We start from the raw sequence: 72,089 nt of genomic DNA, 5'->3' as shown, positions 1-72,089 counted from the left end.
TGACAGATTTTGAGTTGCTTAAAAGACATTTGGGAAACTTATTCATGGCCTGTCAGTTACAGCCAAGGCAACCATACGCACAGTTGGTCCAGCAAAGTCCCCAGTTAAAATATGTTGTCTTAGATGTAATAAGTGGCAGTGTCCTCCTTTCACTTTGGTTTAAAAGGTGACTTTTATATTCATCTTGTGTAGGTGTAGAAAGTGTGCATTATATTTGGCATAGGGTAGAAAGTGACAAAATAAATCCTACTTGTGAATTTGGGTAGTCCGTTAGCTTCATTTTCCTTAAAGGGCATGTTGTAAAGTGACCCCTGATACAAACCCTTGCTCTCTTAGAAGTGGTAAAATGCCTGCATTTATGTGACTTCTCTAAGTACAGAAAAATGTGAACACCACTACAGCTGTATCATCACAACTCATTGCCGTATTTATAGTTTACTACAAATTTAATAGCTTGAAAACATTGTAAAAAGCAGATCTTGAAAATGTACATATTTCCTTCCATAAGTAATGCTAAGTGAGAAATTATTCATTTCTACCTGTAGAGTTCAGAAAAATAAATGTTTGATGGTGCAGTCACCTTTGAAAAATAGGCTGCTTATTAGAAACTCATTAGATTCCTTTATCACTTTTACTTAGAGAATGTTGAAATTGCTTCTGAAGTCATCAGTGTGTACTACCACACTCAGGAGGAACTTGGAGTGTCAATATGAAGTCAAAGTGCAGTTCAGCTGTAGCACTAGGTACATAACTGAATAATTTTTTCCTCGCTTTCAAGAACTTCAGTCTGTCAATTCTGAAGAATTTGAGGAGAAAATTGTATTATTTTAAGACATTTGTCAGTTATAATTCTGACAGTTTGTGGTAGATGTTAAGATGGAAAACACATTAAATTTGTACAATGAGATGTTTTGAGAGAGACAGAGGCCGCATTCACATAACTTTTATTAGTATATTGCTATGATTGTTTCATTTTATTATTATTTAATCTCTTACTGTGCTTAATTTATAAATTAAACTTTATCTCATGTATGTATGTATAGAAAAAAGCAGTATACACAGGGTTCAGTGTTATCTGTGGTTTTAGTCATCCACTGGGGGTCTTGGAATGTATTCCCACTGAATTAGAGGAGACACTGTAGGTATTTATATATGTATTTTTTCTTTTATCCTGTCAAACCTCTAACTCTGATATGTTCTGGAAGTGGGAAATCACAGATGCTGTTAAAATTTATTTTATTATCTCTTAGCATGTCTATATAGGAGGGCTTTTCATTATAGAAAAGAGATTAGCAAACTTCAGCTTGCTGGCCAAAGATAGCTTGCTACCTATTTTTGTGTGACTTCTGTGCTAAGAATGATTTTTACACATTTAAACAGCTGAAGAGAAAAATCAAAAGAAGAAAATATTTTGCAATACATAAAAATGGTATGAAATGCAAATTTCCACGTCCATAAGATTTCATTGGAATTCAGCCACGCCCATTCATTTGCATGTTATCACCATACATTTTATGGAGGCTGCTTTTCCCACACAGTGGCACAGCTGGGTGATTAAAATGTGATAGACTGTGAAGCTTCAAGTATTTACTATTTAGCCCTTTTCAGAAAATGGACTGATCCCAGCTAGAGAATGTGGTGTACTTGGCATCTTTCATGTTGTTCTTGGCTATTAGGGGTTTGGTTGAAATTTAGAGAGTATAATTTCCGTTTTTAAAGTCTTGTTACACTACATATGGAAACTGTCAAAATATTATTACTCTTTTAATTTATGATTCTTGAATCCGTGTGGCATTTTTAATATGACTTGTTAGTTTACCGTTTTCCATCTAAATAGTGATTTTAAAGAACACAGATAAGACACGATGCTTTCTCAGCAGGGATATTTAGGGCTGGAGACTGTTACAACAGACCTCCAGAATCATTCGTGACATAAAACATTTAACTTCCGTGACATTCCAAAGCTTACGCTCAAGGCATAAGTTACTAGGAACCTCAGACCATTGGTGATCTGTTGCCAGAGTGTGCTGGCTTGAGTACTCTGCGTATGTTTGCTTGGTTTCAAGGGTTTTATTTTCTTTTTAAAGTTTCAGAGGAGTCAAAATTTATGACCATGGTATTTCAGCAATTTATATTTGAGCATGAGAGCTATCTAAAGAAACAGAAAAGAAATCACAAAATGACAACAGATGAGAAGAAATTCTATTTTGTTGAGTTTTAAGTATGACGTGGGTAAAAATTACCAGCAGCCCTGTGACCACGGACTTCCACAAAATAATATGAATGTTTCTAGAATTTGAAGTTTGGCACAACTGACTGTTAACTATCATGTGAAAACTCTTTGAGATTTAGGCAAAAGATAGAAATGTAAACCTGCTCCGACCCCCTGGACTCTACTTGATGGTTTCAGAGGATATCCTTCATTTTGCATTCTTTGTTCATTTGCTCAGAAGATGTCATTAGGATGGAGGCACATTTGCCACTCTTGTTCTTGCCTGTTAAAGTCTTACCTGGCCTTCAAGACCCAACTCAGTTTTGTCCCAGCTGTGGCATTAATTGCACCTTTTTTTTTCCCTCATAGCACTTTATTATTGCTTCCAGTATTTTAAAGTCATATTTTAACTTGCTAGACAGTTATTTTCCTTTGCCTCTGCATCTCTTTATCTTGTTTCTGAGGGCAGGGACCATGTCTTGAATGTTTTGCCTTCACCACATTGCTGTTACTTCGTAGGCTTCACAAAGCCAGTTATTCAAAAAAGGCAGATTTTTAAGCTCAATCAGCTTATTTACGTTTAATGAATTTTAAGCTTAAGTCAGAAAAGTGACTTTATGTATCTCTTTCTATGCAAAATTATAGTATTTTGTTTCCCACTTATGTCCAGAAAACTCAGTTTTGCACTGTGCGTTTAGCTTTTGTGTACTTACTGTGTGATGAGAGCTTTACTCCCTTATTGATGCTATCTACTTCTACCTTTGTAACATATAATCAGAGGGAGAGTCTTGAAAAGTTTGCAGGATAAAAGAGTATCATGTGTGCTTCTGTGTGAGTTGAAGTGAGGCAGAAAGTCCAGAGTCCAGAAGGTCATTAACATAGATCAGAATAGACGAGCACGTGGAGTGCTGTCGGGGGACGTGGGCTTTCTATAAACAGCGGTCATTCTCCTTTCCATGGAGTTAGAGTTGTTGATGGGCTTGGCTTCACCACTTATGCTTTGCTAGAATACTCCTCTGCAAGACATGGGGAAACTTCCTTTCCAGAGTTCGTCCAACTATTAGATACATATAATTTTGCTTTCGGTAGTTTTAGGCCCAGCGTCCAGCATAAAAGAAGTAATGTATGGGGCTATGTAGATGGTAGTTGAGTCCCGCTTCACAAGTCCTTACGCTCTGGCTTGGTTTTGTTTGTCATCTTTATTCCAAAAAAGTGCTTCTATTTACATGACACTATATTGTTATATAAAGATACTGGCTCTAAAAAATTAAGAGAATTTTTTTGAAGACTCGTGATGGCATGTCTGACTATGCATTTAAGTAATATTTTGTTGCCTGGTTTAACACCAGCTGAATAAGTAAAATGACAACATAATGGAGAAATAATAGGTTGTGGAATTCATGATGTTTGTTCAAAATCTGTCTACTGGTATCTATTCATATCAAATTACTGACATTTCTTTATCGTAGGCATTTTACAAGCTGAAAATGAAAAAAAAACAGATAAAAAGCATTATTATCTTTCATTTATTTCACATTGAATATGGTCATTACGTGGAGTTATTTTGGAGTTTCTCCATCTCATTTCCCCAAGAATAGTCAGATGACTTAATACAGATACTCCCAAGATATTATTAGTCCCTGGTTTTGAATTTTGCTTTCAACATTGTTCTCTAGACATTTAATTTAATTAAATTTAATTTCCTGCCTTAATTTAATTTTCCTGCCTTAATTTTTCCATTTTCTAATGCTAGGACTATGAGTGTTTTATGAGAGTATATGATAGAAGTTCACCATATTTTGTTGAAAATACATTTGAATTTTTAAAATGAAAAGTATGAAGAATATGTTAAATAGGGCATCATTTTCTGTAATGACAACATAACCTATTATCCTTGTCTCTTCCAGTGGATAAATCATTGCTATTTGTATCATCACCTGGAATGACACGTTTAGAGGAAAGCATGCATTTTACCCAGTATCCAGGTTTATTCACATGATGGGGGCAGTCTGGAAGTCCTGATACCCATATTGCTATGTATTAGTTTGTGTGTGGAAATTGCTTTTCACAAACAATGGGATTTGGAGAAGGACCCATTTGCTACTCTCTCTGAAGGGATGCAGTGGGAGAGGGGGGCATCTTGCTGAAAAGTACAATTTCTTTATCATGATGCGAAGATTTAAAGTAGAAGGTAGAATGTGGATAAATAATAAGGTAAATATTTTATGGATGACTAGAGTTTTGTTCCCCCCTTCACATTCCATTTTTGTCCCTTGACCTTTCCTCACTTCAAATGTTACACGTGAGAAGTCCTTTGTTTTAGGGAAACTTATTACTATATATAGAAACATACCAAATTTTTGACTTTTATGGTCTAAAGCTGTGGTCCAGGTGACAGACAGAAAAACTAGAAGACTGCAGTCAGGCAGAGCAGCCTTTCCTCTCAGAAGAGATGAAGAGCCTCTGGTTTCAGGAGGAAGAGGAAAGATGGAAAGGAACAGAAGAGTGAGACGCTGAGAAAGGTCTGTCGGGAGGAGTTGCTGGGGACAGGGGAGGCCTTCACTCACAGCTGCCAGGGATAGTTCTTCCTCCAGGCCCTGCTCTCCACAGGCACACTCAAAACGGATGCTACCTGGGAGAGGAAGAGAAATGGAAATGAAATGTGAACAAACTGAGTTTACTCTCAAGAGTTCGAGTTCCAGCCTTAGGTTATATTTCACTCTTCCAGGTGCGATGGGACCTCCAATTAGAGAGGAAGTTCAGTTTTTTAAAAATTGAGGAAGTTAAATGTCTTGCATCTCTGATTGGGCTTCATATAATGTTAAGATTTCACGGCCAGGGTTGGTTTAAGGACAAACAGCAAGGTCAGTTCTCAGTGTTGTGCTGCTTCTCCTGCCTTCTGTTTGAGTCACACCTTGCTCCTGACTTTCATCTTCTGGCTCAGTGAGCTGTCAGATTGAACTGATGAACTGAGCATGCGGCTTACACATGCCCATCATGCTACTTCCGCTCCATATAGTGTCCTTTTCCATAAACTCTGCTTTCTTGGTGAACCAAATTTGTCTGCCTTTCTTATGTATAATTCCCTTAGGGCACTGTGGGGTCATCTCACAAAGCAATCAGATTGAACTTTCATTTTCCTGTTTTGACAAACAGGAGGAATGTTTTCTCTGTAATAATAGCTCAGTAGGGTATGTACCTGAATTTGGATTCAAGTATAAGCGTGTCAAAGTTCACGGTGTGTGTGCGGAATGTAATTTGGAGGAAGAAAATCTTCACAGTTGATTTTGATACAGAGCACTACCACCCAGGGTCTGTAGCACACATCTTGAATCCTTAGTAAGTTATTTCTTGCTGCGGTATAAATGATGAGCAGTTATATACTATGGAACAATTCCTTGAACATTTGTATTATAATAGGACGTCTTGTTAAACACTGTGCAATTTGTGGGGAAAAAAAGTTGATTTTATTGTATAAAAATAGCATGCCTCTTTTCAACAAGAGGAACCCCAGATAAAGTTAACAGACTAGTGATCAGTTAAGACATGTGTAATATCCACAACTGGTGAAGATACTCCTTTCAGTGTAACTTTAAAAAATGTTGTGTTCTTATTTGATACTTTAGTTGTATATCTTAAGACAATATATTATTATACATTTAAACTTAGATGGATGTGTGTGTATTTATAAGTATGTGTATATTATATATGTTATTCATATAAATATATACAAGATATGCCCTATATACACACTATGTTACATACTATATATACGCTATATATAAATACAAACACACTTGACAGGGAGATATATGTATCTCCAGGGCCTTTGCTTACTATTATTCTCTGACTTCTCCATTTTCATCTATGGTAAGCTTTCCATCTTCGATTCATTCATTCGTTATCTGGTTAGAGTCCTTTGTTTTCCTTAGATTCTTGACTATCCAGGATATTTTCCTTTTTCCTAGATAGGTGAGTGATATATTGACAAGTGTGAAACTCTTCTTGTGACTTACAGATGTATTTACACTCTTGTCTGGCTTCGTGGACTGTAGAATACATGCAGAAGAATAGTCTAAAACCAGTCTTTCAGCCCCATTTTGGTATGTTGGAGGTGAGGGATTTGGACATATGAAGACATATTAATAGAAGACTGATCTCAGATATTCCCAGGGCACGCACAGCTCTCATAATGCATAATTTTCCCCGGTGCTCAGGCTTTAAGGTTCTATGCCAGGGGCTCCAAACCTGGCCTGAGGTAGACTTTTACAGTACCAAGGCTTCCTTTTTACTCCAGCAGCCACTAAACCTAGGCCAGGAGGAGAGATAGGAATCATTAGTGGAGAGAAATAGGGCTGCTTTTGATGGCCATTTTCCCAGAATCCTCTGCTCTACCTCTTTACCAGCTCTGTCTTAAAATTTTAAAGAGCTCAAATTATTTTCCCTACAGTTTGTCACTTTTGTCACTGCAAACTTCTCTGTGGAGTTAATGCTGGTCCCTTGGAATTAGTCATTTCTGTGTTCAGTCAGCTCATCAGTAAGCAGAATCTAACCCAGACTCATGCGCTTCTGCTGGAGTCTGTGGCTGCTTCTAACTTGGCTGTGAACATGCAGGTACAGCTGCCTATTTTCACACAAGCAAGGTAGTAAGTCTTGAGTGAACACTCCTCAAAGTAGAAAAATAATAGTCCACTGCGTGTAACAAGAAACTGGAGAATGGCTCTAATAGGCCTCGAAAAGTAGTTTTACTTTGAATGAGCCCGATGCTGATGGAGCAGATAATAAACTCTCTTTAGGTGCAAGAGAAGGGCTGTTTTCCGTCTGTCCGGTATTTCAGGACTAGTGCAGTCGTTAGGCACACGGAAGGGCACAGCGAGCCCTGCTGCTGCAGTCCCACGGCTAGAACCAGGCTGGCGCCGCCCGTGCAAGTGTGCACGGCCGTCCACACAGGGAGAAGAGCCGCCGCGTGACTGACTGTCATCCTCAGTTTTATCAGACTAAGATGAAATTATGTGTGGATGTTTCCTCTTCCAAGGGAAATGATTTGGAAAAACTAAGTCAGGAAGATGATTTTGCAGATGTGCTCCTAAGAAAACTGAAAATGCTGACTCCCTGAAACACGGGGAGTCTGTGAGGAAGGAGACACCTTGTACCCATGGGAGGCTCAAGTACCAAGTTGTATCGCCTCTCACTTTAGCGCTGGGAAGCTCTGCTCTGTTGAGTGCATTGAGTCCAGATGTTGTGACTTACCCAGTTCATTTAGGAGAGCTCAGAGTTCCTGCGCAATGGCTCAGCGGTTACATTCTGTGTGTAAGACGCATGTCCCAGCACCGTAACTAATGGCTACAACATGTGTATCTGAAACAGTGCTTCCATTCTATTCCCAAGTAGGTATCACTCAAGTTACTGAGGACTGATGTGCATAAACTCTCAGTAATTGAAAATTAGAGGTAGTACATAGAAGTATTTGAACCACACCCATAGAAATATAATTTGAATGTTTCCAGTGATGATGAATAATTCCGTTTATTCTTCTTACTTAATTCTCCTGAAAATCCTACGAGGTAAGTACCCTTATTACCTGTCACTTGCCTAAGATTACCCAGCGGATGCCAGAACTGGGATTTAAGCCCAGGAATCTGATTCCAGAATCACTGCTTTTTGCTGCCCCATGAGCTTTGAAGCTTTCCTGTAAATACTCTGTCCCCTAGGTTTCTCAAACCTAAAATAAAGGTACATAAATTAAGTTTGGTAAAGCACAGAGCACATGGCACATATTAGGCATTCAAGACACAGCTATTGTTATTATTAAAATAATAGTAATAAGTATATATTGTACACCAGATATGAAGCGAGACATCTTATTTCATGATCTTACAACCTAGGAAACGGTAGATATTAAATTAAAAATTATCGGAGTGATGTGTGCTACCAAGAAGAAGTATAAGATACCTTGGGAAAATATGATGAGGCCTTAATGAAATCTTTTAAGTCAGGAAAAGCTTCCCTCTGGCAGTGACATTTATGTTGTTCTTTGAAAGGTAAATTTAGCTTTAGAATTACCAGACTGGAAAGGACTTGGGAGAAGGGGAATATAAAAAAGTCTGGACTTAGCCCAGGACTGGAAGATGTAGGCCCTTCCAGTCCATGTAAAGGTTTTGGGTCTATCCCATGAGCAGCTGAAGGTAGTTAAAGGATTTCAGCAGGAGAGTGTTATGATCAGATGCGGATTTAAAGATCACTCTAAATGCTGTGTAAAGAATGAATTAGAGCTAGACAAGACTGGATATGTAGAGATGAATTAGAAGGCTGTTTCTGCAGCCCCTATGAGAGATTAATAGTGCTGTGAAGAAGGCTGAGGGCGCCAAGGAAGGAGATTGTTAACAGTGGATTCAAGAGCTATCTAGGACAAGGGAAGACAGTGGATAGGTGAATTGAGCCCTTAAGTCTAGTCTAGTCTAGTCTGTCTGTCTTCCTTCCTTCCTTCCTTCCTTCCTGCCCTCCTTCCCTCCTTCCCTCCTTCCTTGCTCTTCTTGTTTGCTACTAAGACAGGACTCTAGAATAGCTACTAATCCTGGGCTACATTTACTTGCGAGTTACATCTGCTACCATAAGTTCCAGGCCAACTGCCTTGTCGTCTCCTCCTACAGCCTTGTTTTCAAACTCAGGTTTAAATCTCTCTGTACACTGCCAGCCCCTCCCCTTTCCTTGCTCTCATCTTCCTACTATTCAAGGAGATGCCACCATTCTTTTAAGCCTGTATTCTCCTACACTAAAAGTTTTGAATGAACTCTGCATCTTACCACTAGAAAATGACCTTTTCAATAAAAGACCATCTTCCTTGGTCTTCTTGGATGGAGTTAACACAGTAATCTGGTCCCATTCACTGACTAAATAAGCAGATGCCATTATTCAACTCATTTTGACCAGTAGCCACTTTTATGGACAAGATTGGAGAGTTAGGCTGAAAGCCTAGACTACTAGACTGATACTTTTACACTTCTTTAATTTATTCTGAAAAGGTCGAAATGTTTTTAGGGTAAAAGTACATGATTAAGCCACACTTCAATGGTAGATAGATAGGGGCTTTTCAAGTGGGAAACAAATGGAAAGTCTGCAGTAGCAAAGAAATAGTGTGGTGTATATAAAGTCATGGATTCAAGGTTACATAAATTTGTATTGGAATCTTGCCACAATCATTTAACAGACATTTGAGTTTCTGTTAGCTATGATACTGAAATGAGATGAATTTTGAGAGGTAGCCAATGGCCAAATTATTTTCAGCCTACTGGCCCATGGTATGAAACTGAGGCTTTATCATAAGTGCAATAGAATGATACTGGATGGAAGGTAAAGGGCATTATTTAAGCTTTTTAAAAAGATCACTGCAGCTTTTAAAGTTAAAGGTGATGGATACTAGAAGGCACTGCACCAAGAACCCCAAAATATAATCACCTCAAGTAAATAAAACAGAGATCTTGTAACTTTAAACTGTGATATTTGAATAGAATGCCAACTGAAATGACTGAGGATCAAGTTGAGGAATGTTGCCAGAGGGTAGAACAAAAAGTCAGATGCATAAGAAACAGAAGATAAAAGACAGGAAGATCAGAGGGCTGTTTTAGCAGATCCATCCTCCAAATAATAGACGTTCTAGAAAGAGAAAATGGAGGAGTAGAAATTGTTAAGGAAATACATTTCTCAGAACTAAATTTATGAGTAGCCAAACCTAAAGGATTCACCATGTAACCAGCACAATAGATAAGAAAGATACATATCAAGGAAAATTACTGTAAAATTTCAGAACTTTTCGGACAAATCTTCCAGGATGAAAAAAAGTTTTATGCAAATTATCAGGATTACAGTGGCTTCAGACCTTTTAGCAGCAGTATTGAAATCTACAAGACAATGAAGCAGTGCTTTCAAAATCCTGAGTGAAATGCTTTCCATTACAGAATGTAGTGTATTGTACTTTGCTAAATGATCAATTAAGAGTAAGAATAGATAAAGAAATTTTCAGATACGCAAAATGTTAAACATTTTTACCTCTTAGTCTTTTTCTCAGAAAGGTCTTAAAGGATGTGCTCCACAAAAATGAGGAGTAAATCAAGACAGAAGAAACATGGGGTCCATGAAACAGAGCACGGGGACTAAAGAGCAGCAAGTAGAATATTCAGGATAATGATTTAGGAGGAGGCCAGATTAATACCTGTGTATCAGGTTTAAAATTCAGCCAGTCCAGATTGAATAGATGAGAAGATAGCAGTAGAAATTTTCTGTTAGGAAGGAAGATGAAATTGAGAGACGAGGTAATGTGTTTGAATGTATTTAAGGAAAATCTCACAGCTGGGGAAATGGGGATTAAATTTATTATAAGTATCAGAATAACTAAACATGCATGGCTTGGGTGTAAGTAGCATTTATGCAGTCAAAATAATGTAAATAGTGTGTAGCTACATAGTCAAAATTATAATGAAAATATGTCAGATGCATGAAGGTATAGGAAGTGAAGGTGTGGTTTCTGGAAGGGACTGGTAAGAGAGCCACACCCTCATCTTCTACAGATGGAAGTGAATAAATGCTGCTTCCAAATGAAAAATCAAGAAGTAGTATGTTACATAAATATAACATATTTTATAGACACACACATACAAACATGAGATAAATACCAAAGTAATGGAAAGTGATTATCTCTGAGGAGTATGACTATGAACTAGGGGACTTCTTTTCTAAAGAATATGATGGAATTAATTGATTTTTTAACCACTTATATATATAGCTGATAAAAGTTACAACTAAAATTTTCAGACTATTATTCTGTCTCTTTTGTTAGGAGTGGACTGTGATGACGAGACTTGTAAGAATGGGAAACGTTCAGCAGGAGAATATTGTCGTTGTTCCCAGTGACACAAGGGCATTGCAGTAGTAGATGTTGGAAAGTTCATAATTTTGTCTGATTACCAGACTGTTAGAATGGGTGATGTCAGTAAAGATAGAGTGGTGTCAAAGAGAAGAGTAGCAGTGCATCTGTTCAGAAGAGGCTTTTTTTTTTTTTAGAAAAAGTCTTGAAAATAGGGCCTGCAGAACTTGTAGATGAACAAAGTGGGAGAAAAGGAAAAATAATGAGTGACTACCACTTTGGTTACTTGATCAACTAGGTGGATTGTAGCTTTATAATAAAATAAGAAGACTGGAAAAGGAAGTGGTTTTGGGGAAAATCAAGGATAATTTTTTTGGACATCATGTTCAGTTGGAGTTGATTACTGGGCTTCCAAGAGAGGAGGTTAGAAAGACATTAGATACCTGCTTGTTAACTCACTTTTCTTCCCTGTAAAATCCTAACCTCCTGAGTGTCAGAACTGAGTCATTTTCATCTCTTTCCCTGGCTGTTGCAGCCAGGGAGGTAACAGCATTAGATTTGAAGTTTCTGGTTCTCTGTAACTCACTAGCGATAATGGCTTCTTGTTGTTTCAGCCTGTCTCCCCACTAGTAAAACACATAATAATTCTTGTCGCCTAAGTTCCCTGAAGGAATATTGTGAGCATCAACGAGCTATCTGTAAAGCATATTGAGCTTTTGGGGGAAGAAAGCTGTTTTATAAATTATGAAGTATTAGAGTGCTGACAAGCTGTGAGGTGTTGGCTAGAAATATTCGGTGCTTGTCCAGTCAAAAGGAAAGTGCAAAGCACTAGGTAAAACGGTGGACCTGTCTTAAAGTTGTGAAGGTTGTTTCTTTTTCTTTGTTTTGGTCTGCTCCCCTCCCGTTGTCTTTATCTGTGAGTAGTACTCAGATAAAATGAAAATCCTAAAGCGTTTGGTGGGAGGTGGGAGGGAGGGATTTAATTTATGATGTGATTTGAATGAAGATAGTATAATAGAGTTACCAAAGGTGCAGAGCTAAAAAAGTGAAAAAATAAAGAAAAGCATAGAAGTTGAATGAGGACTGCCATTGGCTGCCTTTTTCTCTTCTGCTGTGCCTCCTTCTAGCCTCTCTGCTTTGCTCTAGTTCTGTTTTCTCTTTCTTTCATGTATTTCACTTATACCAGCAATACATGAGTAGATTAAGAAGTTTGTCACTAAGGTCAGCATGTGTAGATTTTTCCAGTATCTCATATCCTGTGAATATTCCCTTTAATATGAAAACCCAAGGGCATGGCACAGCTTCTGTTTAACATACTGTTTTAGACTCTGATATTGAGAAAGCAGTGGATTAACACGATACTGTCCTAAACTACCTGATTAATGTAGAAGTTTCTTTCTATGAATTTGCCAGTGAAAAACTGAAAGTGAGCATGTGACTTAGGATTTTATAAATGTCCGAGGAGATAGAAAGCACCTTAGAGCACGAAGGAATTCCTGTTCTGCTGCTTGCTAGTTTTGCCAAGTCACTTAATCTAAGTGTAATTTTCTCATTTATACAATGCCAATAAAATCAAACCTAGTCATAAGCTTATTATGAGGGTTAAATAAGGTAATTACTGTGATGTGCTAAATATAGTGCTTGCTGCTATCAGCTTATGCTGCTTTATTATCATTATTACTTGTCTTAAACATGCTTTCTGTTTATATAGTCATGGAATAATTATGACTTAATAGTAGACCATGCAGTGTGTGTGTGTGTATGTGAAATTCCTGGGAGGAAGAATATGAGCTGTTTCCAACTGTACACGTGGGAAGGGGTTGGTCAGGAGAGAAGCAAATCAGTTAGCTGACGGTGAGCACTTTTTATCCTTGCCCTCAATTGAAGGTAAATGTGAAATAAAAAATCGTGTAAAGTTACAGATACATTCATAGAGCCATGTATTTAGAGCTGAAAAGTTCTTTCAAAATGGCTTAATCAGGCCTCTCCATATATTCTGAAGCCTTAAGATGTTAACCTTCTAGGACATCAGTCCTAGAAGGTATTTCCACTGCACTGCCCACTTAGAAACACATTCAGCTTGTGCTATATCCGTGCATATTAATGTGGAGTCCAGGCTTATCATACACATTTTTCCTGGAAAAGACGTAAAATGCATGTGGGGGAAGTGGGATTTAATTATTGATCTAAATGTGGTTATTGGATTAATTTTTTTTTTTATGTTTGAAAGCATAGTTTTTGGTAGTCCTTTTGGGAAGAATCCAGTATTATCTAAAATCACTGGCAAAGTTAACTGTATTAGACATAACTGAAAGGTTTTAGAATGTTGAGAAGTAACTGAAAATAGTGATGAGGAAATGTTTAGGTTGAGATAGTTTATTTCAGTAAATCTTTTAAAAGCCTCATCTTGAAATATTGTTAGTAAATTTCCATGATTTTGTTCCTTTTTAAATTTGTTTTGTTTTGCTGAGAGCATAGCTATTTGTTTTTACTGTAAAACAAACAAAAATAATAATAATAAAAAGCAAACTCTCCTGAAAAAAAAATCCTTGGCACACTGCTAGCATTTCTGATAGCCCATTGGGTCAATGTAACTTAAGTCCTAAACATTTAAAATTAAATGCAAATCCATTGCAAAGTTAACTGAATATCTTGCAATAAAAGGAGGTAAATCCAATAAAAATGCTATTCAAACACTTCCTCAGTCATACTCAAGCCATTTAAGCAGGAAGATTTGTTAGAATAAGACTGGTAAATAGTAATCAAAGTAAAGAGAATCAGTATATAATTGATAAATAATTTTACAAAAATGAACAAATACATCTCAAATTAGTAAAATAATCTCATACTTTAAAAAACTGGAGAAAGTAGAACCTGTTAAACACAATGCAAACTAAAGGAGGAAAAGAGTAAATAAAGATAAAAATAGGAATCAATGAAATTGAAAACAGAAAGCAAACAAAATAACCAGTGAAGTCAAAAGCTACTTCTTTGAAACGGTCAATAAAATTGGTAAATTTCTAGCCAGACTAACCAAGCAAAACAAAAGATACAAATTACCCACATCAGAGAATGAAATAAAAGACATTACCCAGACATTAAAAGAATCTTAAGAGAATATTATAAACAACTCTGTGTTCATGAAATCAACAGTCAATGGTGATGAACCAGTTCCTTAAAAGATACAAACTACCAAAACTTAATAAGTAAAAGTTGCATCAAGAAAAAATTAGGGGTTAAATAGTTTCACTAGTGAATTCTATCCACATGGAAGTAAAAAATAATAATTCTGCACAAACCCTTCAGAAAATAGAAGAGAAGCAAATACTTCCCAAGTAATTTCATGGTTCTAGGATTACCCTGAGACCAAACCTAGATAATGATATTACAAGAAAGCAAAAACAGAAATCAGTATCCCCCATGAAAATAGATACAAAAATTATTAACTTGAGTTTAGTATTTAGTATATTAGTATATTGCATTTTCAACCATATATAAAAATATAGTATATTATTATCAAATGACATTTGTCCTAGGGTATAAGGTTGATTTAACATTAGAAAATTGGTCAATGTATTTCTTAATAGTAAAGATTAATTGAAAACAACCACATGATCATCTCAATAGTTGCCAAAAAAGTATTTGGTAAATTTTAACATACATATGATGAAAAAAAAAACAAAACTACCATCTGTTTTGAATAAGAGGAACCTCATTCAACTCAATGAAGGCTGTCTACAAAAAACATATGCAAACATAATATTCAGTAGTGAAAGACTGAATGCTTTCTCCCTTCAAGATTGGGAAAAAGGCAAGAATATCTGCGGTTGCCACTTGAACATGATTCTGAAAGTACTAGTTGGTGCAGTCGTGTATGGAAAGGAATTAACAGTTATGGATTGGAAAAGAAGAAATTACATTGTTTTTATTTACGGACAATATGATTGATTATGTAGAAAATTTTAAGTAGATGATAAAAAATATTATAAGAATAAGTGAATTTAATGAGATTTTAAGATAGAAAAAAAAGTTTCTATATTCTAGCAATAAATAATTAGAAAATGAAACCTAAAATACCATTTACAACAGCATAAAAATATGAAATGGATAAATTTAACAAAAGATGTGATAGCTCCTTTCCCTGAAATCTGCAAATTTGATTTAGGTAATTTATTTTAGACCCCTGTGAATGGAGGGTTACATTACGTTAATGGATTTCAAGATTTTATGTTGTTAAGATGACCATCCTCCCCAAATTAATCTAGATTTGACTCAGTTCCAATTAAAACACTTGCTTTTGTTTTTTAGTAGGAATTGACAAGGAGATACCAAAATTTATATGCTAATATGAAGGACAAAGAATATACAAAACCATTTTGAAAAAGATGAATTAAGATGGTAGACGTATACTACTAATTTTAATAGTATGAAGCTGCAGGTATTGTGACAGGATAATATTTGTATTAAGTTAAATTTACAGATAAGTGGCAAATAATATAGTACAGAAATAGACCACAGAGATTGGCAACATGTAAAACCAGTTGATTTTTTTTTTTTACTGGCAATTGTTTCTTTTTTTAACTTTCTATGTATTTTTTATTTTGTTTACTTTCGAGGGGTAATTAGGTTTATATTTACTTTTTTGATGGAGGTACTGGGAATTGAACCCATGTGCATGCTAAGCGTGTACTGTACCACTGAGCTGTACTCTCCCCCTCAACCAGTTGATTTTTGAGAAAGGTGAAAATGCCACAAAAAATTAAACCTGGGAAAAGGTGGTATCTTCATTCAGTGATGCTGGAACAATTGAATATCCATATGACAAATATGCACCTTGACCCTTTCCACACAACATACACAAAGATCACTTTAAAATGGATCATAGACCTACATGTTACGAGCAAAATTTGCAAGCTTCCCAAAGAAAACAGGAGAAAATCACAGTGACGTAGGGTAGGCAAAGTTTTCTTAAATAATAAGCGAAATACATAAACTAGGAAATTAAAAAAAATAATAATGGACTTCATCAAAATTAAAAATATTTGTTTTCCTAAAGACACCATTTAGAAAATGAAAAGGCAAGATACAAAGTGGGAGAAAATACTGGCAAAACACATACCCAGCAAAGGGCTTGTGTCTAGAGTACCAAAGTCATTTTCTTAACTCGTTGGTAAGATAAACAACCCAATGGGAAAAAGCCAAATTATTTTGAAAGGCACTTTGCTAAAGTGATACCTGGACAGTGGATAAACAGATTAAAAAACACTCAACATCATTAGTCAACAGAGAAATTCAAATAAAATTCCAGAGAAATACTGTTAAACATGCTCAAAATGACCACAGTGAACCCAGTACACATTCACTAAGATGGATAAAATTAAACTGAGTATACCAAGTACTGGCAAAAATGTAGACAAATTGTAGCCATTATATACTGCCAATGAGAATATAAAGTTTTAAAATATCTTTGGAGAACAATCCAGCAGTTTCATAAAGGGTAAACTGAATCTTACCATGCAACCTAGCTATTCTGCTCCTAGATAATTATTTATTCAATAAAAATGAAAGCAAATACCCAACAAAGATTTGGACCCGCATGATGAAAGCAACTTTATTCTCAGTAATCCCCAAACTGGAAACAACCCATATGTCTTTCTACAGATGAATGGATAAAAAATTGTAGTGTAACCACAAAGTGAAATATTACTCATCAATATAAAGGCATAAACTGTTGATAAATGCAGTTACACAGGTGAATCTCAATATCATTGTGCTAAGTGAAAGACATGACCAAAAAAAAAAAAAAATGGAGCAAACGGCAGTTGATTTCATTTGTATAAAATTTTAGATAATGAAATCTAATACATGGAGCTGGAAAACAGATCTCTGTTTTCCTGTAGATGAGTTTGAAGAGAAAGATGTTTTACAACGTGGCAGAAAGAAGATTTTGATGATGATTAAAATGTTTATTGTTTTAGATTTAATGATCAGTTCATGAGTTTATAGATAGATATGTTTAAGGCTCATCAATTTGTAAACTTGAAATCTATTTAGCTTAATGTACACTATTTATACCTCAGTAAGACTGTAAAAAATAGAATAAATCAGAGAAATAACAAATTCACAAATAGGAGAACCCAGCTTTGAAAAAATGTCAAGTCCCATTAAATTGGTCTACAGTTTTGATGTAATTCCAACCAAAATCACAAAAGTCATTTTAAAGAGTTTTTTTTGAATATATGGAAGGGTATAGGGCCAAGACTATTATGAAGGCAATTTTGAAAACAAGAGAAGTGTAAGATTATGATACGTTTAAAAAGTATGGTATTTTCCCAGGGGTCAAAGGAAAAGCTAAACAATGAAAGCCAAATCAATCGAATAAGGAGATTGAAAATGGATTGACACATTTTTCAGAACTTGACATAGGGTTGTAAAGCATTAGAAATTATTAAACTTGCAAAGTCCTCAATAAATAATCATAGGAAAATTGATTATACACTAGTAAATAATACATTTTCATAAAAAGACTACACTGGAGTCTTTCAGGGTTAGTGTTCCTGACGCCCATAGTCTTCTAGGGGTGTTGTCTGCATTTGCACCCTCTAGGAGTGTCTGCCTTCTTAAGTTTTATTCTCTGGATGCCTCACTTGCCTTGTTACTAACTGACCAGCATTAACTCTGAGCTGGAACCCCAAATGCCTACAAGAACCTTATCACCAGTAGTATGGCTCCGAATTAGTAGCTCCTCTAAGTGCAGGGCACAAAGAAGTAAAAGCTTACTTAAGAAGACAGTGCTGTAGTCCTGGATCTTAAATTATTTCTACAAATACTGTTTTCAAGTCCAATGTACAATACATAGTCTAATTTAATCAGGCACATAGGAAAGAGATATACTACCTTTAAGAACCATGAGAAATAATAGGCAACAGAAACAAACTCCTCAACCTATGGATACATCTTGGAAATATAATGTTAAGTGAAAAAGGCAAGCCCAGAAAAATATATGAAGCAAATGGAAGAGCACAGAAGCAAGCAAAATTTAAAAATATAATCTATGTATACTTACAGATGTGATTAAATAAAATTTAGAAAATAAGGAGATCTTAAACATAAAGTTGAGACAGTAGTTAGCTTTGGAGGAAAGGACAGGGTATGGGAGAGGAAAATAGGATGCAGGTGTTGATGTACTCTAATGGTGAATTCACAGGTGGTTATTAGATTTTTATATTTCACAAATTAACATATTCTGCACATAATTTTATGGGTATATTTAAAAAGAGAATAAAACGGAGATTGTTAATTACCCTTCAATTTTATTATTTTTTGATCTGTGATAAATTATTAGTGATAACATTATCATAAGCAAGTAATTGTATCCTAAATTAATAATGACTTTTACAAATCAGTAAGACAGAAAAAAAAGCAGCAGCAAATGTTGAGCAAAGATACAGAATTTCATAGAAGTAAACGGTTCGGGTATATACAAATTACAGTAAGAGATAGATACAATTTTTAAACCCGTCAGAGTTGCATACATTTTTAAAGGTTGATTACAGTACCAAGGCTTGGGGAGTGTATTTGAAGACAGAAATCATCTTACAGTCATGGCAGAAGTATAAACTGACGTAGCCATCTTAGAAACTGGGCAGTATCAAAACCAAAGGTGTAAATATATTATGACAATGAATATATTAGCAATACTAGATCTGAATATGTACCTTAAAGAAACTTAGGTTAAGGATGTTTATTTCAGCATCAGAAAACGTACTAGTAAATCAGTTGTGGAATATTCATGTAATGAAATGCTACACAATTGTCAAAACAAATGAACTAAACTGATGTATTAATAACAACAGGTCTCAAAAATAACGTTGAATGTAAACTAAGTTACAGCATATGAATGATAAAACATTTATACAAAGATGTAAAAAGAACACTAACATGATGTTATACATTTTGTGGATCCATACATATTAAATGTACACAAATCACAGAAGATTTGATTATCATGTTTTATTCATTGAAAATATGTCTGAAGCAAATACAGCAAATTTTTAACATTTGTTAAATCTGGGATATGGTTCATGCCTCTTAAAAATCTTTCAATTTTTTTCTTCTTAAAAATGTTTAAGAAGCCCTTAAAATGTATGAAATCTTCATGTACTTGCTGCTAAAGTACACCTCTTTATAACTGCTGTGAAATTCAAGTATTATGTGAATGATATTTATCATGCATGCATTCATAAATGTTCTCGGAAAAATGTATTTGAGGAAGAACATTACATCTGAAATATTCTTTGTTTTTCTTTTGAATAAGCTCATAATCGCAATTATAACCTTAATTTTGTTCAATATTGATACAATATAGTTTAATGTATTTTTGCTTTGAATCTAAAATCCCAAAGAAGCTTAAAATATTTGCTATGAAACTTTGATACTGTTTTAGGTAGATTCATTTTGTGTCCTTTTCTAAGATCCATTTTCTTGAAGCAAGTAAAGACTTCATGTTCTGGAAAAGAACTGTGAAATTGCCTGGACACTCTAGATGGGGAAAATAATTCTCTTGCAAAAAAACTCAAGTTTAACTGATGATATATTTAAAATAGCATTCTCAGATACCAATTTTATATTAGTTTTTCTAAAATTTTCCTTCTCTTCCTCTACAAATTATTTGTATCTCCCCAAGCATCATTAAGACCCACTAGTTAGATTCATGCATGTAGTACAGAATGCATGTATAAGTGTGCCTTTGTGTGTATGTGCACGTGGTGATGATGAGGACAGGTAGGCGACCGGAAACTTCCACATCCAGTTTGCTGAAACTCACATGTTACACTGTCTTGATAACAAAGAGACTACATAACAAATGTTCAAGTGACAAACACTCAAATGACAAACTTTAAATATTTATAAAAGCAAATGTCTTTGTTTTAAGGAAAATATTGCAGTGTTATTAAACATAGTTTGGCTATTGCAAATGTAGACGTCAGATTTGTACAAATCTAAGGTGGTAACTTGGAAATGGAACTGCCCATATGGCCATAAACTACCCTCCTAAATGCAGTAATAGATCTCTGATTTCATTTGGAGCAGCAGTGTGTTCAGCTGGAAGATTATATTTTCTCACCTCAGTTGCCTTGAGACACTATTAATGAGCTATGAATGAAAGCAACTGAGTGGGTTTTCAGAGTAACTCTTTAAAGGGCTCTGACTCAGCTTAGAGAACTGTTCATTGTGCCCCTTACCTTCTTGGAAAATAGGTGTGATGGCTGGAAATCTGGCAGCCATCCTATGACATTGAGAGCAAAGGACATGGGCTTAAGATGGTGGTGGAAAAGTAAAATAACAGGAGCTTGATTCCTTAATGACTGTTGAGCTCACATACCAAGATTGGAATACATATCCTTCTGTTTTACATGAGAAAATAAAACACCAAATTAAAAGATACTGTAGTCAGGACTCTGTTACTAAACAGTTGTGTACAATTACTAATTAATATATGGCCTGAAAAATTCATACTAATTAATTGAGATACAACCCTCATGAATGCATAGTCATTTGTGGGAAAGTTTAGGGGGAGAAGATAAGAAATTGTATTTGATCTGGAAGTTAAAGTGTTCTAAAAGGAAATCAGGTGGTCATACAAAATCCAAAATTACTCTGGTAGTTGTTGTGATGTGAATTAGGAAAGAAGTGTCGACCAAGCCGATAAAGGCAATAGAAGTTATGAAAGTTAAAAGTTTTCAAAGAATGAGGACATTGGTGCTTCAAAAAAAATCCAATTTAAACCTGTTTTAAGGAATATAAGGGGGAAGAGCAAAAAGTTGAGCTTAAGCTAGAGAAGAGAAGTGTCAGTGATAAGCATAAAAGTGGTTTTTGAAACAGTTCAGATAACATAAGCAAAGCAATTTTCAACTGCTGAAATTTGCAAGCAGAATTTTTGAAGGATGCCAAGTTTTACTTATGTTTGGTGAGAAAATAATTTATTTTAGAAATAGAATGTCCGCATATCCTTATGAAAGCATTCTGTGCCACATCAGTAAAGAACAGGGAAGATTATGTGATGATCATACAAATAAGAGAGTTAAGGCACCATAATGACTTCTCACAACTGATCAGTGTAGGGACTCGGAATAGAATTCACTTCCAATGACCATGTGACATAGAACTTACTAAAGGTATTTTCTAAAATACATATTTAAGATACATTTTTTTCTGAAAAATATAGATTTATGTTTAAATGTAAACTGTTTATTTTACTTGATCTAATTCTCTAGCAATGTGAAGTAGCTTTCTGTTTAATGGAGACTTTATCTCATTTGGGATATTTAAATCAAATATTCATTTCAGTTCTAAAAGAATTTTTAAGACTGTTGACTCAATATAATTGAGAAAAAGTTGTAGCTTTAGGATACACAAGTTTTCTGATGCCACTATGGACAGAAAATCCAAAATATTTGTTCAAAGTTTTTCTATCCATTTGTCAAAGGGATAAAACCAAAGTAATACACACATGCACAAACTTCTGAAAGTTACTTAAAGACATTTTACATAACTTAAATACAGAATAAAAGGCAAGTAACTTTTTTTCAGAGACTAAGTCATGAGTAACTTTACCTCAATATGCACTTAAATAGAGCGGGGAAAACTATATCAAGTCCAAATGAATTTACGTAATATTAACCTTCACCACAGTCTTATATCAGAAAAATTACGAAATGCATACACAAAACCAACCAAGCAAAAGATGTCTATTGAATTCTGGTGGAAATGGAAACATATTCTGAAATACAATGAGGTATTTTGGAAGCTATTTCATATGGTCTATTGCTGTTGTCTGTCCATACTTGTGTAAATTCTACTGTTTAAAAATAGGTTTCTTTCTTTTTGTGTGATCTAGAACTCAGATTTTCTCTTTAAAAATTGAATTTATCACTGGTAATACAATTAGGGATCAAATAATTTTTTAAAATTAAGTGTTATTTCATGGTTACTGGACTATTGATATTTTGTTTTCATTTAGAATCAATCTTAATTGTTTTTCTTCTGAAACCATACATTAAGTATTTCTCTTCTGCATCTGTTGATAAATCTCACTTAAATTGGTCTGAAGTATAAAAAACAACTCTTAAAAATCCAGACAAGCAAGTAGTGAATCAAAATAACAAATTAAAGGCTATGGTTTCTTTGTTATAAGCACTTGTGGTGTATATTAAATACATTTAATTATAGAACTAAAACAAAATAACAGGAGAAATTACATTTATAGACAAGAATGTAAATATTGTAAATCTTTAAAAAGTAAAAATAACAGTGTAAGAAAGATAATGACAGAAATACAACCCAAAAAAATCAGATGCACAGTATCTATGATTGGTTTGAATTTATCTACCAAGCCATAAAATTGCACAGAGCTTAAAAAACTATAACAACCATCAAAACAAAAACAGTGCAGTCATACAAATACAACGTAACACATTAAACTAAAAAAATGAATAAATCGTTATTGGAATTAAAAAAAAATAAATGTGACAGTTCAATTCTGAAGTTTGTGAAGTGTGGTAGGCTGGAGTAATTATACTGATTTTAAAAGTGGTCATGCTAACAGGCTCATCTGTCACTGTGCTCCTGCTTTCTGTTCTCATTTCCTGATGTGTAATTTATTTTTTCCATATTGACTATTTTATTTCCCTTTATTTTCTCCACTGGGTTTGAAGCTCACATGCTACCTCTTTAAGAACTATATTACCCTGGTTATTGTAAAATAGAAAAACAGACACACACAAAATAAACAGCTTAATGAGATAATAGCAGGTAAACACTCCTGTAATCACTGCATAAATGAAGAAACAATTTTGCTTGCCACCACAGATGTTCCTCTGTGTGTCCTGTGCCGATCATAAACCCTTCCTCCAACCTAAAGTAGCTGTTTTTCTGACCATTGTAGTCGTAACTTCCTTGCATTGTTGTATGGTTCTGCCGCTCAAGTGTGTACCCCTACACAGAAGAGTTTAGTCTTGCCAATTTGAAAAACCGGTTATCTTTTTAACTCCCTTTTAATCTATAAGTTACTTTTCCATTCTTTTTTTTTTTTTTTCTTTCAGTGTACCTGGTTGAAGAACAAAGGACTTTTGATCTGTAGAGGTGGCTGGTCTAGATTTAGTTGACTGCATACTAATGATGCAGTTCAACACATTTGTCTGTCCTCTGATCCACAAGTGGACAGCTGGACCCAGAGGCATTTTCCATCTCAGGTTCTGTTCTTTTAGCAGAACCGGAGGTGATGTTCTATTCTTTCAGTAGGAGGAACTTAATATCTGGTGGTATCTTTGTGCTGTCATGGTTGTCGCTATTCAGTGCCTAGATCTACTAATTGGGGACTGCAAATCGATCATTTTCTAATTTATTGCTAGGAATACTTTAACGAAAAAAATCTTTCTCTAATCTACTAATTGGTTATCCAGTGTGAAATTTGTATAAGGCAGGATAAATATCAGTTTTCAAGATAATGAATTCTCTATAATCCTCCAAAGGTGATCAATTTAAAATTATTATTAATAAATCAAACATTCGATGTTATCATGTTGAAGCTCAAAATCTCTGTCTTTGGTCCTATGAGACATCTTTTTTTGTCTCTTGAGTCTTTCTGATATAACCGAATAGTCTTTGAGTGTGTTTTCACTGTCTGGACTGAGATGTTATACAGTGGACTTGTATACTCCTGTCCCAGCTCTGTAACCTGCCATTCTCTAGGAGGTCCTATTTCCTTTTACTGTGAAATGCTATTTCAAGAATACATTCTAGTTACTAGGGATGCCTGTTGATGTTCAGTTGCTCATTATGTCTAAGCCTCTTCATTGGATTAAGTTATGATAAATCTGCCTGTATTTTTATGTCTGCATCTGTATATCTACAACTCTATGCTTGTGATATTCTTCATGAATTGATTATTCTAATCAAGCTTAGGGCTACGAGGTTTTTATTTAAAATCTTCTATATTTCTATCATCTTTTTCCACTCTGAGAATACCTATTCTCAAGGGCACAAAGAATGATAGACTTAAATTTATACTAAAATATTACTCAATTTCTTTATCTCACTACACACAGAAAACAGTCTGAAACTAACAACTGAATAACAATACTAAAAATATTACCATGTATATTACCACAGCAATTCCTAGGCAGATTCCATTTACTGTTAAAATTTTTTCTCCAAATATTTTTAACAAATTTTTTAAGATTTAGTTTATGTACCATAAAATTTTGCTGTTTCAAATGTAAGATTCAGGGATGTTTGATATATTTACGGAGTTGTATAACTTATGTTTAATTTATATTTAACATTTTCATAAACTGACAAGTTCTTTTCCAAAGTGGCTGTACTGTTTTACAGGTCCACCAACGATACAGAAAGGTTTCACCTTTTCTACGTCCTCATCAATACTTGTTATTGTCTGTCCATGTGCCTATGGCCATTTTAATAGATGTGAAGTGCTGTTGATTCCTTGTGGATTGTGGATCTCATTGTGGTTTTGATTCGTGTTTCCCTGTTGACTGTTGATGTTGTGCATCTTTTCATGTGCTTATTTGTCATTCCAATAACATCTTTAGTGAAGTGTTTATTCAAAGCTTTGCCAATTTTAAAATTACATTTCTTATTTTCTTGTTATTGAGTTGTTAGTGTTTCTTATATATTCTGGATACGAGATACATTACATTTAGGTTTATGATTCATTTTGAGTTTATTTTTGCATATGATGTGAGGTAGGAGTCCCAATTTATGCTTTTGCATGGACATATCCAGTCATCCCAGTACCATTTCTTGAGACTTTTTATTCCTTAGAATTTTCTTGGCAACATTGTTACAATTTAATAGACCATAAATGTAAGGGTTTATTTATGACTACTTTTTATTGTGGTTAAAGAATCAACGATTCAGGAATTATATCATTTGACATTTGAAATTTCAACCCATGCTCTTTCCAGTACACCATGTCGATTTGCTTTGCATTTTACTTAATATGTACTCATTCATTTTCTGAAATAAAAATCCATCTCTGCTGTGAAATTAATACAAAGTTTTGTGCAGTATATATTTCTCAGTGTATTAAATTAATCTTGAGTTTTCTATGCTTTTTTTTTTTCCTTTTAAAGGAAAAAGAAAAAGTTTCTCCAAATTTCAGTACCCTGAACTTGTTACACTATTTTGTTGTCAGAAGTTACTGTTTTTCTCATCATACTTGAATAGATTGATTGCTGTTTTTCTCTTCACTGAAACACTACAGCTATGGAAGACTTTGATGATGAGATAAAGTCCACAGAATTGAGTTAACCATTGCTATAGTCACAAAAGTCACAGGGCAAAAAAATAATCATCTGACATTCTTTCATGAATGGAAGATACGAGGAAACTGTGGCATAATAAATTCAACAATATAATACTAAGTCACTAATGGATTGTCATTTGCAGGCTAAGGATAAAACAATGTCTCAAGATTTTGCAAATCTATCTTAAGTCATTCTCTTCCAACAGAATGATTGCATTTGTATTGTACTATACCACTTAATTCATACAGCCATTGACCATTATAACAAAACAAAGAAACAAAAAACAAATGGGGCACAAAGATATAAATACTATAACACTGAACATGGGAGATTACATAAATATTATTCTTGAAACAATTAATTTTCATTCTTCTTACCCTTTATATTCTCTTCAGAGAATTTTAGTCATATTTTAGATATCCGCTTATAAATATTAAGCAACATATTTTGTTACAGATATTGCTGCTGTAGGCTGTAATATGAGTAGGCTAAATCCAGTGTGTTATCATTTGTGGTCGTTCTTTGCAAACATAGGTGTTCCATGCCACCATTATTCTTCTTTGCCATAATTGTGAACATTTGTACTATTATTTAATTAAAAATTAACTCCCTTTTTAGTTAAATAAATGAAGTTTAATGAGTAGAAGTTTGTATGTTTATACACACATACCCATACACACAAACACACAACCATGTCATATCATAGATATCATTTAACAAAAAACTTCCATATTTTATTTTTATTGAAGTATAGTTGATTTACAGTGTTTCACGTATGTAGCAAAGTTATTCAGTTATACATACATAGATATATATTTCTTTCCAGATTCTTTTCCATTATAGGTTATTAGAAGATATTGAATATAGTTCTCTGTGCTATACAGTAGGTCCTTGTTGCTTATTTATTTAAATATAATAGTGTATATCTGTTACTCCAACATTGCCAATTTATCCCCTCCTTTCCCTTTTGGTAACCATAAGTTTGTTTTGTATGTCTGTGAGTCTATTTTTGTTTTGTAAATACGTTCACTTGTATCATGCCATATATAAATTATGTCATATGATTTTTGTCTTTCTCTATTTGATTTACTTAGTATGATAATCTCTAGGTCCATCCATGTTGCTGCAAATGGCATTTCATTCCTTTTTATGACTGAGTAATATTCCATTGTGTGTGTGTATACACACACACACACACACACACACACACACACATATATATGTATTACATCTTTATCTATTTATCTGTTGATGGACATTTAGGTTGCTTCCTAAATATCTTGGCTGTTGTAGAAACTGCTGCTATAAACACTGGGGTTCATGTATCTTTTTGAAATAGAATTTTCGTCTTTTCCTGGTATATGCGCAGGAGTGGGATTGCTGGATCACATGGTAACTCTGTTTTTAGTTTTTAAAGGAACCTCCATACTGTTCTCCATAGTGGCTACAACGAACTATATTCTGATGAACAGTGTAGGAGGGTTCTCTTTTCTCCACACCCTCTCCAGCATTTATTATTTGTGGACTTTTTGATGATGGCCATCCTGATTATAAAAATTTTAGTTTTTGTGAAACTTAGCATCATTTATCACTAGTAGCATGCATTCTATACTTGGGATAAACACTATTGTAGAAATACCCTTTTGTGCAAATATCTGCACTGGCATGGAATGTGAAATTCCATGATCAGTGTTATCAAACATTTTTGTGTAAAAAGGATCATATTTTAAGCAATAGATACTAGATGTCTGGGATCATGATGATGGGACTGAATGTAAAAGAAAGGTCTCGCAGACAGAGAATAAGGAAAATGAGGAGTGGCACTGGAAAACAGTCTAAGAGTGTGTCAGAGGATCTCATTTGTACTATTAACTGCTTTCATCAGTCAGTACTAGCTGAGAGTATAGCAGACCATTTTGTCCTTGGCTGGTAACTGAGACAGATGAATAGAGTAAAGGTATCTATTCTTTAAAGCTACCTATTATTAGAAAACCTAATTTTAATATTGAGAACATAAAAAGTAACAGATATAAAGTTACCATTGTTGGGAATAAGGTAATATTAACAGTCTTAGATGAGTATCTGCTTCAACAAAACAGGAAAATGATAGTAACATACAGTATTTCTTTCTAGGCTTGCATATGCCTACACATAATGCTATTCTGTTTCAGTTTTTCATGAATCTCTTTGAAGCCAATCCATGATGCCAAGAAGACTCAAGGTTTAAAGTATATTTATAGAGTAACTAATATCTCTTAGAAAAATTTCCATTGAAAGGTAATCTGTGCTTATCTTATAAAGCGGATTTTTACCAAGATCTTCTTTGGCCTCAGGTTTGGATCACACGTTTCTCAAGATAATTATCCTCAAAAGACAGAGTCCTCATGGGATTCTAATACACACTTCATAGAATATTTATTAATTTAGATGAAAATCCTGTGTTACTTTTAAAATTCCAAATGGCCAAGTGGTATTCTCCAGTTGAAGTTATTTTTAGTTTTAGATGTCTACAAATGCTGAAGAGTTTTCCTATTCTGTTCATTGTGTCTCATTAGGACATGGGTGACTTTAGTTTAAAATTAAGTTGGTCTTGCACAGAATATTTTTCAGATTACATGTAAGTTGTAAATAGTGCACAGATCGTGTTGGCGCTTGCATTTATAAAACATCATTAGATGATCGTTCCAGTGCTGGGGAGAATACTGCTGCAAAGATTATATACTTTCTTTATATTCAATTTAATGTAAAAATATGTTATAGTTGAAAGAGAATTCATACAGTGATATATAATTTTCAGTGCCATTAACTATTTTATAACAGGTAAAGTCATGCTGTGGTTCCTGTATGAGATGTCCAATGGAATAAACCAGGTTATGATTGATGCTTGCAAGCTTTACACCCCAAACAGCATTTATTCAGGTGGCCCAGAGAAATGTATTCCCGAATTTAAAATAGGTGAAAGAGTGCTTTGTTTTCAACAGTTTCAGCAGTGCTGGGAAATCCATGTGTACAGCTCTGGGCCACAGGCGGATAGGGATGTTCGTCATTATTATTGTAATTTGAATTCAAATTCAGAGCCAAATACATGAGACAAAGCTGTTCTTATTTTGAAGACGGGCAACCTTAAAAAAGCAAGCAAGCAAAGAAACAAACAAAAAACCTGTCTGATATGATTTGGAAAATACTCAGTGTCATATATCTCAGAAGGGACAGATGAAATAATACAATTTTTCAAAGCCTATCCAGAATATTGTAAATATGTTCTGACCTACAACTTTATACTGTTTACTAATTGCTGCGTCCAGCGCAGCTCGGGAACCGTGTCTGAGGACAGGCGACGCAAGACTTAAGAAACAAAGAGACAAAGTAAAGAGCAAAGATGGGACCAGTGGACTCAAGATCTCGTATCTAGAGTCCTGAAAGCCTGGTCGACATCATGTTTATTAGGAGTGTACAGCTCGGAAAAAAATGCGATCAAAGAGGTGGGGCTTTAGATACTCCAATCGATAAGCACTAAATTCTGCCTGCTGAGTAACTGATTAATTTCAGGCCTGTCCCTTCCAGGAACAATCGCCCTCCTCAGGGTATGCAAAATTTCTAAGTCTATCCTGTTACTGCCTCCAGGACATCCCGAGATAGCAAATACTTCCCCTGGGTTAAACCACATGCTTTCATGCCAGAACAAAGTTGTGTTAATGGATGATCTGGCTTTCCAGGACCATCCATTGTTTTACCCTAAGGAAATATCTGGCCTCCTTCATGCCCTTATGGTCAAACTCAGGATTGCCCCTCACAAAATTTCTTTAGCATAATACATGTTGCAGGTCATCTACTGTGTAAAACATTAAAACAAAGCAATCATGTGCATTTTAAGCAAGTGTGAATGTAGTATTTTAAGCTCATGGAAATTTAGGTGTGGCTTGTTTTCTAGTTGCTTGTTTTCCAGCAGCTTGTTTCCCAGCAACTAATAAATGGTGCAGCATGACTTTAGAGGGTAAAACATGGTTGGGTACTCAGGCACTGGGGAGGCAGTGGGTAAAAGTGAGGTTCATGGGGTCAGAATTCTTGGGGTGCATCCTGGTTCCACCACTTACTATGGTTTAACTCCTAGCAAGATAATAGTTTACACTTTACAATCTAACTTTTATATTTGTTGTTTAGAATTAAATTTCTAAAGTACTTAAAATAGTGTAAATAGTTAATGATGACGTTAATGTGCATTTTGAGTTTATAGTTTCAGGTTAGGTTTCTACTCATTATTGTGCTGAATATTCAATCAGTAGTCTTTGATCAACTGTTTATAGCCTACATTGGCTACTTTCATATTTTCCAACGAAAGCATACAAGCTAGTGGGTTTGCTTTCTGATGGTTAGTAACCCATACAGATTGCTGAAGTTCAAATAGTCCAGGTAGGGAGGTGTGAATGATGATTACAGGATTCTTTTGATTAAAGCTCTCCATTTTTCATTGGGAGAAAGAACTGGCAGAAGTGGAACTAGTGAGTATGCGGTAGAGATTGCAAAACTACTGAGTATCCCAGCCCTGATCACCTGGAAAAGTTGGTCTTGCGGACCTCAGCTTGGACCATTAATTAAAAACACAATTCTAGGTTAATCAGGTGGTTATCTAATTGTCTACCTCCAGGAGATGACTTAGGGTAATTTTCAGGGTTTCTCACTGGTAAAAAGACTTCACCTCCCTGGACGTGGTCCCCGAGGAAGAACTAATTACTGATTGTGAAATGCGGATATCATAGGCTATGCATCATTGTCATCAACCGACTGCCATTTAGAAGAGCACGCTCATTGATGAATAAACGTTCACACCCATATCCCAAATAAATCGTTAGCTCAGGCATCACTGCCAGCCTCTTTTTGTAATTTCTGAGCGTGTATTTTAAATTATCGAAAAACAAATCCAAAGCAGCATTTGGGAAACATCAATCAAACAGCATCACTGAGTCTGCTCAGTGCCAGGCAGTGTATCAGGTGCTTGAAAATACGAAGACAAGCGCAGAGGAAGATGGCACATGATCAGAAATATTTTAGGGCAGTTGCTGAGACAGTGTGTCTTCTAGCACCGTGACCACTGCTCCAGCACTGCCAGTTACAGCCGCAGTGATTACCTGGCCCTGCTGCTGAGGCTCTGCACCCCTGATGGCATTAACTCACTCATTCCTCACAGCAACACTGTGAAATAAGTACCATTGAGTTCCTATTTTACACATGAAAAAAAAAAAAGCAAAAGGAGACAAAGGAACTTGGAACCAAATTTGTTGTCTGTATCTAACAACTACATAACATTCTATAAGATGAAAAATTACCTTTTCCTAGAATTATTTTATATTCCCACCCTTATGTTCTTCTAGCCCAGTTTATTTTATCTTTATCCTGTTTGTTTAAAAATGTACTTTTAAGCCATTTCAAATATTATTTATGAGGTAGGAAATGTATACAGTTTCCTCCACTGGCTTCTGTGATGTAATAGCATCTTGGATTTTCTTTTAATTTCTAATGACTTTTCTTGATGTTCTGTAGACTCAGCTTCTAACTTGCATTCGCTGTAGATGTTTGCATGGCTGGAGACAGTCTCCATTTCCAGCTCTGTAGATCCATCCCCACAGCCTTAACTTCTACCCACATACAATTGATTCACAGTTTACTGTCTCTCATTCCATCCTCTCTTCTGAGAGCAAAACAGAAACGTTCCTCCATCTCCTAGAAATCCCGTGGTGGAACTTCAACCATTTAATCATTATTTCTACCCCTATCTTCCAATGAAAGACCATAAAATCATGGCCCTCCTTTAGTAAACAATGCCACCTCTCACTCAGGTTCTTGGTGAAATAATTAGAAGTCATCCTAACAGTTATCTTTCCTTTACTGCACTTGTTATATCCGTCTCTGAAGTGTTCTCAGAATCCACTCTTCTTCATGCCTCTCACTGACACTCTAGTTCAAGGTACCTAGCAGAACTTTCCTAAACTTTTTTTTTTAATTGAGGTATAGTCAATTGCAATGTGTCAACTTCTGGTGTACAGCATAGTGTCGTGGTCCTAAACTTGTGAAATAGGCTCCTAACAGGTTGGCCTACAAACAGAAGGCCTGAAACTGAACTGTCCAATACACTGAAGTCAAAGTGATCTTTTCAACACCAAAATCTGTTCAATGCCTTTCTCGTGCTCTCAATGTTGAGAAAAGAGGACTCCTACAAATGGCCCACAAGGTCCTTGACTGTATGGGTCCTAACAGCTACAGTGAACTGCTTTATTTCCTTGTTTTTTTGTTTTTTTTTTTTAATTGAGTTATAGTCATTTTACAATACTGTGTCAATTTCTAGTGTAGAGCACAATTTTTCAGTTATACATGAACATACATATATTCATTGTCGCATTCTTTTTCGTTGTGAACTACCACAAGATCTTGTATATATTTCCCTGTTCTATACAGTATAATCTTGTTTATGTATTCTACATATGCCTGTCAGTATCTACAAATTTTGAACTCCCAATCTGTCCCTTCCCATCCCCCTCCCCCTTGGCAACCACAAGTTTGTATTCTATGTCTATGAGTCTCTTTCTGTTTTGTATTTATGTTTTTTTTTTTTTTTTTTTAGATTCCACATATGAGTTATCTCATATAGTATTTTTCTTTCTCTTTCTGGCTTACTTCACTTAGAATGACATTCTCCAGGGACATCCATGTTGCTGCAAGTGGCGTTATGTTGTCATTTTTATGGCTGAATAGTATTCCATTGTATAAATATACCACACCTCTTTATCCAGTCATCTGTTGATAGACATGTAGGCTGTTTCCATGTCTTGGCTATTGTAAATAGTGCTGCTATGAACATTGGGGTGCAGGTTTCTTTGAAGTAGGGTTCCTTCTGGATAGATGCCCAAGAGCGGGATTCCTGGGTCATATGGTAAGTCTATTCCTAGTCTTTTGAGGAATCTCCATACTGTTTTCCTTGTACTTGTTATGATCCTGCCCATCACAGGACATTTTCACAGGCTGTTTCCTCTGCCTGGAATGTTTTTACCTCTCCTCTTTGCCTAATTAATGTCAATCTGTCTCATCCTTCCTGTTTCTCCTGACCAGGTCAAATTCTCTATTATAGGTTGCCATGCTATTTTGAACCATTACATCATAACACTTTGCATTGTTGCAAATTTGGTATATATTTTAAACTTAGTATTCTGCTAGATAGATGAGAAGTCATTACACAATATATAAGTATTTTTCTGCATTTATAAGCAACTTGGTGGCAAGTTGGTTGTCACAACTTTATATTAAATGTAACAAGAGAAAATTATGTATTAAATAAAGTGATCTCTGATGGTTTTTGAAATGAAATGGGGTAAAAGAAAATGAAAGGCCCTCTAGAGTGTGATAAGTACAGAGCACAATGCTTCTTACTGGAAGGACGCCTGTTTTCCTAATCAGTTTAGTAAGTCATACCCAAAGATAGCATCTGGCTGCAGGTTCAGAAATTTGGAGATGCAGAGAGTGTATACTAGATCTGTGGTGTTCCGTGTGAGAGCCACATCGCATGTGGTTATTTATACTTTCAATTCATTACCATTAAATAATTTAAACATACAGTTTCTCAGTCACATAGCGATATTTTAAGGACTTACTAGCCACAACCAACCGGACAATGCAGATACGAAACATTTTCATCATTGCAGAGAACCAGTACATGGTATTGCCCTAGACAGCTCCCACTCAGGATGGAAATGGTAAGTGGAATTAGAAAGAAAAATAACTGAAGGATTTCTGAGACAAAATTAATTGCTTTCAAAGCAACAACTCTTAGAGAAGTTGGAAGTAAATTTTAACGAATTTCCCTTAAGCAGTTTGTGACGGCTCGTAAAATACAGTCTTATCTTCCCTAAAGCCCCTTTCTCCTCAGAGAATTCTGTTTATAGATATGTGAACATTTCCTGATGTTTTCTACAAGGTAAATTGAATAACAAATTCAAAACCTTCCATTACACTGCAGAATGCGGTTATAATAAAATCAGATTTGTAATTTTCTAGGTTTAAATATTTATCTAGAAAGTGATGATCTCGTTTAAAGTTTAGGGTTTTCTGTTAGCTCTGGGTTGCACAAATAAGACCTCTCTCCCCTTCCTCCCTGTTTATTTCCACAAGGGACTCTTTCCACATCTTTTCTCGTCACTAGTTAGTGTATCTGAAGGAAAAGTCAGAGGGTGCACTTCTGAACTTTAATTCACAGAATAAAGTTGAAGCTCCACATGAAAACTCTTGAGGCCATTAATTCCTTCATTTGACGTATTTTCACAGACACTGTTGTTTGTGCTGAATCTTGGGCTAGACTCTGATGGAATGGGAAGAAAGCTTTAGTCAAAAGAAAGAGGGCACTGGACCAGACAGTATGATGGGTACAGGTAATAATTTGAGCAAAGGACAAGAAGTGACAAGAAACATACATAGAAATTCGAGTAATTCTCTCTGCCTGAATTATGACATCGTTATCACTAGGCACGTTTTATAGATGGAGAAAGAGGTGCAGAGAGGAAATATCCCCACACTTCTGTGGAGAGTTATTACCAGAAATGGAAGCAGGACACAGGTCTTTGCATGTGAACCTACTGTTCATCCCTTTGAAACTTGGTTCCCAATAGGCTGAACCCATCTAGAGACCACCTCTGAGACTTGGGAAAAACAGAAATTCTCGGGTGCCTCAGACTAATGACTCAAACTTAAGAGTGTCAAGATTGGGTTGAAAAAAGATTATATAAGATGGGGCACTGAAATCAGAGAAATTGCTCAAACTATCGGTCTGCTGTCTATTGGCTGTGCACCTTTGGACTAGTCTTTTATCTGTGGGTCTCAGTTTTTTTTAATCTGTAAAACATTCCTAAAAACAACAATATCCAACTCGTACAGAGGCCATATATGTGCCAGGTTTTTAGAGGTTTTATATATATATATAATCTAGATTTTTAAGGTTTTCCCTAGGAGTTGTAAGTGGATATGGATATCCCAGGAGATGAAACCACATATGAAAAGGTGTGGAATCATGGAGGAGTATGGAGAATTGAGGGACAGAGAAGGAGGTCGGTGTGGCTGAAACACAGGTGTGGGTATTTGGGTGTGAATCAGGTCAGTGGATGTGGGTTTGTCACCAGTTGTGGGTTCTGGCCAGCAGAAGTCCCACCGACGGAATGAATTACTTGGGACTCTGGGGAAAAGTCAAGAGAGCAAGAGGGAGTCGGGAGCCAACTCCCCGAGCCTCTCAAATCTCCCATATTTATTGAGTACAGTCACAGGAGGAATGCAGGAATTTAGGGGAGGACAGGGTGGGATCACAATGAGTACAAAGGCTTTGTTTATTGTTGGTGTTTGACTCAAGGTCAGAAGACCCTTTTTGGTGAATCCTGTTCGTGTTGAGCCTTTCAGCTTATCAGGGCGGAACGTGTGAGAATCAGCTGCTTAACAACTTGGATGCAGGCGGCTGTGCCTGTCTGAGGTTGCCCTCCTCAGGGGATCTTACCCATCATTGGCTAACCAGCCTTCTCACCTCTGAGTCTGCAGCTTTCTATAAGTTGTTTACCATTCCAGCCCAAGGCTGTTTTGGGGATAGAAGACTAACAGTAGGCACGCACAGCGTGGGGGGCCTGGGTCATTGCTAAAACCTCAAGGCAGTTACTAAGCACATCATCTTTAAGAAGATAAGTGGCTGGGATCTGTTACGATTTGTTAACCCAATCATGGGCTCCCACAAGTGGAAGCTGTGGAGAATGGAGGAGATGAAACTGAAGAAACAATGTGAGGTCACAAAACCAAGGTACACTTTGAAGATGGAAATTTCATATTATCTTTATATTGTTAGTCCCAAGCAGGGAACCTAGACACTTCAGTTCATCCTTTTGAAATAGATGGGCAGGTAGATCTGTGGATAGTTGACCGGATGGGTGGACAGATAGATGGAAGGGTGAGTGGATAGATGGATGTTGAATGCATTTAATGAAAGTAAGGGCATTGTGTATAAATTTCCTAGTTTTAATTTTATTCTTTGGCTAGATGAGGATAGAAAGTCTTTTAAAGCAAGAAAATTGTGCGACCAAACTTGCATTTTCAGATTACAGTTGGCAGTAGTATGAACTGCCTGGAGTGTGGAGGGAGTACAGGCACGGCAGTTGCCAAGGAAGCTGTCAGGATGTTCCAGACGAGAGACTCTGAGGGCTGTAAGTAGGGAGGCAGAGAAGAGATGGAATTGAAGAGCATTTCAAGTGGAAAGGCGATGAACAGTGTGAAGATGTTTACTTGGGACAGGAGATGAATGAATCTCTTCATCTGGGAAAATAATGATAATTTGTCTAAATCATTTCTAAAGCCATTCTGATGTCAAAATACATGATTTAATGTTATCCCTTCAACTTCTTTCAGGCAACTCTCCAGTAATCTGTCCTTTACCCACTAAAGTGTGTTCTGTCTGCTCCCTTAACCCTTGTTGGGTTGTAATTGCTCACTTGCTTATAACCCTTACTAAACTGCTTGCTCTTAAGAGTTTGAACAGCATACGGTGTTTGCCTTTAATCCCCAGCTTCTGAATCAGTGCCTAACATAGAGCAGGTATTCAACAAGTATTCCTGAAATCGTGAAGAAATAAATGAATGCATTAACTTCCAACTAGGAGGGACTTTGGGATCCTGTGACTCTCTCAGGGATTTACAGCTGCTACCCAAAGGTCTGAATACTTAGTGTTTGGTCACCGTTCTCACATCATTTCTAAGTTTTCTATTGTGCTGAGTTCTCAGGGATTTAGACTCTTTGAATGGCTGGAATTCTCAGGCACTGGCTTTCTTCCTCAGATTAATTTTTTTCCTCCATAGAACTGTCTATGAATAAGGAATTTTCTAGGCTAGTTCCTTCTCGGCACTATCCTTTCTTCGGGTGAATAGGGGAGAGCTTTTCCTGAGACCTGAGAACTATGAAGATCCCTCAGGTCAATTTTCATTCAGGTATTACCCGATGACATAATATGACCAAAAGCCAAACCCGGCATATCACACATGGAAAGCAAAGCAAACAAAAAATAAAACCTTGAATTCGGTGCTTTGGAGGTTGTTCTTTATGATTACTTTGCTATGAGAAGAGGTTCTTCAGTGATTATGGATAAGTCAGGAAGAAATATATAATCATATTTTCAGTGCCAATTCATCTCTCCTCCAACAATTGAATTTAAGGATAATAAACAGTGTATTGTAAACATGTGATGTTTTACATCACTTTAATGGCCAAATTCCCTTGTTTCAAATAAATAAACTACATTGCTCTGAATATTGAAGCAAAAGTATTTCAAGATAGATTCTTTAATAAATTATTTACACTAGGGATTCATAACATAAGTACCTCTAAGAAAAAATAGCTTTGCTGTTTTAATAACATTTTATTTTTTTGACTGAACAGAAATTTGTTTCTTCTCACATTTGTACTTGGGATTGATTTATTTGAGTTTTTCAGTTTACTTAAATCCTCTGCTACTGATGTAAATAGGAAATGTGTTAATATTTCACTGTAGTTTTGCTTTGCTTTAACTTCGGAAATGATGTGTCCAAAATGCAAACACAAAGTGACTGCTTCAGTATTGCTAGTGTTGTTGCCTGGATATCCCAGCTGAACAGCTCGTAAACTCTGAGGATGAGATGCACAATTAACATAGGATACATGAAATTAGACACTTAGTAGGACAAGATTAGGTTATTTCAAAGACCAAGCATTCTCTAGGCCTAGATTCAGTAGTAGAAGTGTCCCTCTGTTCTAATGAAAGACAATATTAACAACCAAAGAAAAATTAAATCCACAAGGAGGGGAATGGTCAGTTGTAATCTGAGACAGATGATGACAAAGGCCAGCTGCTGACTTGCTGTTCCAGCAACGCACAGATGGAGGGTCACTGACAAAATGTCTTGATGCATGTGCTCTAGTGGCAGGGATGTCCACTCCAAGCACTGTGGATTCATTGTCGCAACCTGAAGCCATGGGCCACTACGATAGAACTGTGAGCCTCCACTGTTCTGATTCCACATGTGCAAAGTAAAATTGGATCAGGTTTGGTTATCTATTGCTGGATCATACACTACTTCAAAACTTAGTGGCTGAAAACAGCAACTAATTAATTCTCTTGTTTTTATTGGTTGATGAGGAACAGCTGGGAAGTGCTCACTTGGAATCTGTCATGGTAGCTGGGGTTGGAGACATCGGAAGGCTCAGCTGGACTAGATGTCAAAGGTGGTTTCTTTATTCACACGTCTGTCACTTCACCTGGGAGGCTGGCCGAGCGTTTCTTTCTCCTTGTGACTTCTCTGCAGATCTTACTTGGGCTTCCTCATACCATGCTAGTCTCAAGTTTTAAGTTAGATGTCTTACATGGTTGCTCAGTTCCCAGAAAGAGAATTGACTTAAATCTGGGCAGAAGGTGCAAGACTTTTTATGACTTAGTGAAGTCATATGACATCACTTCTAGCATAGTCTGTGAGTCATAGGGAAATCCAAGGGCCAAGCCGGATTCGTGGTGAGGGAACTACCAGGAAGCCCACTGGCAGTTCATCTTTGGAGACTGCTTACAACAGCAGGTTAAAAGCTAGAGCAACTTCTCAGGGCACTTGGCCTAGGAACAGCTTCCTTTTTTGTGTGTTACAGGTATTTATTTATTTTCAGACTGTTTAATTAAAAAAAATACATAAATATGTATAGAAACAATAGAAACATTTTAGAGTCGTGTTGAATGAAATGTAAATCTTAACACTACCAGCTTCCCTTATCCCATCTCCACATCCTGTGTAAACATTTTTGGTTACATTCTTCATCATCATCATAAAACAAAATTCTATATTAATAATTATGTTGCTTTATGTATCACATTAGGTAATATACTCAAGCTCCTATCTTCAAAGATGGATAATCTGGTTATCTTTATACTTTTTCATTTATCTTCTACACAAATTTTATATTTCTATTTTATTTTGTTTTCATAATTTTGACAATATATTTAACTCTCCCTTACATGCTTAATTAAAAGAACAGGATATTCCTTGGATCACCACTACTAAAATGGAAGAAATTATTTCTAACTTTATTATACTTTATATTAATAACCTCTATTATACATTTTAAGGCTGGTAATATTTTAAATGTCCATAAATATGACTGAGTCTTCAATTCTCATTGTATATATTCTAAAATTTGTAGAGGGAGGTGTGTAAAGTTGTTTAACATATTATAATCATGTTAAGTGTTATTCTTCAGAACCAAATGGTATGATTGACCCTGTAGGAAAAAAATATAGTCTTGAATCATTTTAAACCTGTGCTACGTGAGTAAGAATATTTCATTGTCAAAATCAAATGTATGTTTTTCCTTTAACACCATATTTTGTTCAAAGTTATAATCTGTTTCTTAGTTGGACCATTTCATTTTTCTATGGTATTTTTACTGTTTTACAACACTTCTTTTCTTCTTGACTAATCTTTTTATTGTCAAGCTCTTCAAATTCCTTGTTGATGATATTTCCTGAATTAAGATAAAACTCCTTTTTTAATTAACAAATTGTTTTTGAAGCTCTTTGGCATCTTGTGGCAGGCAGCCTCTTAGATGGCCCCCAGTGGTCTCCATTTCTGGCATCACCACCTCTATACTCTTTTCTTGTTATATGTGGACTAGGCTTACTTGCTTCTGATGAATCCATTATGGCAGAAGTGATAAGATGTCATTCCTAAGATTAAGTTATAAGAATTGGGGCTTGTTTTGGGCACTCTTTCTTGGGTTGCTTGCCTTAAGAAAAGGCTCCTGCTACTCATCAGGAAGCCCCCTAGAGGCCGGCCAACAGCTGTGTAAGAAAGGAGGTCCCCTAGTTGAGCTTTCAGATAAGACTGCAGCCAGAATCAACAGGTTGATTGCAGCTTCTTGCAACCACGAGTGGCCCAGAGCCACAGGTACCCAGCTAAACTGCATCCAGATTCATGATTCACAGACCTGTGAGATAATAAATGTTTCTTGTTTTAAGCTGCAAAATTTTGGAAATAATTTTGTTATACAGAAATAGATAAATAGATTTTGGTGCCTGGAAGTGAGGTGCTACTAAAACAAAATCCAGAAATGTGGTTTTGAAACAGACATTCGGTTTTGAGGAGAATATTAGTGAAGGTCCAAAGTGAATGAAAAGAATGTATTAATACAAGTCACATGGTCTTTGATAAGACTGCTCATGAGGGCTTGTACGAAAATGGGGTAAATGTTATTGGAAGCTGGAGGAAAGGAGATATTTCTTATAGTGGCAGAAATTTAGCAATGTTATTATGTGTAGTAACTTGGAAAGTAGAGATGTGCCTAATGAACTGAATGATCTAGCAAAGGTGATTTCCAAGGAAAGTGGTCAACGTGATGCTTCTGGTAAAAAGCAAGAGAAAAGGGGCAAATTGAGGAAAGAGTGGTTAAACAGAAGTAGTCAGAAATTAATGTTTTGAAAATCCTTAGGTTCTACAGATGGCAAATGATGCTAAATTAAGAAATGGCTTCCAAGCAAAGATCAAATCTAGAGCATAGCTCGAAAAGCAGATTCCAAAGAAGCAGCCAAGGGTGTAACTTTAAAATATCATTTACAAAAATTTCACAGAGATCCAAGGTGATGTATTATATAGGCAGAATGTCCTCTGAGAGAATAAAGGTGTTCCTCACATATCTCAAGTAACACAGATTTCCTGAAGGATTTATCGCAAATAAATTTGTATGTATGGCTTTTGTTTATTATTGTGAAGCTCAAGAGAATTCCAAGGAGACCCTTACTGTTCATTAAGAAATGCTGCAGAAATATTCACCATCTGGGACTGAAGAGGACAAAACGTTAAGAATGAGGAACAGTCCTAACACTCTAGATTTATACTGGCAAGAAACAAGCTGGGAAAGCTGGTCAGCTGCCAATACATGATACCTTTCGTGAAAAAAGAAAGATGACATAGGAGACGGAAGTTAGATCCAGCGGGCTGAATGGAGCTATGGAGAATTATTCCTTGACCTTGGGATCTAATTAAGGAATGTCCAGCATTTGCCTGGCTGGATTTAAGTATGTCTGTGGAGAAGTTGCACCCTTGTACCTTCCACGTTCTCCCTTTTTGAACCGGAATGTCTACAGCAGTTATCCTATCCCTGTCACTCTGTTGCACATTGGTGTGTGAGAGAAGACAACTTATCTCTTTAGTTGCACAGGTCTGGAGGTAGATAGAAGCTATATGCAAGGAACCCCACCCAAGGAGTCTCTTCACATATGGAACTGATTTAGGTGATGATTTTTCTGAACTTTGAACTGTCTTTATAATAGGATGTCACTTCTAAGATAAAGTCATAAAATATTGTGGTTTCCATCTTGAGTATTTCTTTTGTTCTCTTGTGGATTGCTCACCCTGAGGAAAGCCAGCTGAAATTTTGAAGCATTGCTCTGTGGAGAGGCTTACGTGGCACGGGACCATGACCTGACAATAGCAGCATGAGAGAATACCAGTTGAGGCTGAAGTCAAGCCATTGGCCTGGGCTGCAGTCTCATCTGAAAACTCAGTTTACCAGTCAGAAGGAATCCACTTCCATGCGATGAAGTGTGATACAATACATGTTTGTTGTTTTAAGCCGCTAAGTTTGGGGGTAGTTTCTTATGCAGCAATAGGCGAGTACTACAAGTGTGAGAATGCCAACTAAGACTTCAGCTGTAAAAGAAACTTTCATTTCAATTAGGAAAACCAGTTCTTTTTTTTAGCATATAAATGTCTCGAGAGGATCTTGGCCATATTGCATGTGGAAATCAGACCAAACTGGAATGATATCACACAGCTCACCTCTGTTCTTGAGGTCTAGAGTTAGGAAGTTTTATCTGGATGCATTTGTATTACCCTGTTCATAGCCTAGTGGCATTATATGCAACAGAGTCCCTGAATGTTTGGATAAGAGAAAAGAGAATAAAGACCAGCAGAGTGACTTATATTGAATTGGACAAGATGAATGGGAATCAGTGTGCTCAGTTGACTAGAATGGTAGGGACTGGAAAGGACCCCAAATCACCTCCTCTGGGAGGACATGAGAGAAATAAGTAGGTGTAAGTAGGGGTGTAATAGTTTGGCATTCCTCATGATATGTGAAACAAGGGTATTTAATCCCAGTCATTATATTCCAGAAGCCTCTTTCATAGAGACACACTGTTGCAACATTGATCATTAGAGATATATTTCCCACTGGATAGAGCACAGTCATCGAGGTATTACATGCTAAATTCTTTCCCTCTTTCTTTCCTTCCTTTCCTTCCTTCCTTCCTTCCTTCCTTCCTTGCTTCCTTACTTCCCACTCCCTCTTTTCCTCCCTCCTTCCCTTCCTTCCCTCCAAATCTTTGACTATCTACTGTCTTACAGTTTCTGCTTTATATGCTGAAGTTACAGCAAAGAGCAGAAGAGGTCAAACCATTGCCCTCATGAGGCTTTATTACCTGTACGTGGTGCATGGATCTTATGCTCCAGCTCATTCTAAAAGAACCTACTTGGTCCTACTAGCACTCTTGACTTGTGAGCATGGCTAAAGGAAGAAATCTTAAGATCTTTGATCCTGAGTGCACTGGTCAGTTTGCCAAATTGATTTTCCCTGAAGCTAAAGAATAGCTACTTCTGTGGGAGAAATGCTGCTTGGCCACAAGTATAGCTACGGAGGCAGGAGATTTGGATTAGCCATTGTGCTTCAGCCAGTTTCCACTTAGCAGCCAGCGGCCACTTTCACAGCCAGGGTACTGAGAGTGGACCAAGTCAGGCTGCACTGTCTCTTCATAAGACTCTCCTAAATCTCACACAAATTCATTGACATAGAAAGCACAGGAGATTGAGGGTTTAGAAGGAGGCAGACTCTTTTTGCTTCTGTTTCTGTCTGGTGGTGTGTTCTGTATCCCACCTGGAAACTTAAAGTTGCAGATTGTATTAGTCAGCCTTAAACAAAAGAATGAAATTTTTCCATTTGCAACAGCATAGGTGGATCTGGAGGGTATGATGCTTAGTGAAGTAGACCGAGAAAGACAGATACTGTTATAACTTGTATGTGGAATTAAAAAAATGAAATGAATGAATATAGCAAAACAGAAACAGACTCTCAGATATAGAGAACAAACCAGTGGCTACCAATGGAGAAAGGAAAGGGAGGGGGGAGGGGCAAGCTAGGGGTAGGGGATTAAGGAGTACAAACTGCTATGTATAAAATCAATAAACTACAAGGATATATTACACAACACAGGGAATATAGCCAATATTTTGTAATAACTTCAAATGGAGCATGATCTGTAAAAATAATTGAGTCACTATTTTGTACTCCTGAAACTAATATTATAAATCAACTGTACTTCAAAAAAGTTGCAGATCAATCTGTAAAGTAGTGGATTCCAGTTCTATATAAAAGTTATTAGGCAATCTAAATTCTGAATCTGAAGCTAGAACAATTTAAGATATTAAAATGCCCTCAAAAAACATACTCTCGATTAAATTAAAACCTACTTTAATGAGCCTAGTGAAACATTTTTTGTGACTAAGCATTTATTTTACAAGTATGTTCACACTGCATACAGATAGACACATACACACCTTATTCAGTTAAGATTAAGTTAAAAAGAAAGACTGTGTTCGCAGCGACAGGTGAAATATTTTTGAAACATGTACAGGTGCATCCATAGTCTTTTGAATCAAATGCACATGGCAAATAATATTGACAAGGCAAATATTTTGCAAATGTTTATGTCCTCTCTGCAGTTATGTAAGTGCTAGCCAAGGTTTAGCAACTGGCAACAGTTTGTGGAAATGTTAGCCAAGCAAATACTCTGCTATTATTGGCCAAAGTAAATACATATCTTATTGCTAGTGCTTCAAACTAATGTTTTCATAAAGGTATATGTACCAGGGAATAAACATCTTTAGTTGAAACCTAAAACAGGTATGTGACTGGTTAAAGTAGATGGTGATTATTTTATTTTGTTGTTGTGTGAATTATAGACAAATTTTCATTTTGCATGAAAAGAGTACATATAAAATTGTACGTTATGTAGCAGGGGTATTTATTACTCACTTTCTCTTGCATGTCATAGGATTAAAACTGTAACAATTGCTTGGCTCATAGACTTTATAGTCAGTTGTTGTCTTTAAGGAATTACTCCCTAAACATACATTACTTTGATCATCATCCAGCATGTGAGATAATTTAAGGATAATTTTTGCAAATAAGTATTTTTTTTTAATTTTCAAAGTTGTCTTATAAGTTTTAGCAAAATAAGCCAATTTTACATAGTTTTACAGTTCTTCTAAATCCTGTCCGGATGATGGAATAATTCTATGCTTTCTTTGCTTCATTGCCACTCTTGAAATAATAACAAGATGGAGAGATTTAATAGCTAGAGTAGTTACAGAAATACAGAAGCTTCTAAAGTTTTTATGTATTCTATATGAGGATTGGGCAGTGATTCTGTTTTTCCCCTCACTAGCCAATCACATGACATAATATTTTAAGGAACAATACAAGTTCTCTCCTTTATAAATTACATAACATACTTAAATATATCGTGGCTCACTTTGTGATACTTGTTGAAGAGAGCAGAAACTAGTTTAGGATTAATCGTAGATCATGAATTTCCAACTATAATAATATAAGAAAGTAGTACATTCGGATGGTATGTCTAGCCAGTGAATATTTTAAGGCCACGATACTCTTAGAAAAGTTACATCAGTTTGAGAATAGATAAATATTCTTGTTTCATTTCTCTAGCGAAGTAGCTAATGAGTTAAGTTTAACTGAAAAAGGAGATTATCTATCTCTGGACTGGTTTGGGGAATTTCCACAGCTCTGGACACAGAGCTCTTTTTTCTATTCTAAAAGCACTTTCTCTTTTTTTCTATTCTAAAAAGAGAGGGAATCTGTGCCGTTGTCAGTGAATTACCTGCACTTGCAATTACTGAGTCAGCTGCCGGTGTTCCTTACTCTGGGGAAATGCCTCTGCCTGGCTCTAAGAGAGGAAAAAAGCCTCTTTCTCTGAAATACATTTCTCTCGAAGTCAGCATTAAATCTGTTGTTGTTAATGCCTCTTTTGATCCTAATACATTATAACCCAAAGGGCTGTAGTCTCTCTCAGTGCATTCTCGGCCTTCCGTATGTGTTTTACCACCGGTCGTCTGGGACTGGCACATCTAGCTCATCTCATGGCATTGAAACTCCCGGAAGGGTCAGGACTGAGAGGGAGCGATACTGATTAATATATCAGTAATTGCTCATCACCAGGTGACATGAAAAATAGTTGGACTGACAGTGGGTTGGCAGTTGAGCCTCCAGGTAAAGAAGCTTTCAGCTTAAAAGTATTAAAGCTGGGATGACACCCAAAAGCCCTCAACTATGTCAGACTTGGAGCGAACAAGGAGCACACAGATTACCTGCATCTGTGTACCATGCTTTCCGCTACAGCCTCCTTTATTTTGGTGAATTCAAGCCTTCTTCCCTTCTATGTGGGAAGGTTTAGGCTATATGCCTACCTATGCCTGAAGAGAATATGCACACATTTGTCTCAAATTTTTGAAGCAGCAAGAGAAATAAATCCTCTTGTTGTACTGAACCCAAACTGACAATTATAATCCCTTAGAACAGTATTTCTCCTGGGGAAGATGCATCACAATATGAGTTTTCTTCCAAATGTATAGCTGAAAAAGGGCTGCATCTGCATTTATGTTCAGCTTTTCTGAGTTCATTTATCATCATTATCATCATCATCATCATCATCATCATCATCATCATCATCGTCATCGTCATCGTCATCATCATCATCATCACTGTGTTAACTATGATCCCAGTAATGTAGACGGGCAATTTTTCAGAAGCAAAAAAGTACCAGAAAAATTTGACTGAGAAAGTGTTTCTTGTTTGATCACCAGTGCAATCAAAATGGAAAAAAGAAAGAAAAAAAATTCTTCCTCCTTTAAGGGGTATGGGTTGGTGTCTTAGGAAGACATAACAGGCCATTTTTGAGGGTCTGACTAAATTACATCTGGCAAATCATTCTTCATAGACATAGAAGACATAAGACGTGGAAGAAAAAAGATGGCATGTTAAGTGGAAAAAGTGTATTCCTCTGTGGAGGTGGCTTCTATCAGAATGGGGAAAGGACAGTTTGTAGGATTGTTCATGTGGGACAAATTAGAACTCTGGCCAAATGCTGTACCTTGATGATGCGTCACTAAGTGTGCTGAGTATCTGGGGAGACCTGGCAATTAAGTAATATGACCTTAGGCACCATGCCAAAAGTGTTCCTGGCATAACTTGAAAGAGATTGCTGGGCATTGTGGCAACAACTCAGAGAGACAGTGTCCTGGAGATGATGATGGACAGGAGTCCAAGAGAGGCGATGCGTGGTAGGACTCAAGTCATGTGGTAACACTGTGACCTGAAGCCAGGGTCCTCTGTTTTTAATTTTCTGCGATATCCTAAACCCAGAAATTCTATGTGATTCAACGAGGAGGGGAGGGAGCTCAGGTAATGCCTGACTTCTGGCTTTGTGATGATCTTACTAAATAGGTTGTTAGAGCCAAATTTGCTTTACTTTGGGGAATATGGGGAAGATTGGCATTTCTTGCTCTTTGAGTATTGTGGGGCATCTGATGCGTGCTGTGTTAACACCAATTTCATTAGTTTCCTGTTATGTGTTCGTATACACTTTATCTATAATCCTTGCAAAAACCTTGTTAAGTAAGTCTCTCTTGATTTTCTTAAATGTCTTTATTTATCTATTTATAATATTCATTGTGTCAGTAGTATAGTTATTTAACCAAGAATTTATTCATAAAGCAAATACTTATTGTTTGCTTACTATGTGTCAAGCACTGCTGTAGGTGTTGGAAATAAACTACAGACTCAAGGTCCCTGCTGTCTAAAAAGTGAAGACACTAAACCAGAGGCATTTTGAGATCAGGGGCCAGATACTATTTATCCTCTTATTCCCAGATGCTCCGAGGTAGAATAAGGTAAGCTACCTGTGGTGCACTTACTTTGTCCTTTGGTAGGCATCTCTGTATTGTATACAGAATACAGCTTTATCAGAAAGGGGCTATATTGAGAGGATTCCAGGACCACTGACTAAGGGATTGGAACTTAGGGACCTCAGTCTCTCTCTAACCTTCGGTTATATTAGCTTTATTCTTTCCTGCAACCTATAGTCTTTTTCTACTTGGTGGGGCATTTTTTATCAGCATCTCCAGATTTATTCTCTTCCAGTTTCATGGTCTGTTAGGCAAAAAGACATTTGTCCCAGCAGTAACTGTCCTGACTTTGGGACAAATGCCCAACCCTGGGAACGTACGAGCAGGCTGAGGATACTGTAGTAGGTCCAGGCAGATCTAGTGGTCAGCTTTATGTTGAGCACTCAGGGCCAGCTCCCAGGGGAAGGCAGAGTGACACCACTACTACACGTAACTCTTACAACAACTCTCAAAAAGTATGTCACACTCCACACTTTACAAAAACTTAACTTTGTCTCAAAGACATTAAATCATTTAAATATATTCTCTCAGCTTGTAGAGGTGAGATTGAACCCCTGTGCTGACAGCTTAGAAACCTGGTGCTCTTTTTGCTAGAGTGTACTATTTCTGTGATGCCTGGAACGTGATTGCTCCGGAGTAATATTCACTGAACAAATATCATAAATATCGTACGTAAGTAGCAAACTGTATGTAGCTGGGATAATCCAAAAGAACTGATGCAACTTTTACCCAGAATTTGAATTGTAATATATGGAAGCCTATGAATTTTTAGATTTAAAGTGAAGATACTTAACATGATGTATAAATATGTATATGAATACGCTGTGATATACTTGGGAAACTGAATTCTAAAGTACAAAAATAATTACTTCAGTGGTGTAAAAAAATACTATTTTAAATTCTTAAAGAAGACTTTTTTAAGTTCTGAAATTGCCAAAATCTTCTTTGTTTTGACAAAGTGAGTCAGCTAAACGTATTCTCTGGCATATTGAGAAGAATTTTTTTTTACTAAATTGACTTCTGATGGTTTATTGGGACATTTGTCATCACTGTTTGGGCTGCTTTGGACTAGGGAAATCCGCAGGTGAGTTCTGACTGACTGGCAGCTGCCACTTATCAGGGACCACATATGAGGATCAGCATCCTGAATGTTGACTGCAGAAGCTTATCTAAGGGGTCCCAGTTTAAGTGCCTTTAAGCAGGTGTGCTCCTCAGAAACGCTTTACAAAAACCGAGCTTCAGATGGCTAAGCCAGAAACAGTCTTACTTACAGAACTGATGGGCATGCTAGAGGGAAAGGGGAGAGAATGGAAACAGGATCAGAGTAGACCCTCCTCGTGGAATCGCTTCAGGCACCCTAACAAAGGTGACATTTTCCCTGCTTTCCTTCAGTGAATTACATCCGAGGCCAGCAAACTTTTTCTGTAAAAGACCTTTTCTATAAAGCCCAAAATAATTCAGGCTTTGGGAGCCACAGTTTCTCCTGCAGCTACTCCTCTCTGCTGTTATACTGAGCAGGCACCCAGAGACAGCACATGAGCAACTAGACATGGCTGTATCTCCCCAAAACTTCATTTATAGAAACTGGCTGGAGACCGTATTTGGCCTGTGGGCCATAGTTTGCTGACCCTTGACTTAACTGTGAGCTATTATTTCATCCATGTTATCTACATGCTTCCACTGAAATATTTCCTATATGCAGTGCTCTGTGTTAGATAGAAAAGAATGTGATGATGTCGTAGCTTTGAGGAGCTATAAATCAAACATGAAAAGACTTGGAAAAAATTCATAATGTTTTTATATAGAATGTAAACATTTAAATTTTTATAAGTTTAAGGGAGCAATCTCTTATAGAGTGTGTGGTCGTATGTGAAAGCAGAATCTAAAAAAACCTGAAGAATGCATGGTAAAAGGAGATCATAGAGAGTATTAAATGTATAGGGACTGGCAAAGGATGCCTGAAGGGAAAAGTAGGGACATATTTAAGGACAAGTCACTATGACTTGCATCTTGAACAGTATGAAGGAGTTGGGTTCAGATTGTGTAGGACTTAGAGTGCTAGATTAATAAATTTGAGTTCTAATTTTAAGCAGTGAGTGCTTAGAAATAAAAGGGGAGTGATGTGAGCTTTATAATGAGAAAATAAATGTACAATTTGTAAGTTGTTTGAATTGGAGGGCAGAGAGCTTGGAAGTAAAGCAACAACATAGGAAGTACTTGGAATGGCGCTAAAGACTTAGATCAAAGTGTTAGGAAGTGGAAGTAAAAATAAATGTGTGTGTGTGTGTATTATATATATAAAATATATTTTTTAATACAAAAGTAAAAACAAAAGGAAGTGGATATGAAAGACACCTAAGCATTAGAATGATTAAATATAGTCAACAAATGAGAGAAGTCAAGCAATACTTTTAGGGGCCAAGCCTGAATAGCTAGGAGAAAAGTACTCATATTTAAAGAAATAAGGAAGTCAAGAGGTGAGGCCAGATTGGAGGGGGATGTGATTAACATAGCCTTGAATATATGATGCAAAATGAAAGAAAAAAAGATTGAGTCCAATGACATGAGGCATTTTACTCACGTAGAAAGTTTCTTATCATTGAGAGTTACATAATGGGAAAAGATAACTGAAATCACTTGACTCTTATAGTAAAGTGTTAGATCATGACTTTAATAGCAGACTAGCAATTAGAGTGCCAGTCTTCTTGGGCCAGACATCAGCCCCATAGAGTAATGGTTCTCTTGTTTATTTTATAAGAGAAAGTACATAGGAGAAGAGATGTGATAGGGAATATTGGAAGTAGAGTTAAGCCATGATCTTCACATAATATATTATTAAATGTCAGTGATCATTGTTTTAAAGATGCATGGTTATCTCCTGGTTTGAATTATAGTACATTTTATTACTGATAGCGATCATATGATTTAAAATTGTAAAAGCCGCATCACTCTAAATCGTGTTTAATAAACTGGGGCATATGTTTTGCTAAAGAACAAAAAGAAACTGAGCTAAATCATGAGTCTCTTAATTACTGGCTGACATGGGAATAAAAGGCTAGCTTGGATTTTCAGACTCTCTGTTTTTAATTAGAAGTTGTTGATAATGTTGTTTAGTAATCAAATTTAATTCCAAATTGAGAATTAGGGACACTTGTATTTTTTCAAGTGACCAAAGGACATTGGTTAATGAAGAACAGCATACAAAAATGACATTTTAAATGCTTAACTAGTTAATAATTTATAGCATTTCAATAGAATGTGTTTTTCTTTTGCTGAAAGGTTTGGATACTATCCCAGATGTTATAAAAATTAATTCTAAGACCACATCTGTGCTATAAGCCCCAACAGTATCTGTATCATTTTGGAGAATGAGGCCTTGCTACAGATTGATTTAATAAATAGGGCTGATTTTTTTCCTGAAATCTCACAACAAGCAGGATTTAAGCTATGTGAGGAAAGCTCTGTATCCATTCCCTAGTTTTGGTGCTTTGTTCTGGACTATTCCAGGCCTACTGAAGATGAATTATAAAAGGGAGGTGGACAGAATTTGACTTTGACAGTCAGTGGTGAACAATGCATTTGTGAAAGCAGAGAGCAGAATTTTCTTCTGAATTCAGTAATAAGTTCTTAAGAGAACAAAATCTTGAGAACAGTCAGCAGATCTGTTGCTATCAGGGAAAGGGGGCAAGCGTAATATGGTGAAACTACCTTCTCAGCTGAGATGACTGAAAGACACCAACTCAGTTGTCACTTCATGTGTATAAAGATAGAAAGTCTGATTCATGGATATGCTTAAGGAGAGTTACTTGGAGGATTTTGACAAGATACATTTTGAAATGTGTGAGTATTCAGAGGTTGGATTCTGAGATAAGAAACCAAAGGTCATGGAAAGTAATGAAAAGGGAGTACTAAGGTGTCGTCAAAGAAGGATGGGTCTTAAAATTCAAGTTCTTTTGTGTTGCACATCATTGTAATGAATTTGGATATATATGGTTGGGGGAAGAGACTGCAGGGGAGTTTAAATACACTTTGTGACAAGAGTGGGACTTAAGTTCCCAAGGGGAGTATAATGGGTGGAAGCAAGAGGCTAAATCGTGTGTAGGTTAAAAGTTTATAGAAGAAAATCTATGGCCAAGTATAGACATCAATCTAGGAGAAAACAGAATCATTTAATAAAGATTTGAATTAAAATACTCCTGCGATTCTACAGTTTAAAAGACTATTATAATCACAACATGCTTGATGGATTGGATTTATTGTCAAAATGAAGTGAGTAAATGTTTTCTGCAAGTTGGTGTAGGGCCTGGCAGGAGTCACCGAGCATTCATGAGTGGATGGGTAATTAACCTGAGTTACAATAATTTTTACTCCGTTGTTCTCTTTACTTGAAATAAATTCATGGTCAAACTAAAACTCCATATTAGATTAAAAACGTAAATGTAGAATGCTAAATACAGAGACATACAGTCCTACTTCTCCCAACTGAGTGAAGTCACACCACCCAACACACAAAACACAACCAGCTAACAGCGTAAGAGCTGCATTTGATACTTCGTCTTACTGCCTTACTATGGGGCGGGAGCGGGGTTCATCCTTTTGGGATTTTCCTGAACCTAATTCCTAATGAGAATGAAGCTTTCATGTTTGGGCAAATAGAAGGAGAAGATGGTTTAAAAAGTGATCAGCCCTGCTCCTCAAGGAGTGTCTTCCAGGGAAGCTCCTAACTTCCTCCTTTTTTCATCCAAGAATTTGAATTTAATTATTACTCAGCTCAGTCAGATCCTTAAGCTAGCCTCTTGAGCAATACACCCAGGGACATTTCAGTAGTTCTTAGTGAAATATTTCTTCTTTGGGGCCAAAGATTCAGCCACTTTGGGAATAAAGTAATTTAGTAATCAAATTGTGAGCTCCAACTGTTTCAGCTGTGGTCTGAAGTCGTGATTTTGGAGTAGGTAGACTTGGAAAAGCAAAAAGTTTCTCAAGTCAATACTGAACGGTATTTGCTTCTTTCAACCTACCTGTTTGATGTGGTGTTCTGATTTAAGGAGATATTCATAAGTAAAGGGATGATTTGCCAAAATAGATACTGATCCAGAGTGAATGAATGTAGGTCTTTATTGGCAGATTAGAAATAGAGACAAGACAAGAGGAGAAAATACAAATGAAGGGAGGAAATTAGGCAGTGATTCATCAGGCTCTGGAAATGGGATAGAAAAGATAGGGATCCAGGTGGCAAGAGAGACTCTGGAAACAATTCCAGGTCTGGGCTGAAGGGCTGTCAAAATTATGAAAATTCTATTCCTTGTAAACACTCACTGAATAGTTTCGTGGGGTAGTTGATATAAAAGGCAGTACGGTGCCGTTCCTCAGAGAATCCAAACGGTCCCGGTCCATTCTCCAGGGGTACCTTGGGTGCCCTGCACTGACAGACTGACCATTTGTGCTAAGACTCAGCCAGTCAAATTACCAAGTTTACTCCTGTGCACGACTCAGTGAAAACAGGGGTGTATTGGTGAAAGTTTTTCAAATAACAAAAGAATAGTGATGACAACACGGGCAGGTATGTGCCCCGGTGGCAGCCTGCCATCCTCACTTTGGCTTTCACTGTAGATTCGGGCTTGGTGTTGGCTGCCTTATGATTAAAGACTAGCTGTGGACTTTCGAGATAGGGACATTAGGAGATTCAAGCAACATACTCAGAATAAAATACTGACTGACCTTGGGAGGAGGTAGAAGACTTGCCCATTGCACATCCTAACCAGAAAAGCAGTCACTGTTTTATCGTGCAAACAGTGTTACTAGATCTATCCTAGTTTATCAAATACAGCAAGTATGGAGTCTCAGCTCAGACTATACTCAGCCCCCTGAATTTTTTCTATAGAGTAATTTGAGTGAGCATCAAACTAAGTGCAGCTTCATTAATAACTGCCGCAGCCACTGTGGTCTCTAGGGTGGTTCCACTAAGTGTATTTACATGTAGAAGTGATTATTATTCTTTGGTCTCTGTGGAGATATGGAAATGTGCATGACTAATGCCAACTGTTAAGACCTGCGCTGGATTGAGGTAGCGTGATACCGAACTGTTTCAGGATTCAGAAAGAAACCTGAAATTACATTTTAGTGTTGACAAGTAAATGCTACTGTTATTCCACATTAGGTAATGTCTTTAGTGCTTGTGGATGTAATTAATCTGCTAAAATATGCCGTCTTGCAGTTTGGACCATGGAAAACATCACTTTAACTCTTCTCCAGCCCCGGACTCATTTTGTTTAAGAGGAGGCAATGTGAAGAATGGCACAGTTGATTAGGAAAGTGAGTAACTGGCACTTGAATACAAGTGGCTTCTTTCCACCAAGAATGGAGTTCATTATTTGCCACTGTTCAAAGAATGACATAAAGCCAATAAAGCACTTTGTGCAATTTTTTGATCACTCCTTAACAAGTATATCGTTTCTGCATGTGAGCCAGTGCCACAAGATTGCAGGGTATATGTGCCATTTGGAAATTGATTAGACGTGAAAAGTATTTTTACTTTTCTAATTCACGCTCGCTCTTTTCCTGGTCTTTATTTTGGAGTTCTAAGCTAATGGAGACACCCGAGCCAGTAGCATTTCTGTTGCTCCTTGAAAACTGGTGATTCATACAAAAATACTACTAAATTTGAGCAAATTTAATACTTATGAATGCTTTTCAAAATATCCAGTTTTGTGGTTCATCTCCTCCTAGTGCCCTTTTCTCTTTTGGAATAGTAGGGAAATTCTGTGCCAGTCTCTGTCACTAAAAGTCTCTGGGCTGTTTTACTTTCTTTGAGTCTGCAACACCCTTCTGAACTTGGCTTATGAACCATCGGAAGAAGTATACAGCATGCATTATTTTTGTGCAGTGCCACAGTCAGATTTGCTGAGCTCCTTTTCTTGTTTAAGTGGGTAAGAAATCACTTTTATCATGTAAACAGTGTGAGTGTAGCCTATGTATAATAACTATCACATACTATATCAAATTATGGTCATTTTTCTAACTATTTTTGTTTTCTTAATAGCATGTGAAAATTGCACGGAGCCAATTATAGAAGAGTAGGAGAAGAGAATCACTTTTTTATACCATTGGCATTGATTTAATAAGCTGTTTACCTCATGGTATATTTGAAGGGCATTGATTATGGTTAAATATCATTGATAAAGTAGGTAAAACAGAAGCAGAGTTACATAATTTAATTATTTATATGACATTGATAGTTACTGGGTATGTAGATTCAAAAACAAGAAAATAAGCACAGTGTGGGTTTGATGCTAAAAAGGAAAAAATCTGTTATAGTAAGTGTAGCATTCTCTGCAAACAAAAACAAATGTTTACACACACATTATATTGATATGCATATTGATAACACACAAATTGAAGTTAACAGTCATTTCAAATTATGTTTTATTAGAAGTATGAAAAGATATTAACTGAAGAAAGTTGTGAGAAAGTTGGTGACTGAAAGAAGCAGTAGAGGAATAAAGAGAAAGATCAAGCATCCTTGAGATCCTCTGAGAAATGGTCAGGATCCTACTGAGGTCTTTCTCTTTTAGTCGATGTGATTCCTTGACCCTGGTTCCAAGGCAGCCTGTATTGTGATACTTAGATTTTTTATTTATTTTATTAGAGTTTGTTATTTTCATGCATAGAGATCCTGTACATATCTGTTTGATTTATACTTGAATATTTCTTTTTTGGTTGCTATTGTAGATGATAAGTTTTTAAGAATTTTTCAAATTCTTGTTTATCATTGCTGATATATATAATAACACAAAAATAATTGACTTATCCTCGCTTGTTGGTTTCAGGAGGGCTTGGGGGCCAGTTTTGGGGGGTTTTCTACATAGACACTAATGTCATCTACAAACAAAGACAGTTTTATTTCTTCCTTCGCTCTTATTTCTTTTTTTTTGTCTTTGTTATGATCTAGGACTTGCAGTACAATGTTAAATAAGAGTGATAAGAGAGGACAGGTTTGAGGTAGATTTCACATGGTTCTTTCAACATGCTGCTGAATCTGGTTGTGAGTACAGGCATATCTTGGAAATACTGCAGGTTCTGTTCCAGGCCACTGCAATAAAGCAAATATTGTAATAAAGTGGGTCATGTGAAAGTTTTGGTTTCCCAGTACATATAAAAGTTATATTTACACTGAACTGTTGTCTATTAAGTGTGCACCAGCATTATGTCTAAAAAGTATATACTTTAATTAGAAATATTTTCTTACGAGAAAATGCTAACCATCATCTGAGCCTTCAAGGGAGTTGTAATCCTTTTGCAATAGTAAAGATCCCTGATCACAGATACCAGAACAAACATAACAATAATGAAAAAGGTTGAAATATTGTGAGAATTACCAAAATGTGACACAGAAACAAAGTGAGCAAATGCTGTTAGAAAAAATGGTGTTGATAGAATTATTCCACGCAGGGTTGCCACAACCCTTGTCTTTGTAAAAACACAACATCTGTGAAGTGCAGTAAAGTGGAGCGCAATAGAATGAGGTATGCCTGTGTTTGCTGGGGATTCTTGCATCAAGTGCTCATAAGGCATGGTGGCCGAGGGTTTTCCTTTCTTACAGTACCTTTGCCTGGCTTTGGTATTGGAGTAATCTAACCTCATGTAATGAGTTAGGAAGTGTTTACTGTTCAGTTTTTTGGGAAAAGTTTTAAAAGGTATGGTGTTCTTCTTTAAATGTTTGATCAGATTCACCAGTGAAGCCGTCTGGTCTGGGGCTTTTATTTGTTGGGAGATTTTTGATCACTCCTCATTCAATCTGCTTATTAGTTATGAATCTGTTCAGATTAATCTTGGTATGTTTTGTTTTGTGTTTCTGGGAGTTTTTAAGTCTCATTTAGGTTATTCATTTTGTTGGATTAGAATTATTCATGGTATGTTCTCATAATGTTTTTATTTCTGCAGAATTGGGAGTGATATCCCCACTGTCATCTCTTGATTTTAGTAACAGCTGATCTCTGCTTTAGTCAAACATAAAGAATTTTTAAAAAATTACTTAAAGAAGATAGGCTGTGTTAGTTTCCTTTAGCCAGCGTAACAGATTACCATAAACAAGGCACATGTATTATTTTATAGTTCTAGGCTTCAGAAATCTGAAAAGTATCTCCCTGGGCTAAAACCCAGGTGTTGGCAGGTCTGTGTTCTTTTCTAGAGACTCTCGAGAAGAATTCATTTCTTGCCTTGTCCAACTTCTGAGATCATCCTCATTCCTTGCCTCACAGCTCCCCTCCATCTTCAAGGTCAACAGTAGCTGATTTAGTCTTTTTATGGCAGCACTTTTGACACTGACTTTTCTTCTTCCTCCCACTCCCATTTTTAAGAATCCTTGTAATTACATTGGGGCTACCTAGATAATCCAAGATAAATCTCCCTATTTTAAGATGATCTCAGTAGCAACCTCAGTAGCATCTGCAATCATATTTCTCCCATGCCATGTAACATTAACATATTCATAAGTTCTGAAAATTAAGACATGGACATCTTTGCAGGGGCCGTTATTCTGCCTACCACATAGACCCTCTAGATTTTTGTTTAAGTTTACTTCTTTATATATTTCCTTTTCATTCAATTTGGAGGTTAAATGTGGAACTTGTGGGCTGTGAAGTACTGGATAAGGATTATTCTAACATCTAATCTTTTCTTCCTCTTGATTAAAACTTAATGGTTGATTGGCTGGAGGAATCCATGTATAGGGATTGATCCAGGATTCTAACCTGGCCAGCAGAAGGGAGAGAGTTCTACTCATAAAGAGGAAGAACCGCTTAGGAGCTGTTAAGGAGGGTTAGGAGTTCAGTTTGGAACTGAACTTAAATTACCAAATGGATTTTTCTTACATAGTTAAATAAGAACATGAGGCTTAGGAAAGGGAAATTGTGAAGATAAAACTTTAGGAGTTATTTACATAAAGGTGGTCATTAAAATCAGGAAGTAGCTAAAGTCTTCTTAAGAGCACTTACAGAATAAAAAGAGAAGAATGCCTGACCTAGAATTAAAAAAATAAGCACTAAAAGGCTAGGTTCAGACTGATTCCTCTGTGAATAGGATTGACAAAGAGTAGACAGACAGGTAGGGTGGAAATAAGAGGATGGAATTATGGACCACAGAGAAGAGTATTTCTAGAGGGTGGGGACAAGCAAAAATACTAAATGATACAGAAAGTTGAATAAGTTAAGGCCTGAAAAGAGGCAATCGAATTTAGCTGCAAGCAGACCACATTGACAAGAATTGGACTAGTGTCTTGGACTAGCCACATTCAAGTGCACTGGGGTAAGAGAAGGAGGTAAGTAGCTAACTGAAGAGCAGCGTGGTATTATCTAAACGGGACAAGGAGAGCACATGGGAAAACTTGGGCACTTGCCATGCCATGAATGAAGCCATCAGAGGGCCTTGTGTTGAGGATACGGGAGAAGGAAGAAGTGGGAAGTAAAGACCCTGGTTAGAAAGGAAGAATGTATCAGCAAGGAATTACCCTCAGACAGAAATAACTCTTTCTTTGAAGTCAAAATAGAAAGAATAAGCAAAAATAGTGTCATATGTTTTTCTTTGGACAGTCTACAGTTTGGAAAATCTCACTTGATTGCTCTCATTTTCTCTGGGAATAAGGACCAGTGCCTCTATAAGGAACATTGTCATTGTGAGTAAGGAGCTGAATATGAAGGTGGAGGTGATGGGTTGGAGAGATCTGTGAAGAATAAGTTTGGAGTAGCTGCCCCTGATAAGTGTGGGACAAGCCTGCTTATGACATTTGACAACTCCTGTCAGTCTAGCAAATAAGCCCCTACAACTCAACCTTTTCTCCCTTAAGATTCCACTTCCCTTTGGCAGCTTCAGTCATAAAAACAATGTGGTAATCAGACTTCTAAGATAGCTCTCAGAGATCCCTGCTTACTGATACTCACACCTTGTGTAATCCTCTCAGCTTAAGTGTAGGCTGGACTTGGTGACTTGCTTCTAATAAATAGAATATTGGGAAAGTGATGGAATGTCACTTCTGAGATTAGGTTGTGAAAGACTGTGATGTCCACCTTGCTACCACTTTCTGTCTCTTGCCTGTTTACTTGCTCACTCTGATGAAATCAGAGTTTCCGTGTTGTAAGCTGCCCTCTGAGGAGATCTACATGGCAAGGAACGAAGTGGGAGGCCTCTGGTTAATAGCTGGTGAGAGACTGAGCACCTCAGTCCAATAGCTAGCTCATGAGGAATGGAATCTTGGAACAACCAGGTGAGCAAGCATAGAAATAGATCTTCTGTCAGTGCAGCCTTAAAATGACAACAGCTCTGGTCAGCAACTTGATGGCAGCCTTGTGAGGGATCAAAGCCAGAGGACCTAGCTAAGCTGTGCTTAGATTCCTGACATGCTGTGACATAATGAATACTGTGGTTTTAGGTCACTGAATTTTGAAGTAATATGTTGTACAGCTGTAGGTAACTAATACAGACATCATGTCCTTGCTTAAGGATTTATGTTTGATTGCTTTCAGTAGAGAGCAAGGTGTTAGCCTTGTAAACATGGTGAGTTTATGAAGAAGTCGCTTAATAAGAACTTCAATAAAATGTAGGTGCTTCAGTTAATTAATTCAAGTCTTATTTGGAATTTTGGAAGATTAACTAGCAATCTTATTCTCCAGTCTTCAAGTGAAATTTATGTTAAGCAGAGTGGTACTGTGTCACCCTTTGTTATCAGTAAAATGAAGAATCTCAGACTGTTAGGGCAAATCTGAACCAAAGCATTTTGTTCTCAATAAAGGACTTGAAAAGGGCTTATTTAAATTAAGTTTTATCCTAATGGAAATAAAGGGATTAAGCACTAGACTCATAGAGATAATTTTTACAAGTGAAACCTGGAACACAGAAAATTCTTCCTCTGCTTAGACAGGTCTTACAATTATATTCTTGACCAGATCATTGGAAACATTATTGCTTTACACAACATCGCGTACCCCTCCCAACAAATCCAAGGTGGGCGTATCCTCCAAAAGAAGATACTGTTAACTAACAGAAAATTAATTCAACCTCACAGGTCTCATGCCTGTTTCATTTCTCTGAGGTTACAATTCAGCAGTAGTCAACTACAAACATCAAGACTCATGGACAAAGTGACTCTGTGGTTGTAAAGAGCTGTGGTCAGTTTAAGTCACCATGATTAAGAATTTATAAGACAGACAGGATATTTTAGTGAGATTTATCCATTTGGAAAAAGGTAGAGGTGTTTTGGTGCTGCCTTTTTCAGACAAGAATACGCTCTGAGAGGACTAATTCTTTGAGTTCTTGATACATACTAACTTGATCTGCATCCTAGGATGAAATTGTTGAGTTGGCTAGTTTGGCTTATTTTCCCCTTTTATTGAGACGCTACCATAAGCCAGATCCTGTTCTAGAAAGTAAGGAGTTAAAAGTCAACATGAGACATTTCTGAATTAGACTAATGAAAAGAGTTAAACTGTATAGCTATGCCAGTTTCAGCTAACCGCTAATATAAGCTTAAAAATGCAAAATGTGAAATCTCTTATCTCGTATGTGATATATACATGTACCTTTAACCCAGCTCTCCAGGCTATTGGTGAAGACCTCATCACAGAATGGCTAGTGTGTTGCCTCTGTCTTGGTCTTGATAGGAATCATCATCTTGTTAGTCGGTCTTTAATTGGTTCTATGAGCATTTGCCACTTTTAGGGAGGAGCATTTCTATTTGTTGCAAAAATCATTTGGTTTCTCAACGTCACTCAAAGTTGGCTAGATATTTAAATACTTCTACACAGATTTTAGCTCTGTTATGTTTTCTACTCTTCTTGTCTTTTTAATTGTCATAACTGTTGTCAGTTAGGACTGTTTTTATTGTAAGTAAAGGAAGACCTAAGTCCAGTGGCTTAAGTAGAAGTAAAGTAAAGCAAAACAGAAACAAAACAAAAAATATAATTTATAGTCTCAAACTGAGAAGCCCAGGAGTAGAAATAGCCTCAGATGCCTACATTGTTCAGGGCTCGACCTCTCACTGTCCCATGCTGTGCTTTGTGCTGAGGTGACACAATCCAGGCACTTTCCCGGTGAGCCAGCAAAATGTTTCTGTGAAGGGCTACATAGCAAGCACTTTGAGATTTGTAGGCCAGATGGCCTCCGTTGCAGCTACACGGCTCTGACATTGCAGTGCCGAAGCAGCCATAAATATTATATAAACAAACGGGTGTTCTGTGTTCCAGTAAAATTTTCTTTACAAAAACAAGCAATGGCTTACAGTTTGCTGACCCAGTGCAGGACCCTTTACAGTATGTTTTTGCATCTCTCATCCATGTCCAGAAGAAAGTGGTTCACTGTGCCAATAGTTAAATAGAAGTTCACTGTGCCCATACTTAGGTGCTTACTCACCCCAGTACTAAACACAAAGTGATGAAACGGTGTTTGGCATAAAGCAACTAGAGGGTGAGGAGAGGTTCACCCTAGTGATTCTCCATACTCAGGATGGAGAGCTGAGATCCATTGTTCTCTGTAGTAAACTTAGTGCACCTTCCTTTGCCTGTTAGGGACAGCTCTCCACCTACCTGGTGAGAAATGTTTCATGATCTTGTTATCTAAAAGTCTGTGCCTGTAAGAATTTTTCCAGAATCTCACTACACATTTTTTTATGATCCAAGACAATATCAAGACTTCCAGTGTCCTGTACACATGAGAAATATGACAAGTGCCTGTGACCTTAACACGGTACTTGAGACTTCTTTGACGTTAGTATTTCTTCGGCGTTCTGCACCTCATATTTGCTACACGTATATGATCATATGAATCAGCTGGGGTTTGTATTAGAATGCAGAGTCCTGGTTCTTGTCTGTCCCAGACCTACTAAATCTGATGTGAATCAGGGCAGGACCCCTGAATTGATATTTTCAAACATTGGCCCAGGTGATTCACGTAATGAGGCAAGTTTGGTAAATCTTACTCTAAGTAATATTGCTTTAACGTTCGCCATGTTTCACTTGTATTCTATTTCAGATTGAAGTTTAGACTTGCTCTTTCCAAATGTGATGCAAGTGTTGACATTCTCTGATTTGTATCAGAGTAGTCTTTCAACATGGGTACATATTAGGATCAGCTGGAAGCTTTTAAAAACACTAGTGACTGGAGTGTCACCTCCTCCCGGAAGACTGACCAGCTACGTGCGTGGCAGCCACTGGGATAAGAAATACTTACACTAAAACTTATATGCAAGTTGTTCTTTGTTTATTTATTTTTTTGTATAGAACAAGACTTACTCAGCACTGACATAATTTGACTGAAAAACTGTCGCAGTATCCTTTACCACTGTATGTTGGAAACTTCTTCATCTAACTATTCAGGACAAACTGTGGTAGGAGTCAGACTCTAAATAAATACAATTATTTTCATTATACAGGAAATTTTCAAATTTTAAATGAAAAGTTTTCTAAATCTCTACTATTGTTTCTCAGCCCAAAATAGTGTCACCAGTGTATTTGCATAGGTTAATATGCGATTGTTTATTGAAACTAATCAGAAATTGTCTTTTGCTAAAATGATGAACTTAGACTTTGCAAATTAAATTATGATGTAAATATTGCTCAATTTACAGTTATTAAAATGGCACAGTATTAAGAGGTAATTATATAGGTGTTAGATACTTCTTTTAAGATGGAAACAAACTCCAGAATCAAGGATACCAAGCTTAGTGATCAGGCCACACACTCAGATTCTTTCAGGCAGATTCAGTGAGTTGGGTAGGATCAGTGTAAGTGTACAGGAGCCATGAGAGGTGGGCACTAGGGAGCACCGAATTGAGTGTCTGGATTATTCTACGTGCTAACGGTGTATAATTTCCATAAATTCCCAGAAACCATCTGAAGTAGCAATGCTATTTTCTCCCTTCTTGGGTAGGGAAACAAATAACCTGCCATAGTTTAAAAATGTATAGTTACTTGAGTCCTGATTCTGTCCAAACCCACACTCTTATGTCCTGTCACTATCCCTCACTGAGAGCACAGCAGCAGTAAGGTGCTGGGAGATTAGAACTGGGGAAGGCAGTAAAGACTGTTAGAAATGGGGCTTTGGTATCGATTCACACAACTCGCAGTCCTCAAAATCTGTCACCTCAAAATCTTGTATAATTTGACTTGCATTATGCTTATGGGTCTAGATAAGTCCTAGAAAGTAACCATTAGGAGATGCTGACAAAGGAATTCAGGCTTGTGAGCAAGTACAGTGTGTAAAGAACACAACCACAGATCGCTGTGGATGGTGATGTGGAGACTGAAGGAGGGGGGCTCTTTGCCATCAGTAGGAGCAGAGTGTGGCATCCAAGGCACCTGATTCGAGGGCAGGCAGGTAGCATCGGGCAGAATGGCTCAGCAGATGCTCACGTGTCCAGCTCATGAGAAGGAGGTGTCAGGTGGAGCCGAGCCCCACCTCTCTCTGGTCCAGAGAGAATTAGCAACTAAGCAGGAAGGATTCATGGAGAGGGATAATTGCAGAGGCCATGTAGAGGGCCTGGATCAAACAGCAGTCCAGAGCTGGACCGGGAGGAACTGTGGAATTGGGATTTGGAGCAGTTCAGTTCCTCTTGTTTCACGTTGAGTTGGTCCTAGGGACTGAAAGTGAAGCTGAGACTGTAAGAGGCAAGTGGTTCCTGTCTGCTGAGAGAATTGAGCTTACCAGCTCTAAGAATTGGGCTTCTCCAGCTTTTTCTACAAATGTTGACTCAGAGGCTGACCTCAGCATATCCAATATAAACCGCTTTCTTCTGGTCCTAGAATTTGCCTTATAAATAAAAAATCTAGAGTTGATGCCATTAATTGGGTATAGTCTGTCACAGAGTGAAACTGGACATAATTCATCTCTCAGTTGTACATGGATCCTCTAGTGTACATCAAAACAATCTATTTGGAGAAAAATTCTTCAGATCAAATTTATATTATAATGGGTAAACATAAGAGTGAAACTTTAATTTCTCTGACCCTAGAAGTAAACATGCTTCTGGGTCTCCCTTTATCTAAGACCCAATTACTATAATTAAAGAGAAAAAAATGTAAAAGGGAATACATCCACTCAATCCCCAGGACCTCCATTAAATAAATGAATGAATGAATAAATAAAAAGCACCCCTAATTACCTCCCCCCACCCCAAATATTTTTTAAAAGGAATACATCCAAGCCAATGAGGAAGTTATGGTGGAATGGGGTTATTAGTGGATGGTATTTCAACAAATTTCTGGAAGACAGAGATCAAGTAATAGGGTTTTAACAAATCAAGCGGAAAGGAGAGAATCATGGCCAGAATAATCAAAAGGACACCAACCAAGAAGGGAGACAGATAATCTCGCTCCCAGCACTCACAGAATCTCCAGGTTTAGGTTCAGACGATAATATGGAGAAGAGGCGAAAAACAGGTGGTTAATTGAAAGTTTATCTATGGAGCGTATGCAGTGGAGATCTCTCTTGCCGCCTTCTTCCTTACCAGCCTATCAGGATCCTAATAAGTACCTCTCTACAAAAAAGGAAGGCTTTTTTTCCTAAAGGAATTATATTAACCAATCAAAGAAGACTGGGGCTGTAAGGTTGAGGGTTGGTCTCCAGAGCGCTGCTCTCCTTATTCTGACAGTTCGAAAGCCCCAACTTAGTGAAAAACTACTCATTCATTTGGAGGCAAACCAAATCCTCCAAGTCAAACTATGCTCTTTTATTCAGAACTGAAGGTTCTGAATAAAACTTTCTACCCCCTAATTTTTAACCTTAGAAGAATAACAATGGATCACCAGATACTTGAAGAAAATAGGTAATATGAAAAAGAAAAAAATTCAAATAAACCAACAGACCTGATCCCAGAAGAAAAAGTGAAAATTCAGAAAAAGTGAAAATCCTGTAAATATCCACAGTGTAGTTCAAGATGACCTTGTACCCACAAAGCATGAACAGGGTATTAAGAAAAAGGAGCATTAAGAAAAAATAAAGATATTGTAGAAATTTAAAGTTATAATTATTGAATAGCAATTTTAGCAAAGATAATGATAGTAAAGTCACATAGAATATAAAATAAAAATAAGATATGATAAAATTGTTTTAGGAATAAATGGACCAACTTAGTAGGAGCAGAGAAACACATTATACTCCTCCTCAGCAACGTTAGGTGTTAGAATAAAATGGAACGATATCCTCATATTTTCAAGGGAATGCAGTTTTGAAAGTAAAGTTCCCAGTTAGATTGTGAATTACATGTGAAAGTATAATTAAAACATTTTCAGATCTACAAGGACTCCGAAAGAGTACCCATGCACCATTCTTACGGAAGTCATCTTAGGCATAGTCCAGCAAAACGAGGGCAAAACCAAGAAAGGCATGACTTACTTGAAATTAGGAAACTAGACCAAGTGTTCGATGAAAAGAAATTCTAGGTAGAGAGCAGTGAATGGGTCTGGAAAGTGATTTGTTCAGTCAAAAGAGGAAACTTATAAGCTCTAAGGAAAAAAAGTCTTCACAGATAAAGAATGAAATAATATCTGCCAACAGGAAGGGCTAATAAGAGAAAATATTAATGAGACGAACAAGTTATGGTTCTTCTGTCAACAAATAAAAAGAAAGGCAGAAACTCTGGGGGTGGATGTAGTGAGAGTGGACAGAGAGGGGAACTGCCTGGTAAAGTTATGGTATATATGGGTGCATCTTAACTTTGGCTGCACACTAGGGTCACCTAGAGAGCTACCAAAATCCCAATCTCGGGAGCTATCAAAATTCCGTGCTCAGGCTTCACCCTAGTATCATTACATCAGAATATAGTTGTTATCCAAGAAACTTAATGCATCTGAAATTCCCTGGTTAATTCCAAGGTGCAGTCAGGGTTAAGGACTGCTATTTTCAGTATAAGCAAGATAAGTTTTGACATGATTTTGAGGAATTGAAGAAAAATAAGAACAAGTAATGTATTTTGACTTTGATGCAAGGATCAAAGAGATTCTGACAAGAAAAATAGAAATTCCATTATCTTTTGCTGTGTAGTTAACTATATTTATATCGTTAAAGAAGATAAAAATTCGTTTTGTTTTTAACTTTTAGAATCAGTTTATGAACAGTGTTATAATAGAAATTCTATTTTGTGTTGATTATCTTTCATTCATCACTTGGCAGGGGTTTACATATTTTAAATATTGTCTTTGAAAAATAAGCAATGAATATTTATAACATCATTTGTTTTGCCCAGTATAAATTAAGAATAACACTGTCCCCTCACTTCATTCCATTCCTGGCTGAAATGTGAATTCCTCAGAGAAACCCCTTCCACCATATACACACCCCCATCCACATATAACATAGCAGCCTCCATCATTCTTAACTCTCTTATTTCCCTTAGTTTTTCTTCATAGCATATATCCCCACCTAACTTCTTTATACACCTATTTTTGTCTCTCATTCCCACTTGTCTGAAAAAATATGCTCAGTGAAAGGCAAAAAGAAGTTTTTGCTTATACCAAACCAGAGTGGATACTTAAGAGGCACTCCATAAACACATAGGAAATAGATCAATGAATGAATTCAGCAGTAAGGTCTATAAGAGCACAGACTATGCCTTTCTTGTATTCTACTATCAGAGTGTTATTTTGAACCTCGGTACAAATATTCGCAAGTCTGCAAGACAGAGTATAGGTCTGTTCCCAGGGAGCAAGTTGAGTTGATTTACCTGCTCTAATACTTCTTACAGTTTTATATAATAGAACTTATATAATTTATACAAATATATTCATTCATACCCTATTATTTTCAAAGCCCTGGATAAGGCAGCAAGAAACGTTAAGTCTTGTTGCTTGATACTCATGATGTGACTGCTGACCTTGCTGTGTTCATTTCAGCTTCTATTCAAACTGTTGCCTCCCAGACCTGTTTAAAATGAGATATGAAAAAAAATCCAGATAAAATATTTGAACATGAACTCATCCATTATACATGAAAATGTGTGATCTCAAATCGTTAAAAAATAATACTCATACAAATAGTTCGCACGTTTCCAAATTTTATTTAATTCATTAATATGGGATGACAAAGGTGATTTAACGAGGATATGAGAAATTCAGATTTATAAGGTCAGTGGAAAAAGAAATTTGGAATGAGATTGCTTAGTCTGATACAAAACTCATTAATATCCTACAAGGCAATACGCTGTAACCTTTGGGGGATATCTTCTCTATCAAACACACAAAAAAAATGACACTTGGTTCATTTCCCACAAATCAGCCTCTAACTTTGCAGTTATAAGATGCATGAGCCTTAATCAACTGTGCATAGTAAATCAAAATTATATCCCATGAGAGAAGATGACCCTCAGGCATTCTTGTCAGAAAAGGCTCTAGTATAACATTTTGAAAATTATTGAACTCTTCTTTTGACCTTATTTCCAAGTTTTGATTATTTTCCTGAACATACACTAGGTAACTAACCCTAAATGGTGGAGTGGGAAAGTACACTAAGTGAAGTTAGTCAGACAGAGAAAGACAAACAATGTATGATACTACTTATGTGTAGAATCTAAAAATTAATACAAACTACTGCATATAACAAAACAACAGACACACAGATGTAGAGAACAAACTAGTGGTTACCAGTGGGGAGAGGGGGTGGGGAAGAGGCAATAAAGGAATAGGGGGCTAAGAGGTACAAACTATCGCATATAAAGAAATAAATTACAAGGATGTATTGTACAATAAAGAGAATATAGCCAAAAGTTTATAAGTAGAGTATAATCTTTAAAAATGTGAATCACTGTGTTGTATACTTATAACTTATATAATATTGTACATCACTTGTATCTCAGTAAAAATATATATACTATTTTTAAGGGGAAGAAATTGGTGTTGAAACAGCAGAGACAATATATTATGTGAGTATTTTGCAAAAGTCATCTCACTTTAAAAGTGATGGAGGTAATTTGTATTATATTTGTCTCACTCCTCCAAGTGATACCAGTATTTGAAAACAATCTCAGCTCCTCAGAAGAATTATGTTGTAAAATGCATAGTGCTTCTCCTTTTTTGAAATAAACTCAGTCATTTATGTATACAACCGCCTAATATATTAATAATAGCCAATATTTTATAATAATTTTAAATGGAGTATAATCTATAAAAGTATTGAATCACTATGTTGTATACCTGAAACTAATATAATATTGTAAATCAACTATAATTCAATTTTTTTAAAAAGTATAAGTTGAAGGAAAATTTTTAAAAAATAAAGTTGCTAAGCCATAGGAACAGAATTTATCCAAGGTGCTGGAGAGTACTAAGCTTCTTCTGTTTTGGGGTGCTAGCCTTAAGTAAAGTGCTGATTACCTTCTGTTTTCTCATCTCTTCCACCTCCTGGTGCATCTCTTCTTTCCCACCTGATACCCTACAACTGCCTGATATACCTTTGTTCTTTCTTTTTTTTTTAATAAACACACACCTTTTTTTTTTAACATTTTTTATTGATTTATAATCATTTTACAATGTGTCAAATTCTAGTGTAGAGCACAATTTTTCAATTATACATGAAAATATATATATTCATTGTCACATTCCTTTCTCTGTGAGCTACCAAAAGATCTTGTATATATTTCCCCTTGCTATACAGTATAATCTTGTTTATCTATTCTACAATTTTGAAATCCCAGTCTGTCTCTTCCCACCTCCCACCCCCTTGGCAACCACAAGTCTGTATTCTATGTCTATGAGTCTATTTCTGTTCTGTATTTATGCTTTGTTTGTTTTTTTGTTTTTTGTTTTTTGTTTAGATTCCACATATGAGCGATCTCATATGGTATTTTTCTTTCTCTTTCTGGCTTACTTCACTTAGAATGAGATTCTCCAGGAGCATCCATGTTGCTGCAAATGGTGTTATGTTGTCGGTTTTTATGGCTGAGTAGTATTCCTTTGTATAAATATACCACCTCTTTATCCAGTCACCTGTTGATGGACATTTAGGATGTTTCCATGTCTTGGCTATTGTAAATAGTGCTGCTATGAACACTGGGGTGCAGGTGTCTCTTTGAAGTAGGGTTCCTTCTGGTATATGCCCAGGAGCGGAATTCCTGGGTCCTATGGTAAGTCTCTTCCTAGTCTTTTGAGGAATCTCCATACTGTTTTCCACAGTGGCTGCACCAAACTGCATCCCCATCAGCAGTGTAGGAGGGTTCCCCTTTCTCCACAGCCTCTCCAACATTTGTCATTTGTGGACTTTTGAATGACGGCCATTCTGACTGGTGTGAGGTGATAACCTCATTGTAGTTTTGATTTGCATTTCTCTGATAATTAGTGATATTCAGCATTTTTTCAAACCATACCAAACCTTTGTTCTTAAGAGCCATTAGCAAGCACCACCTGCTTTCTCTGGAGTATGCTTAAGTCTCTGGGCCTCCTACAGTCCAATGAGTACTGTAAGTTGTTTCCTTACTTGGTTACACCTCTTGATAATTTATATAACATATATTATTATATCTATTGTACATTTATATTAGGAAAAATGTTATGTTTTACAATATTTTATAGGTCTGACAGAAGATTTAGTTATTATTTCATAAAGAAATTGTAATACAAAATACCTTGTTTAGCATTGTGAAGTGGGGCAGGTTGGTACAATGGCTCTCATACCTAACCAAGTTTTAGTACTGATAAAAATGTGTATTTATCACGGATTTTGTCAGCTCTGTAGCTAGGATGCTGGAGGTTGATTTTGAACCTTGTCCTTGACTGTTCCAGTGATTCTGAAATGTGGTCTCTGGACCAACACCCTCAGCATCCTATGGCAAATTTCTAGAAAAGCAAATTCTTAGACCCCACTTAGAATCTTCTCAATATAAACTTTTGGAGTAGAACCATATATTCTATATTTACCAAGTTCTCCAGATATTCCCCCATGATAAAGTTTGAGAACTACTGGAGTACAATATTTGTGTCAGCCTAAATAAAATATTTAACTCCTTTGGGTAAATCAGCATCCTCATTGATAAAAAGGGGTTAAAGATATTACCTCTACTCAGGCTGTAGTCATAAGTGAAAAAAATCCATGTAAGTAGCTTAATGTATTGCTTAGCACTGAGAGGCTATTCAGTAAATCTTAGCTATTCTTATTAGCTATTAAACTCTGACCCTTGAGCCATTTATTATTGATTGCCTAGAACCTAGTATGGCTTTTCCACTCTTCCCAACTCTGTCTCCTTTAACCCTCATTCTTACAAGTGGAGGAAAATGTTCTCAGGAGAATAAATAATTCAAGTTGGGGTTCAGGTAATATGGACACTGCTAGTTATGTATGTTATTAAAATTCTCTAATTTTTAGTTCCGCCACAGTGAAATTGGGATAGTCATTTCTTTGTGTGGCTATCGAGAATGAAATACAATGAAATGTAGAGAGCTTCTAAAGTAGGGCCCATGTTAGGTGTCCACATTCGTAGCTGCTGCTCCGGTCTTTTATTCACTGTCCTTCTGGCTTCTGACTCTTTCTATCTCATTGTTATTCTTTGTGATTTGTTTTCCAAGATTCTAAGGCATGATACTGGATGGAACCTAAGAGTTTCAAAAATAGTTAGTCCCTTCTCAATACGTATGAATTAGATGCTTTCCATCTTGTAGTGTCTTAGATCACTTTCCCCAAGAAACAGACTGAGATCAGAGTTTGTGTGCAGGGAGTGTACTGGAAAGTGTCCTCAGGAGCAGTACGTGCGAGGGAGAGAGGAAGGAAAGAATGGCAGAGGGAGAATTTTAACTACCATGTCAATGCAACAGAGGATGAAGCCAATTCCAGGGATAGTTCTGAAGTTGGGGTGGTTCTTCACAGTTATCCTAATTTGAAGGAAAGTGTCCTGGCCTTTATATCTTTGCATTCACCAAGCAAGAAATATAGGCTGCCCAGGTGAAGGGGCAGATCCCTGGAGAGGGAGTCATCTGTGATCCATCAGTCACCAGCACTCTGCAAATTTGGGAGAACGAGTGTCTGGGGGTCCTGGATGGCCCACCTCAGTACCCACTATATTTCACCTCTTGTACCACTGTTGCCTGCTTGTTTCACAGAGTGAGTTCAACTTATCTGGGAAAGCTCCCCCAGGATTCTGATTATTCCCTTTCCCTGGAGAATCTCAGAAGAGGAAGGTCAGTAGGATGGACTGTGACCTTGATGCTGCAGCCAGTCTCAGACCTGAAACTGACATTCATCATCTCCCTTCCCTACTGTTCATTCAGATTTCTCCCCATCAGCAGTACCTCCGCTGGACTACATGGCTTAAATAGGAGAGCTGCACAGAGCCTGATACCTCTTGTGCTTGTGCACTTACCAAATTCAAACAACAGTTACTAAGATGTCCTTGTGGATCACCTGGCCCATTGGATAACAGCAACCTCATGTCCTTCTGATGATCAGGGTTAAGTGCCCTGTCAAAGTGACCGTCCTTTCCCTCCCTGCTGGTCTGCTGGCAACAGAAACAGATGACAGTCATAGCTTAAAATTTAATGGAATACTTATTGTTTCCCTTGTTTGAAGTTTTTCTCCTGGAAACAAGGACCTCTAAATCCACAGAGCCTAATGTGGAAAGCATGGGAACCACAAGGAATCCTAGTGGGTTACTTGGAGTTATGGCAAGTGGGCCATTGCTACTTTCAACCGTTGGTTCCAAAACTAATAGGTATTCTATCTGTTGAAGATGCAACACCTAATAATAATCTTAGATTTAAGGGATATATTGCACTAGGTAGATTGTTGCCTCATCCTTGCAGTGTTTTCTCTATGCTGGTGCTTCAGACATGCCTTCAAATTGCTGTTCCATTGCTCTTTCGTTATGGCACCTTTGAGTGATACACTATTTGATGGAAGGAGTGTATCTCATGATCATAGTACCACTCCTGTATTGATTGTTATAACATAGATCCCTTTGGTTAAGGCAAGGTAATGTTACAGATACGATGTAGGTGATGGATAAAGAGCTCTGTAAGAGCTTGAGTTTTATTGCTGGTTAAGCTAATCGTATCCATTATGTATCTCAGCTTCAGCAACATGAATAGATGCCCATCTTGGGGTAGAGGGAGTCCACTGTAGTCCACCTGCCACCAGGTGCCTAGTTGTACTCTTGAAAGAAGGGTGTTAAATCTTGGACTCGGTGTGAGTCTCTGTTGCTGAAAGGTTTGATATTTAGTAGCAGTAGTAGCTAGATCAGCCTTAACGAGGAGTACATACAGTTGAGCCCATGCATAGCCTCCACTCTGCCACCATGGCTGCAGTATTCACAAACCATTGTGCAAGCACTGTAGTGGCCAGTGGCAGAGGCTGACCAATACCAACTGGTTGATTCTCTCTTCTTTTATGGCATTAACGTGTGACACAGTAATCTTCATCCTTCATGCATTACCTCTTAGCTACATCCACATGCTGTTTCCCAGAAATCCTTGTCTCTAATAATCTAATCTTTTCTTCTCAGGACTCTGGCCATCCAACTAAGCCATTTACTACTGCTCATCAGTCCAAATTTGTTACTACTCTTTTTTTTTTTTATTGAAGTATGGTCAGTTTACAATGTTGTGTAAATTTCTGGTGTACAACATAATGTTTCAGTCATACATATACATACTTATATTCATTTTCATATTTTTCATTATAGGTTACTACAAGATATTGAACATAGTTCACTGTGCTACACAGAAGAAACTTGTTGTTTATTTTATATATATGGTAGTTAGAATTTGCAAATCTCAAACTCTCAATTTATCCTTTCCTACCCCTTTCCCTGTTGGTAACCATAAGATTGTTTTCAATGTCTGCAAGCCTGCTTCTCTTTTGTAAATAAATTCATTTGTGTCTTTTTTTTTTTAAGATTCCACATATGAGTAATATCATATGGTATTTTTCTTTCTCTTTCAGGCTTACTTAGTATGACAATCTATAGGTCCATCCAAATAGCTGCAAATGGCTTTATTTTATTCTTTTTTATGGCTGAGTACTATTCCATTGTATAACTATACCACAACTTCTTTATCCAGTCATCTGTTGATGGACAATTAGGTTGTTTCCATGTATTGGCTATTGTAAATAGTGCTGCTGTGAACACTGGGGTACATGTATCTTTTCTAATTAGACTTCCCTCCAGATACAAATTTATTAATATTATTATAACTGCCCATTGGAAGATTTCTCCTCATCAGTTTCCTTTGGAGGCAACATGGTTGAGCTACATTTTAGCATCAATCATTTTGGGGCTTGCACATATATACCCTGCTGACCCATCCTTGATCTAAGTTGGGCCTTTTTCTTCCATCATTCTTCTCCACCATGCTGGTGGGCTCATCTGACCTTATACTTGCATGAAATAGAATTCTGCTTCTGATCTTAGGCTCAACTGTTAAATTCTCTGTCAGGGCCCAGGATCATGCAAGAATTGTTTTTCAAATAGTATATATGTCGCCTACTGCATAGTAGACCTATGTGATGTTCCATGTGATATTCTGATTGTTCAAATCCCTTTTTACTATATTGTTACTTAGGATAGGAGAGTTAACACAGCAGTCACCAGGTGCCTAGTGTTTCTGATTTTCACACTTACAATTAAATTGCTAATCACAGTTAGCTTTCCCTTTTGTATAATACAATCTTAG

The sequence above is a fragment of the Camelus dromedarius genome, chromosome 3, assembly GCF_036321535.1.
Source record: "Camelus dromedarius isolate mCamDro1 chromosome 3, mCamDro1.pat, whole genome shotgun sequence".
Lineage (NCBI taxonomy): Eukaryota > Metazoa > Chordata > Mammalia > Artiodactyla > Camelidae > Camelus > Camelus dromedarius.
The sequence above is the reverse complement of the archived record's forward strand: the minus strand, read 5'-3'. Positions refer to the sequence as shown.